Genomic DNA, 72,089 nt, shown 5'->3' on the forward strand with positions numbered 1-72,089 from the left:
TCAGGAATTAAAACAGAGTGAAATATCCACAAACTGCTAGTCATGCATTTCTTTTGGAACAGCAATTTGCTAATGCATAAATATCACATAAAAACAATCTCCAAGATTTGAATAAATCACAGACAACTAGAAGAAACAAAGCTCGAATTCTACTTTATGCCTTAAATAGATGACCTAAATATTTAAAATTTTACTTCACCATATATATATAATTTATATATATATTAAAAGAAAGTAAAGACCATTAGATAAGTGCAAGCAATTTTCCTCAAAAAGAAAATTGGAACCATGCCCAGGAAAGCTGCTTTTTTTTTTCCTTTTTATTTTTTTTAACTTTCTACTCCATTCAGTCCACATATTTTATTTTTTTTTTACATAATCATTTCTGAAGCAAAATAAATTATCTACCATCTGCTATGTTGGGTAAAAGTCCTACCTAACATCTTCTCAGGAACTACTGGAACATCACCTTTCTTATGGACTAAGTGAAGTGGTATCTCACCGGCGATTTGACCTCTTCTGTAGCTGCATGTAAACATACCTTTCAATTAACGTTTAAAATGTGTAGAGTGAATCGTAACATTACGGGGAAGCAGAACCGGAGCTGCCGAAGGAGAGCGGCACTGGTGTCACTGAGGGAAGCGCGGGCTGGTTCGCTCGGACACACGCACACACATGATCTGGCGATGGGATCTTATCCGCGAAGTGTGGAGGGATGGTTGAGAAGGCATCCATTTGCGAGCAAAGCTTGAAGGACACAAGCTGAGATTCTCTGTGCACACTGTCCGCTTTAATCAGAACTGGCTCGCGCTACTGGGGTCGCACTGTAACAACCGCACGATGGAGGGGTCGCTCTTGGCACCTTTGATGAACTCTTCCAGCGACAGTTTACCTGAAAGGGAGGATAAACAAAATGGAAATAATAAATAATAATAAAAAACAAAGGCAGTTGCTGCTGCCATCGCTGCTGTAGCTTAAAAACCCTCACCGAAACAACATACGTATACTTAATCTATCGCAAAGGCATCAAGGGGAATTTAGTGCAATGCACAGCAGCCAAATCCTACTCAAGCTCTTAAGCCCAGATGCATTTTTTCTTCTGCAAAACAATCTACCATAATAATTGCTATTTTTTATTTAAAAAGACAGTACCAAATATAAAAACTGTCCTAATATCATTTGGCCGCGTTTTGCCCAGAACCAGACTATACAAATTACATGAAACATAGGTTTGGGATACGGTACACAGGATACGGTACCTGAACAACTGTAAGGTTTGAAAACTACACCCATATTACTATGACATTTTTAACCTAAATATCCCAAATGTCTCCACTTTGTCCCCTCATGGTTTCTTGTGACGTGTAGGGCTGAGCAGTGACGGCTTCTCCTGTGCCTATGAGCCACTTTCAGTGCCCTGCGGTGTGTACAGGAACAGGACGCATCCCCTGGGGCAGCCAGAAAAGCCAGTCTCAGGTAGCCACTGATCTCCCTGAGCATTTCTGGGTTATACATCTTCAGTTTAGGCCAGAGGCGCTGACTTGGACAGACCCACGTAACAGTCTGTAGGTCGAAAAAGGTGATCTCTGGAGGAGCAACCACGAGGAGCAACCACCCCAGCATCCCCTGCTGGCAACAGTCCCGTGGCACGGCATGGCATGGCAAAGAGGAAAGGTCCCACCCAGTCTCCCAAACTCCATTCTGGGGCAACCTGGCCTCCTGGCAGGCTTTTCACAACCTCAGGAGCATTCCTCTGCACAAATGCCATTGGGAGCCTGTGAGCAGCCTCTGCCTTGCCTGCTATCAACAATACTCTCCTGCTCCAGCACTCTGAACCATGGAAGAAGGCAAAGCAGTATTAATGAGAAATGAAACAGTTTTCCCTAGGAACTGGAGGAGACAAGCATGTGTTGCATCCATGACACCGTGTCCGGTGATCTCCCACCTACTTTGTGTTCCCAGCACAACCCACTGCTGCCCTCACTCAACAGCCCATGGCCACCCTGTGGCATGCTTCTGTTCTTGTTTCTGGCTTTTAAGCTAAAGTTCCCAAACCAAGTGTTTTCTTAAGTTTTTTATCAGTCCGAAAAAGAGTATTCAACGATCAGGATGTCTATGGGTTTTCCTCTTTCCTTGCATTACTTAAAAACAAAGTACAAATCAAAATCTATTTGCAACATCCAACAGTCAGATGGAGAAGAAGAAACACCTCCATCCACCAAGAGCACATGCGCTTCCCCATGTGCAAACTTTATTGCTTGGCACTGCACAGCTTTCAGGGCTGATATTTTCCTGGGAAGAGGATGACTTTTTATTTCAGCAACAAAGTGCAACAGCTGGAGGATGAATATAGCAGATTTTGTGACTACTACACGGTCACACATCTGCATGTGCTGCTATTTTCCACAGAACATAAACTTTTGGTCATGTTATTTTAGGGCCCTCTACATGTGAAGTCAGGGGATGAAGTGCTGGTCTTGTTGAAGTCCAAGGCGAAATACTAGAGGACTTCACCAAACCCAGGAATTTGCCCCAGAGGCTGCAGAAGCAGATGCCAAAATGCAGCCATAAAATTCTCTTGAATAAAAAACTTTCTTTGCATAAGATAATATTTTTCCAGGTCTCCATACTTCAGCACTAGAACCAAATCTGTGCTCTGACTGAGCACATCAGTAGGACACAGCTCCTGATTTTGACATGGGCAGCTGCCACCTTGGCCGCTGCCAGGGTAATTCCCAGGGAAAGCTCCACCTCGACTGGGATGAGAAGAAACACGTCAGCAGGCTGATGGGCAGAGGAAACTGCTAAATTTTGCCTGTGTTTTTTGAGCCCAAGGAAATGAGCTACCTCAGGTGGAGGGGTTGTGATGGGTACACTGTCAGATAAGTCAGCCAGCGGCTCCATAACCGGCCCAGGAGCTGTTACATTCCCCAAATATGCACAGTGCAATGGAATAAACACTGCAGGTTTGCGTGTGACCACAAGTATACTTACACATGCCATAAAAATGCACAGAAAAGAAGTATTATGGACCTACGGAAATTTTTGCTTTCAGGCACCCAAACACATCCCTGACCCATGTTTACTGATAAGCCCAGGACTTTGTCAAGGGCAACGGGAGCAAAACCTCCTGCCTACTTTGTGCTACACCTAGAGAAAATAAGGCAAAGACAGGGGACTCAGGAGTTTCAGAGGATCCCTGGCAGAAGGATTTACCTGTGAAATGTTGGGGATGGACTGTTCCCCTGCAGGGAAAGATTCTCACCTGCTGCCCACTTATTCACCCTATTTGTTATGGACTGGAGACGCTCCCCAAGGCCAGGCAGAGCCCAAAGGTACCAGTGAGGACATCTGTGCCCTCGACTCCCTGACCCCAAACACCATAACTTGCTTCAATGAACACTGAGCTAGAAAATCTCTATTTCTAGAGGCTACAAAGGAGTGATGGTGGGGATCCTACCATCATTGTTTGTGTCCATCTGTCTGAAAATCTTATCTGTTCGCTTCTCGGGAGTGGATTCGTCTTCCGGCATTTTCATTACCGATGAAACCATTTTGTAGATTGCCTGGGTATTAAAAAAAAATATATATATAGGAAAAACACAACCCAAATGACAAAACATCAGCACTGAGAAAAAGAATTTAAGCCTGTAGCAATAAAAAAAGGCAGCTGACCCTGGCAAGCAGCTGCAGGACTTTATAAACCAAAACAAACAGGAATTTCTGACTGCAGCTTTCTTTATCTTTCCCGCTTGCATTCGCACTTCAAAAGAAGCTCCTGCACCGTTGGGTCAGTTTAACTGAAAGTCAGGGTCTAGATTAATGTACAAGCAGGACTAAGCTAAAATACAGGAGGCACTGGTGTGTAATTTTGCTTTCTGCAGCTGGGAAAGCCATTGTGTTTTCAGCTGGCTCTTCACGTACACTCAGTTACGCGTATGAATATGGGGTGTTGTACAGGTAAATATGAATATATAGGAATCAGGGTTGTTTTTCTTTGTGGAAGAGTAAGGAAACACATTTTCAGATCTACAAGAATATGAATAAAGATGAGATCTCTTTAGGACATCTGCAGTCCTAACCCTCTTCCTAAGTTTCCTGGCTGAGCCACGCAGACCCGCTGCCAGGGCACTGGCTGGATACATTACCTGCTTCCCCCTGCCCTCGCAGTGCCCTGCAGACACATCCCGGCTGCAGAGCCGATGGGAGCAGCTCACTGCCACGGCCCAGCCCCGGCGGCACGTGGGGCAGGGGCACAGAGGGCTCTGCCCCACACTCTGCCCCGGCTACACACCCCCAGACTTCAGGAGACAAAGACATGCTACAGCATTTCATTCAGAGCTCAAGTTTCAAAGTATTAATTCTGAGATGAATCAGGTCAGTGAAAATTTGCATTTATGGTTTTTCGATCCCATCGACACCCCCACTAAGAAATCCCCAGGGAGAGGTGCAAGCATTTGGCTGTGGGCCAGGTGCACAGAGCCTTGTTTGTCTTTTAGGCTTTTTGCATTTGCAACTCGTAGGTCCCACCAATGTCCCTTTGGTGAACAGAGGCTCATCACCCTCCCTGGGGAAGCCACTGCTTGGCACATCAGTCTCAAGGCAAAGAAGTTACAGCAACACGACTGAAACATAAAACAGAGACAACATCTTACCTGCACTATTTCTAGCATTTCCCCACGGCTGATGTACCCGTTACCATCCAGGTCGTACATACTAAACGCCCACTTCAGCTTCTGCTCCAGCTTGCCCCGAGAGGTGACGCTCAGGGCGATGATGAATTCCCTAAAGTCAATCGTCCCATCGCCATTGGTGTCGAAGGTGCGGAAGACGTGCTCCGCAAACTTTGACGCATCTCCGTAGGGGAAAAAATTTGCGTATATTTTTTTGAACTCTTCCACAGTCAAATGGCCGGTTGGGCAATCTTTTAGGAAGCCCTTGTACCACTCTTGCAGCTCATGGTCCGTGAATTCAGTGTTCTCGCGCAGGTCCTGCAGCACCTCGGGGCGCAGCTTGCTGTTCTGCTTCCCCATCCTCTTCTGGATCTGGGTTCAGCGGCTGCAAAGCAAGAGAGAGAGAGGGCATCCACCTGAGCTCTGGCCACACTCCGCAGAGAAGGTCTGGGGTGCAGGCAGAGCCCTCTGGGAAACACAGACCCTACACATGGCCAAGAGGAAAGAGAAGAAAAAGGATGTTATAAATCACTGGGAAAATATCTCATTTCATCTGGCCTCTTTTCCTCTCCTCTAGGCTCTCTCAGTTATTAGTATGCCGCTGAAGGACAAGGCAAGGCAGTTTGGGAAGGACTATTTGGGAAATATTAATTCTTATTATCAACCCTTATTATTTGGGAAATAATAATCCTCATTATTGTATTTCTGTGCTACAGTCCCACCCTCTTATCATAAGGCTTGCAATACCCAGGTCTGGATCCCAACTCCTGACCCACCCCAACAGGCTGATCTGCTGTGATGACCAAGCAGGATTGGGCAGGGACCACAGCTGTGATGAAAAGTGAAATCCACGTATTTACAAGTGAAAGTAAGTGGGGATGAAGTGAGGGGCAGGAAGGGCACGTAGCTCTGCGCCAGGCGCTCTTTGAAAGCCCTTGGTTTATGGAGCATCTCTCTCCTCCCTCCCCACCTCCCCAGCACGGGAGGTGGGTTTGTGCTGCCTGCGGCACCCCGGGGGCTGAGGCCTTGCTCCGGGAGGCTGAGCTCAGCACAGCTCACGCTCCACAGCATCCCCTGAAGGACATCTGCCTCTTTGCCTCCGCCACGGAGGCAGTATGAGCAGTGGGGTCGCTGCGGCAGCAGCACCTGCACAAGTGGCTTTATCCTTTTCGGCAGGTTGCAATCTGCTGCCTTCCTAGACAAGTGGAGAAAGGGGCTTTTTAAAACACAATGTTTGGTAAGACAACTTCTTCCAGGTTTATTTGGTTTAGACTTTTATATAAGATTATTCACTAAGTTCAATATTCCCCAATGCAAGCAAAAGGGCATTTTTAACCTCAGGATGTCAGGAGGGGGCTGGGTTTGTCCCCTCCCTTGACAGTGCCCATGACGTGCGGGTGACTCACAGGTGAGGCTGCCCAGCAACAGGAAAGCTCCTTCGACAAAATGAAAGATGGTCAATCTACACTTAAGAAACAACAGAAAAAAAATTTTTGGCTTTTATCCCTTTCAGCCTTTCATGGCTTCTCAGCAACGGCAAACTGAGCTGCCAAGAAGAGGTTGATCTGCATCTCCTTCCCTCAGACACGTGGTGTGAATTTTGGGGTTGTCATATGCAGGAACAGGAGTTGGACTCAATGATCCTTGTGTGGGTCCCTTCCAACTCACGACATTCTATGATTCCTTCCCCAGACTCACAGTATCACAGTATATTTGGGATTGGAAGGGACCTCAAAAGATCATCTAGTCCAATCCCCCTGCTGGAGCAGGAACGCCTAAGTGAGGTCGCACAGGAACATGTCCAGGCGGGTCTTGAATGTCTCCAGAGAAGGAGACTCCACAACCCCCCTGGGCAGCCTGTTCCAGTGTCTGGCACCCTCACTGTGAAGAAGTTTCTTCTCAAATTTAAGTGGAACCTCTTGTGTTCCAGTTTGATCCCATTACCCCTTGTCCTATCATTGTTTGCCACCGAGAAGAGCCTGGCTCCATCCTCATGGCACTCACCCTTTATATATTTATAAACATTAATAAGGTCACCCCTCAGTCTCCTCTTCTCCAAACTAAAGAGACCCAGCTCCCTCAGCCTTTCCTCATAAGGGAGGTGTTCCACTCACTTAATCATCTTCGTTGCCCTACGCTGGACCCTCTCCAGCAGTTCCCTGTCCTTCTGGAACTGAGGGGCCCAGAACTGACTCAGTAAGTTTATTCAAAAGCTTTACACAAGGTCACATCGAAACCCCTGAGACTGGCCCAGCATAAACGACATTTCTCTGCACAGCCTGTTATGCCCCTCTTAGACTGGCTCATAGCTGGCGCAGAAGGCAGGTTACTGACAGGCCAACACCGCACGGCTACTCGGAAACTGCAAGAGCTGAGCAGCAAAGCGTGCAGGGACCAGGAAAAACATAACAGGGGCTAAGCACTTCCCAGGGAGCAAAAATCCCAGGCATGCATAAGAACCCAAAAAAAAAAGGAAGTTAAAGGTCAGCAAAAAATAAGTTGCTCTACAGCAGAGAGATTTTCAACAGCTGAATTTAAGCTTGTTTTATTTGTATTCCACTTAGTCTCTGTGTCGCCTCAGCAATGTAAAAAATCCACATCCTGCTCTGTGGCTTAATGCTCGGAGACAAAAACCAACCAGCTGCTCATTAGTTCAATGCATCGGGCTTAACAGAAAACTGTGTTATCATTAGCACTTCTGTTTCCTAGAAAAGCTGCCAATATTTCAGCTCCAAAGCTTTATTTTTGTCCATTATATTGCAGAGTTTTCTCCAGGCCCCTGACATACCTCTGCTTGTTCCCAACATGCAGGGATGCTACAGCTCCTGGTCCCTGCCAGCATCATCCCTAGGAGAGCACTGGGCTGCCCTCCAGTTAAACCACTAACTCCCAGCTGCTCCTGCTGCCTTTGCATCTTCGAATCTCCTCTGCTCCAGATATCCATCCTTGCAGTGCCGAGGGCAGAAAACACAATATTCTACTCTGCTGCAGTCAATTTGCAGAAAACAGTGGCTTAGAGCAAATAACAGATCGACTGTGGTCCTTTTTTTAAGAGAAGAAATTGTAACACTATGTTTCTGTCCTTTGGCGAGGAGGTGCCTTTGATCCTCATCCTTCAGTGAACCCCTTCGCTTCATGATGCCCAGATGTTTTGCAAAAGCTACTGCTCCAGTATGAGATTAGTCCCTGCCTCAGACCTGCCTGAGCTTTGGGGCAGCAGCAGCAGAGCCCTCTCAAAGCAGGAGCTGGGCTTTAAGCAGAAATAAACTCAGCTTTAATCATGCACAGGGCTGGAAGACTGTAAAACTTCCAACTGGTAGTTAAAAAGAAGTTTGAAGAGGTTTAATACCATTTCTCCCTTTTCCCATAATACTTTTATTATTTCTGTTCCCCTAAAAAGAGGCCCCTAGACAACAAAGAGGCAAGATGTTAACTCTGTTTATTAGATTTCACTACTTCTACCAGCAGTAAGAGATATCCTGTTACTTGGACAGATGCTCATTTAATAACAGCTTCAAAAGCTTACATTCCAGTAGTCTTTGCATCCAACAAATTACAGGTCATTTCAACCCTTCCTCCTCTTTTACATCGTTTTAGATCAGAAAAGTAATGTGCAATGCTCTGAACACAACCCTTTTTTGCATATAAGTTTTCTGAAAGACTTCATAATTTGTTCAACCAAAACATAACCCTGCAGTTGTTGTAATCAATTTGTTATGAATAATTAAATAACCAACATTAACATTAATTTATTAAAGCCCATCTGAAAAAAAAAGCTTCTATGCGAATTGTGGTTTCAGGTAGCTCCTCCAAAATGAAATGCCTAAATATCTCATTAATCATGACAGCAACCCCTGCTGCTGGCATCCACCTGACATTTCATTCGATTGCTATAAAATGCTTTCATCAAACCACTTTCCAGAGGCTCAGCAGCTGATTTAGCCACCAGACCACTTGGAGGATGGCTGCTAATGGAAATCACAGGGAGCGGGTCTGGCGTGCTCAGGTCACTCCTGTGATTAGGGCTGTGGGGTGTTCTTTTTAATGAGCTTGTACCAGCCAAATGACTCACTGCAGTGGGTGTAGAAGGTAAGGGAGGAGAGACATCCTCGCACCCAACACTGTCCTGGGCAGTCAGTAGTGCCCTAGCACCAACACAGCCTCCCGTCCCGCACTTCCCACCACGACAGAGTGAAATCCAGGGAAGCAATGCCACAAGCAAGGTCCATTCCTGCTTAGCTTGATGAGCAAAGGCCCTCAGAGCATCCAGCACTGTCATGGAGTAATTTATTAAAATTATGCGGTGCTGCTGCCTGTTTGCACAACTTACATCCAGCCAGGCTAGAAACCAAGATGCCAGAGAACTCCTACCTAAACCTTTATATCCTCTCTCCTTTGAGGCTCACCAAAAACAAGCAATAATCTCATAGCAAAAGCCTAGCAATGAGAAAAAAAGTCTTTTACTGAGGCCAAGAGGGACACCAGTTATGCAGCACCCTGTGAGTAACCGCAGCAAACTCCGAAACAGCTAAAGTAGTAATCCTGTGTTTTTACCAAAAGATGGACTGGTTGTCAGCATCCACACACTGAAGTATTCCATATACTTGTAACAAAGCCCAGTGCATTCTATTTCTGCATCAACTCTCTGTCAACCACCGGGTACTGCAGGAAGCAGAACTTTCCTTGCATGTAACCCAGAAGGCCGGAGACCGACACGGCTTTTTTTACTGCAAACCTTCTGAGGCAAAACTCCCTTGAACTGAACTCCTGATGGAATCCTCTTAGCACATTAGTTACAGTCGCAAAAGCAGGCATGACTCCTTAGAGCAGCACTGCCTTGTGCAAACCCCCTTGGCTACTGATTTAGCATTAATAAAAGGAGGAAAATTGATGAAATGCCTGTCTGTAGTACAGAGGTGCTCTCCAGCAGAGAAGCACAGTACACAGAGAAATAGAATAAATACTTGTTATATTATCTGAGCTATCTGCTTTGCAGGGGGAAATCTAGCACCTTTTCTCTTACGGTGTTCACTTATAAAACAGTACAAGCGTGGCCAAGACCTGTTACGGTCTTGAAGCTGCAGCACGATGCCTCTGGGACTGTAGGAGCCCAAAGCAAATGAAGAGCATAATCCAGCCAGCAAATACTGCTCTAAGTTGGTCTGAAATGCAAGAACCATTCCCCTAGGGGTGGAAGATTTATTAAAACACCTAAATTGTCAGATCTGTTACTGATGCTTTCTGCCTTGGAGTGCAGAAGAAGAGGCAAAGGCATTTAGCCTACAAGGACCTTGTGAGCAAGATGGTAAGAAAGGTGTTGCTCTGAAAGACAAAGTGATGGTAGTCAAACGCTGGCACAGGTTTCCAAGAGAAACTGTGAAGTCTCCATCTTCGGAGATATTGAAAACCCAACTGGACATAGTTATGGGCAATCTGCTCTGGCTGACCCGGCTTTGAGCAGGAGGGTATGACTGGATGATTTCAAGAGGCCCCTGACAACCTGAACTATGCTGAGAAATAGCCTCAACATCCTTTTTCCTATGTTCAGGTGAAAACAAGAACCATGAGGTCCTGATCCCCTGGGGCAATTCAGTAAATGTGGTCCTTGAAAGATAAGCTAGTTCTGGGGTTGTATTTTTTGAAGTTTGATACTTGTATCAAAAAACAATCAAACAAATAAAGTCTCAAACCCCACAGGCAGCCCAAATAAAAGCCTCAGCCATTAAAGATGTGTGCTGCCTCACTTCAGCAATATGGCCTCAGGAAAAAATGTTTTGGGCTCTGGTAGCATCAACACTCAACAACTTTAGTCAATGCACAGATTTATTTCAGAAGAACCTGGCTCCTGCAGGTCAAGCTGCAAGAGAGAGATGGGATCTTGGGCATCCGAGCTAGCAACAAATGCGTAGCAGTAAGAAAAGATCACGTAGCAAATAGGCTGAAAAACAGGATTATAATGACATCCTGTAGACCATGCTTTGCCCAGGGCCGGTCAACAGGTCTGATCTGAACTGGGAGGGGAAATGTGCAATTACACGGCCCTGGGACAAATAATGAACTTCAGAGTAAAGAGCAGATTTTGTTACATGTTTTAATGCCAGTATCCTAAGCAACCAGCATTGCAATAGAGAAGGCACAGGATATACAAATACGTTGCTATAGATATATCTGGTCCTGCCTGGTAAACTCCTGTGAACTTCTTTCCTGCTCTGTGGCAAAAGCAGCACCGACACTCACGTGCCAGCTACTGCAGCTCCTGCTTTGCATTCCCAAGCTGTAGATTTGGGGCCAAAAGCAGCACCTTTTGATAAAACTTGAAGTGCAACAACAAATATCTCCATGTCTTGAAAAGTTAACAATAGAAGCATCGAGACAAAAGAGAAACCTCAATTGTTAACACCGTGAAAAACGGGGTTTGAGACACGAAAGGCTGCTGTCAAGAGGAGCTGAAGTTCCTTCCTCCATTGCCTCCAGGGAAACAGAAAGAGAAACAAAACCTCACAGAAAAGAACAAAGCACATTAAATAAATAAATGAACTTTTTTATATTTTTCACTTTCAATGACTCCTATTTAACTCAGTAACATTGCTTACTTGCAACTTATTTTCAAGTTAAATATTTTTCAGAAGCTTATTAAAAAAAAGTGGGCAAAGGGGAAGGACCATCACCTGTATCACCCACATTTTAAGTTCCAGAAAACCCAGTAACAGTTCAGGTATATGCACTGAATGTCCTTTTGAAAGGCACAGTGAATGGGTGATGTACTTAGAGCCACCTTCCTTTGAAAGCGTATCTATAAACACATCCTCGGGATCTGTGTGGTCTTGCAACCCAACCCCATGTCTGGGATGAAAACCCGTTACACAGGGTGTTTCAAAAAGAGGGACCCAATTTCAAATGGGGTCAAATTTCAAATTGGGTGCATCTTTTTGAAATGCTCTGGTGGTAGATAACCACTTACCCAAAGCTTGCCAAAGGAAGACATTACAAAACCTCAAAGCCTGCAAATAGCTGTGTGAGAGAAATACTTCCAGGCTGGCACATTCATTTCATGGAGTCAGCTGCAAGGCTAAAACCTCAGAAATTCACTTATAGGTCCCTGGATCACTCATGTCTGTTGAAGTCACATTACTAGGGATTATATTCCTGATTTACAGAGAAAAATCAATTAGTCTCTGTCATTGAGCATCAATGCATTAACCTGAGAACCGTTTTATGTTCACATCATCGGTATGCGGTGCAGAGGCACTTGCAGGTGATGGCTGCAGCATCTTCCCAACCGTTGCAGCCCCTGTAAGAACCAGGACACACCGGTACCCGCTGTGCCCGCTGACACTGACACCCATCACTGGGAGAGGGGAGTTTGTCACCAAGGCCACGGTTAGAAATTCACTGCAAAGAAACAAAACACACAAGACACCCCCAAATATTCACAAATGCTAATGAGGAAAAACTGAGAACTGCACTATGACCAGAGAAGCGACAATTCCTCATGGAGCTCTCCATAACATTCTCCAGCCCAGGGGAGAGAGCTTATTACTGTAAAGGGCAAATATTCCCAGTGCAATAAGAAAAGCATAGAAATATTTCATGTAAATTAGGAAATTGGGTTAATTTGGGTGGGAGTAGACTGGGCAGCAGTGCAGCTTGTGATTGCAGACAGGAAAGGAATATCGTGAGTGGATTTTCCTTGTCTCCTCCCTTTGCCCTTTCTTTTTTTTATTTGAAAAAAACAAAACAAAACAAACAAGGGAGAAGCAGCCAGCCCTATTTTGTCTTCAGGCACTGTGCAAAGTTGGCAAGGCTTAAGAAAAATAAATTATAGCTTGTTTACACAATATTACAGAGCAAGGAAAACATGTCAGCACAATGTCTTAGCGTACAAGGTCTTTTTCGGGGAAGGCTGTGTCGCATGTGGAGAAACTCACGTCATGTTCATTGAAGATACTACTGTGATACATAATTTTAAATAAAGCTCTGTGAGCGCAGGCCTGCAGGACACAGAAAAGTGCCTGATGTGAAGCAGGAATCTGGAGAGAACTTTGCAGCCTCACAGTTTACAAAGAGGGGGGGAAAAAGTAATAAGAATTAGAGCAGGGCATTATATTTCAATATAATTAAGACCGTGCAATTTGCACAGTTGGGCTGTCTTGTATTGGATTTTTTAAAGTTTCATATCATGCACTAATTTAATTGATGAAGGTAAATCACATCCAGCTTCCCATCCTTTCCCTCCCCAGAAAGCTGCCTCCGGACAGCATTTCTGTGCAGGGCAGTGATGCCCAACCACCTCAGATAACCTGTGCCACCTTCATAAAGACCTTAAATCATGACAGGATTTTCAGTGGTATGCTGACTTCTTAAAAGTCTTACTTGCTTGCATTAAGGGATGCGTATCTATTGATGTGAGGAACAAATACGGGTAGTCTTCCTGCTTTTTACATAGCTGTCATCTCTACAGAATAATCACAGCCCCAGGAGAAAGGAAGTTAGATTGAATTTCAGAAGAATCAGTCAAAATATGGCAGTATCAAGAGCCAGTCAACTGCGCCATAGCAAACCCCATTGTACCAGAGCCATTCATGTAGAGAAAAATAGAAAGTTTGGGGACAGTGACACTTGCTAAAGATGCCTAAATGAAAAACAGAAAAAAAAACCCCCAAAACTGGCATCCTTCCCTTCCCCAGCTACAGGTTCTGTGCTGAGATAGGGGGGCTGGAGTTGATTTCAGGTAGTTAATTTGACACAGGGAAAAAGAGCTGGCTTTGTTTGCAAAGACTGAAAATAAACTTTTATTTTTTTAAAGCATTATTTAGCAGAGGTGTACTTAGTAGAAAGATACTGAAATGTGGTTAAAATCAATCAACATTTATTTGGATGCTTAATTAAAAATACTGAAACACTGGCAGCAAAAAAACCCAACCAAACCAAAGCAACCCAACCCACACAAAAACAAAACCAAAAAGACCTCCCCACACAACCAAAAGAGAAAGACTGTTTGTCACTAACATTTTCATCCACCCAATACACAGCCACTGCTAACAATTTCTACTACTACCCAATTTTTGGTTCCGGAAGTCTCAAATCTAATACAAATGCATCCATTTATTTTATTAATCTAGCTTTCTAAATGAGGGGGTTTTAATTAATTTTATTTTTCCCCAACAGATTGTCACTTTAAAATAGCACAAAAGCCACCGTTTAACTTCCTTGTAGAAATACACACCACTAAATCAAAATTCTTCTCAAAACCCTGTTCTCTTTCCCCTTCAGTTGCAACCACTAATGAGAGTAATCTAATTGTTTCAAAACATTTATTTTCCTGTTTGTGGAATGAAAAAAAAAACACTGAAGTTAAAAATCTAAAAGCAAACCTAGAGTTTAACTTTTTTTTTCTTGCAGAGGTGTAAAAACCCTGCAAAGTGAACACTCTGCAAAATAACTACACACAAACAGTCTCACCCATAAGGAAGGAACCTGGTTCTGCTGGATGCAGCAATCCACACAGCGTTAGATCAACCCTTGTCCTGGTAGGAATCAGCCCCAGTTCTATGCTAGCTGAGGATATTACTCAAGTCTTGGTGCAGGTGACCGTACTAGACTCACAGGAATTTATTTTTTTTCTAATTTATTTTTAAAATCAAGGAGCCAAAAGTGCAGCAACCACCATCGTGTGCAGGAAAGTCAGCACACACCTTGTCTAAAGGCATCACATGAGGAACATGATGCGAAGTTTGTGCTCAGGTTAGTAGCAGGGCAACCACAAGCCTTCGTGCCTGGAGAACACGACGCCGAGCGCTTTGTATTGAATTACAGCAAAACGTACTCGACAATGTGGACACCCATCTGGGGCAATGTCCTGCTGTCCTCCTGGGATGGCAAGGGCTGTCCATGCCAAGGCATAGCTGGGCTGGTGGGTCCCTGTGGGCAATGTGTGAGGGCACACATGGGTGTTTGCCCAAGGCAGCACCTTGGTGGTGTGAAATCCAGAGCTGGTGGTTGCAGGGATGAGCGGGCTGCTGGCATTCATGTCAGGTGGCTCTTGAACACAAAGTGCCAGTTTCCATACCCACTGCAGAGACGAGAAGGACATGCTTGATAGAGGTGACGCAACAGACCTTCTCTCTGGGCATGTGGGGTGCTCAGTGATACATCTCATGCTCTTACTCAAGTTCTCATCATTAAAAATGTGAGAAGTACTCCAGAAAACAGGAGATATCGGATTATTTTGTGACTAGTTTCTGCAAAGGCAGAACACAAATGGACAACGCTCCTTCGCTGAGCTGTCATGGACTGCACTTGCTGGACTCTCCCAGGAGCTGAGTCCATGGCAAGCAGAGGCTGATGCAGCAGCAGGGCAGGACACCTGCAGTCCCAGCCCGTGCGCTAAGTAGTCACAATGTGCATTAATCCTGTGTGCTCAACAGTGGGATTTGCTTTTAAGTGCATTCACTATAAATTATGCAGAAAAACAATATGACTGTCTGGGAGAAAAGGAGTGTTTCATATCAGAGGAGACAGCTAGAGACCCCCTGACCCAGACATACAATGACATTTTTACAGCCACCAAAACCAGCCCTATGAAAATCCTTTCTCTCCTCTGGCATTTCTGTGCAGCGTTCAACACTTGAATACAAATCATCTTGGAAGCAAACCATGCAATCTGTGCTCAAGACAGCACTTTCTTCATTAACCTCCACCACAGGGCTCCATCCTCAGCAATATCCACACCAAATGTGCTTTCCTGAGCACTGTGGGTGGGGGCTGCCTGGAGCTGAGTCTCTGTCAGCAGGCTGGGCAAGACAGCAAAGGGAAAATCAAATCACACTGAATTTTATATTTATATCTAAGTAAGGCAAGTAGTGACCAAATGAGTGGGTATGGTAACAAGGAGGAGGTGAGATGGGTTTGAAGCAGGAAGCATCCCAACAGCTGACCTTCACCTGAGACCACACATGGGGCACATCCCATCCCACTGCCTCGCTGAAGGTCTCCAGTGGGAAAACAAGAAACTAGTGTCTCCTCTCAACAAGGTGGACATCCATGAGGGGAAGAAGAGGAGGAGGGAGAAAACCTACTCCTGATGCCACCTTCAGGTCTTTCTTTCAGATGGCCCTATCTTCATGAACTTTGCTTTAGTGAAGGAAGAAAAAAAAAAAAGGCACATAATCAGTAAAGTTTTAACATGTCAGGTCATGGTCAGATAAGCTCTTTTGGGTCTGGCCACACCAGGCCAGCTGCTTTTTGATCTTTTCATGTATTATTCTGGTCTCTGAAGAGACTCTAAGCTATACCTGATATCAAATATGTGTTCGCTCCACTTCTAACAGGGCTGCAGAAAATCCTACTAAACAGAACACTTCCACCAACTTCTTCATCTTTCACAAATCAAGATCCATGGTAGCCACCACGTTGTCATTTTTTTTAAATCTCTCTTCCCCAAGGATGACATATCTACTTTCCTGGAAATTTTCAGTGACTTTTTTGCATGAGGGAGAAGGTATCCTGCCTCAGAAACCATGTCAACAAGACCTTTCCGCAAGTGCAACATTTGCGTAGCATCAACACAATAATTTATCATTTATTTTTTTCCTCTTGAGAGAAACAGGAAAGAAGTGTTTAAAGTATATGGTGGTGGTTCAAAGGAGGGCTATGCTGGTGGAGGATGGTGCACTAACTGAAAGTTTCTGAAGTGATGCCTTCTCCTGGGGTGTGGAGACTTCATCTTTCAGTACACAATAGCATGGACACTTCCCTTCTCCTTGAAGCCTGCTAACAGTTTTTTGTTGGCAGTAAATATGTTGAACAAGGAAGGCCAGAATGTAACACCTTCAGGGTCAGGGGAGTCACTTCCAGAAGAGATGTAGATGTCTGGAGTCACACTGGCATCGGGGAAGAGGTTCCTGCCAGAGGAAGGTGAAGCTTTATCTGCTCAGCTGAAGGCAAACCAGCCCACGGAGGCACCAGGTAGATCCTCGAGCCAACGCTCTGCCCTGGCAAAGACTCTCATTCAGCCTCTTCTCTCTGCCCTCTGCAAACACGATCCTGCTGCTGCACTTTCTTGAGATGAACCAAATGCAACAGGAATAGTCCCCCCTTTCCCTCCCATGCTCTGAAAATGGCAGGCATTACCTTAAAAGCACTTGAGGTACTCATATCTTTGTGGTTAACAATTTTTATAGCTTCTTGACCCTCTGTCTCAGAGATGTCAGACTTATCTTGAGTCCTCCCTTAAGTTTCAGAACTAAAATGCAGCAGAAAGCATCAACTGGGCTCCCAAAGGAAGGTCCGACCCCTATATTTCCTCTCTGTAGCATCAGCGTTCCAGTTGCAGGAGGGGTGATGAGGTAGGGCAGACAGATGGATATTTGTATATCCAAGACACAGCTCTTTGGTATTCCGGTGCTGAAACCTTCTGTTCTGGAAAAGGAGAGGAACTGCAGCGGAGCATGACCCTGTTAAACGACAGCACGCCACCCCCGTGTGCTGCGTTTTGGAGTGACTCCAAGCAGGGTGGGACTGTAAGGAAGTGGACAAAAGCTTTGGACAGAGATCTACGGGGAGGAAGCGCTTCCTACTTCCTATATTCCACAGAAAAAAAGGAGGGCTTTAAATAACCCTTCTCCTGAGCCCTGCTGAAGACCAAAAAGGTTGCTGTTGGAGGGAAGTCCTATCTGGCTGGGACCTGGCTGAAGGCTGCTGAGGGTCTCCCATGGGATGTGGCCACCCCACAGCGATTCCCACCATGTTGGTGGGAATGGGAAGGCTGCCCGCAGTCCCAAGTATGACCAGCACTGTCCAGACAAAAAAGCCTGTGGAAAGTCCAGGACAGGGCTCCCATCTCCTCCACCAAAGGTCTGGAGGCAGACTTGTCCCCCAAGAACATCCTTTGTTGAAAAAGGAAAATCAAGAAGCGACATTTACACTCGGCAATGCTACCTTAACATCACACTATTTCTTGGCCCCATTTACCTTTTCGCCCTTTCTCATATGGCTCATAGGGCAGTAGCCCCTTTATTCTGACTGACGGAGACACTCAACCTGCTCCCTCTCTCCCTCCTCACCCCTGCAGCTGCACCAGACCTTCCCCCTCTTGTCTCCCTCCTGCCTCTCGTGTGGCCCCAGGCCATGAACATTGGAGCCAGGACAACCTGCAGGCTGGGCAACAGTACTGATAAGCAGATAACTGGTGTTGATCAAAAAAAACCCTACTGCTAATGAGTCCCAAAGCAATATTTACTTTTCTTGGAGGTAACAGAATCTGATCCTAAATATGGTAATACATATTTTCAGACCACCCAGATCTTTCCTCTGCATGGGACTACACCAGTTATCTGTCCATTTTAATGTACATACTCAGTTGTCACAGTTCTCGCATTGTCCTGTTCTCCACCCTGAGCGTCAGCCCATGGGAAGAAGCCCGTTTGTCATTTTTCAACCCATCCTTAGTATGCTGCTGCACCCATTGCCTGTTGATCCAATAGGAGACGACTTGTGCTGTGCCAAAGTTACTTAAATCTACATCTCAGATATTTCCAATGGGCTGGAAGATTTAATAATGGAAAATACGGGAGAGAAGGAAGGAAACCACAGGTTTGGCAGATTTCAGCTTAGACAGATTAAGAAGCAATGTGGAAAAAATGTACTCTAAATTATATTCTCAAAAGAAAAGCAAACATGCAAGCAGGTCAGAAAGAACAGAGTTGTACACCCATTTCTGCTAGAGTCTCTGGTAAGAAATGGCATTGCTTTGAAATGGAATTGAATAAACAAACTTCACCTTCCTGGCAGAAAAAAATAGATGAGTTCATAAATGGCTTTCCACAAAGCAATTACCCACCAGTTTGGAACAATGTCTGTGGTTTTGCCCTGCTGAGATAGCCATCAAAATTGCTCTTGGTCTAAAACTCAGAGAGATAAAGTGATCAGCTCCTCCACAGTTTTACAAGGGAGCAAAAGAGTCAGAACTATTTCTCACAGCAATTATCTGCCAGGTTCTGTGTTCACCGGACAACAAAATGTGCCCAGTAAATTTACTGTTGTTATACAACTGCCAGTTTATCTCTACTAATTCATATTATGGCAATATGGTGAGCACTCAGCTGAGAAGGCAGCTTTGTTGGGCTGAAATTAGACAAAGCACAATAAGAAACAGCCCATGGTGACACCAAATTTGCAGCCGAAGGAGCGAGAGGCAGCCCTGCCCCACTGCCAGCCCTGCACATCCAGCACAGGCAGGCACTGATATGAAGATGCTGAGTGCCAATGCTCCTGCAAATTCAGTTTAGCTACTTCAGGTTATTTCTCTTTTTCTTGTTGCTGTCAAACGATCTCGGTGTCCTACAGGCTTCCATTCCTCAGGTTTGTCCTAATGGCTTCCATACAGAGCCATGCCAGGGTGGATGAATATCAGTATCCTCACACTTTAATGCAGTCAATAGTCATTATTTTAAATATTCCTAAAGACGAGCTGCTCCTCTTGGACATATGGTCACACTGAGGACCTTCATGCATGGATGTGTGTTTGGAGGTTTAGGTAAGCCTTAGGGGAGCTCACATCAAACAAGAGCTTGTCTGTCACACTGAGGTATGAGTGGCACTGGAAAGCCCTGTCTGTCCCCCTGCACTGCAGGTTTTTCCTGCTTCTTGCTGACACACAACAGCTACTTGTGTGTAAACACCGGCAAGCTTTACCCTTCCTGGTATGACCAGTGGGATCAAACTAATGGTGCTGGCAATTCCCCCTCACTCGGCTGAGTTACAGTGGGGATTCAACAGGGGACTGGACCACCCAGCTCACCAGGTAGCCCCTGGTATGACAGACATAGCATCACTCACCGACTTTCTTCTTGAGCTTCATCCCAAGAGCCAGCCAGACCCTGCTCCCATCACTCCAGTCACAGGCTTGATTCACAGAATCACAGAACATTAGGGATTAGAAGGGACCTCAAAAGATCATCTAGTCTAATCCCCCTGTCAGAGCAGGAACACTTAGATGAGGTTACACAGGAACCCCTAGATGATGTTACACAGGAAGGCGTCCAGGCAGATTCTGAATGTCTCCAGAGAAGGAGACTCCACAACCCCCCAGGCAGCTTGTTCCAGTGCTCTGTCACCATCACTGTGAAGAAGTTTCTTCTCATATTTAAGCGGAACCTCCTGTGTTTCAGTTTGTACCCACTGCCCATTGTCTTATCACTGGTTGTCACCAAGAAGAGACTGGCTCCATCCTCATGACACTCATGCTTTACATATTATCTGCCATGTATCTGAAGAAGATCTTTCTGTTGTCCTTCACCCTCTTGCCAGGTTTAATTCTAAGGAGGCCTTAGCTTTCCTAGTTGCCTCCCTACATACTCTGACAACAGTCTTATATTCTTCCCAAGTGGCCAGATCCTTCCATGATCTATAAACTCTTCTCTTCCACTTGAGCTTACCCAGCAGTTCCTTGTTTAACCAAGCAGGTCTCCTGGCTTCCTTCCTTGACTTCTTCCAACAGCAAAAAATTGTCTTCTAATTTTCAGTTCAAATGTGTTCAGTGCTGGTTATAGCATTTGCTTTAGTCGCAACACAGTCTTCTCTAGAAATTGCTCTCTGCTACATACATGTATAGAGAGCCATGGCTCTCACATCAGCCTTGACTTTCCTGGCTTAACTAAACAGGCTCTTCTCATTCCCTCTGAGACATTCTCCTTTTCCCCTGTTGTAGAAATCCTCCTCTGCATTTCATGTAGTGAGAGCCTCCCAACTTCTGGCCATCAAGACCACACTGCACCATCTCGGACAAGTTCTTGCCTGCGCCTGCACTGCGACACCAAGTTTCCTTATCCGCACTGGGAACTCACCCAAGAAGGGGATTTGTCTTTTCACCTTAGTGTCTTGGGTCAATCTGAGTTCAGCTGTGCCAGGCTCTTCTTCGCATTTCCAGATGAGCAGCTTCTCCCCGCCTTCAGAGACAGACTCTCCCTGCATTTCATGCCTTTTCTGCAACTTCCATCCCCAGAGTTACTCACCTTTCTCAGAATCACGTTCTGACATTCTGTAACATTAATGACAAAAGCCAATGTCACAACACCAGATACCTGATCTATGTACCCTCAAACGTGGAACTTCAAAACCCATCTGCTGATAAGGTCTAAAGGAAGAGATGTGAAGCTCAGTGGAAAAACGGCATTAAAAAATAAGTGTTACAACACATTCCTGGAACATTTCCACATGTAAAACCTAGCAGTGCAAGTCACAGAAGGATTTTCCAATTTATTTTCCAGCTGTAAATGTCAGGAAACGGAGGACCACTTCTACCGCCCATCCAGCGGGAGAGCAAGGAATAACGGCCTATTTGTTTTATAAACAAAACAACAGGCTTGGACAAAACCAACCAATCAAGCAAATCTAACCACAGACTTAACCAGGGGAGACCACAATCACGCTCTATTTGCTGTTCAATAGGATCTCTGTACTAGAAAACACTTCCAGTAAGTGCAGCTTCTCACACACACGCATTTGTATTTTATCCATAATCCAGCTGTTGAGTTTTTTTCCTCCCAAATGGGGAGATTCAGATCTGACACGTCGGATGAACAGCTGTAACAAACAGAAAGGCCATTAGGCAGTTCACTCTGAAAATAAAAAGAAAAATCCTCCTTGACTAGAAAAGTGATGAAGGGCACTGAAAATACCCCTGAACGCTACGAGCAGGGTGCAGCCCCAGGTTGGAGCACAAGGGGCCACAGGATCTGCTGTAGGGGCAGGAGAATCAGTTCAGCAGACACATTCATCCATGCTTGCAGACACATGGTGCTTGCAGTAAATGAGAGACTTGGCACTTTGTTGTTGTTTTGTTTGTTTGTTTGTTTAAAGTCAAGATAAGTAGGCTCTTTGCTGCTTTAAGCCCTGGACAGGACCACACCAGTTTGTCCCAACTCCCTCTGCAAACTGGAAAGGCACCATGGATTGGGCTGCTATGCAAGGAAATGAATGGGAAAAAACCATGCAAAACCACCACAAGTTTGCCAGAACTCTGGGCTATGCCATAACAGCATTTAGCTGTGCACTGGGGTACGCTGCTGGCTTTGGCCAGGCACGAGCTTACTCAGCCAGGCGCTCGCTCTGATGGTCAATTGCTGCCGATACACGAGTCATGAAAAAGCTTCAAACCCCTACATGTTTCGGCACACCACTTAATGAAATCGGTGCGTACATAAATCCCCCCAATCTACTTTTCCAACAAAAAACGACTCTTATTTCTCAAACAAAACTGCTCTTTCCATCAGGGAAGGGAGCTGTGGCAGCAGGCTCCTCCAGGCCATGGGAGCCATCAGGAGCACCACAGGCAGAGCTCACAGAGCTCCTCAACAACAGAGCTTTACCCTCACCTGCCTTTACCTCTTTACTCACAAATAACTCCACTAAATGACATCCAATTTCTTGATGCTGCTGTTGCAGCCAGCGTGTCCACGCCTGCAGCTTTCCTGGAGAAAGCCACAGCACACAAATGTAGCATGGGTTGGAGCATTTAACACGAGCAGTCTGGTTTCACACATGCATACAAGCAGTGGCAGCTACTGTTCCTTGGCTAAGAGCACATCTTAGGCTAGTACATGTTTAAGTGAACCAGCAGTGAAGCCTGCAGCTAAAGGCCCTGCAAGGGGCATCGCATCTGCCAGTGGCTGCCCCAGCCCGAAAGTGGGATGCTGGAGGGCTCCCGCTGTGGTGCAGAGAAGTGGCAGCTGAGATCTGGCCTCTGCTGTGCCAGGCACCATGCACGGGGCTAAAAAGAGCCTGTCCGTCTGCCAAAAAGTGGATAATTTAAGTAGAGAGGCAGCTGACAGGACTTCCCTGCTTTGCCAAGCAGCCAGCTGGAGAAACACATCTTGCAGCAGCAAACATCACTCTGCATCGACAAGGTGGAGGGTTCTTCCAAATCAGTCCTGGGCAGGTCCAAGAGCAGGGGATAAAGAGAAGCTGCCTGATAAATGGCAACACTTGGCAAGCTTAAAAAAAAAAAAAATAAAAAAATAAAACCCACCAAAACTCTGCTTCCTTTCCTTCAGAAGGTTACAGACACCTTTCCTACTGTTGCCTCCCAGCTCATAAAATATCATTACATTTACCATGACTGAAAATATTAGATGCCTCGTGTCTTGAAGAACATTTTTTCTGCTCAGACACAAGAATTTTGCTTACTTTCATCAAGCAGCAGTTTCAACAGTTGTTCAACTGCCCCATGGGCAGGGACATCTTCCACTAAACCAGGTTGCTCAGAGACCCATCCAACCCAATCTCGAAAACTTTGAGGCATACAGCATCTACCACCTCTCTGGGCAGCCTGTTACAGTGTCTCACCACCCTCATAGTAAGGAATTTCTTTCTTATGTCCAATCTAAACCTACCCTTTTCAGTATAAAACCATTAGCCACTGTCCTATAACTACAGGTCCTGGTAAAAAGTCTCACTCCATCTTTTTTTTTATAAGGCCCTTTATACACTGAAAGGTGACAATAAGGTCTCCTCTGAGCCTTTTCTTCTCCAGGCTCAACAACTCCAATTCTCTCAGTCTGTTTTCACAGGAGAGGTGCTCCAGCCCTCTGATCATCTTTATCAACCTCCTCTGGACCTGTTCCAACAGGTCCATGTCCCTCTTATGCTGGGGACACCAGAGCTGGATGCAGTACTGCAGGTGGGGTCTCTGGGCTGCAAGCACACATTGCTGGCTCATGTCTAATATTTCATACACCAGTATCCTCAAGTCCTTCTCTATCTATTGACTATATTGATACTGACACTGAGGCATGCCTGAAACAGATGCAGGACCTTGCACTTGGCCCTGCTGAACTTCATAAGGTTGGCATGGGTCCACTTCTCAGGCCTGTCAAGGTGCCTCTGGATGCCCTCCCATCTCTCAAATGTATCAACTGTACCACTCTACTCAGTGTCATCATCTGCAAACTGGCTGAGGGAGCACTCAGTCCCACTGTCTATGGCATTAATAAGCTAAAATATATGACAACACCTCCCAAGGAAAAGCCCAGCTGGGGAATACCAGCACAGACCAACCAATCCCACATGTGGTATGGAATAATGTATGCACAGCTAAGCTGGACCACAATTTCTAGAAACTCCATTTCCATGCTTTATTTATTTGTATTTAACAAACTAAAATCCTGAGTGCCAAACTCAAGGCTCAGTTACAATTCATACTAAACAAATTAGCTACTCAGATCATTAAAACACTTGAGAGCTGCTTTACTTCCTCTTCTGTTTATGCTCTACTAATCTCTACACTTCTCCCAGTCTGATAAAGTAACTAAAAAAAATCCATTCCACTTTCAGTTTCTGCCCCGAGAAAGCATCATGAGTTCACAGGCTACCAGGATTTTTTAAAAATGAGAAATATTATTCTCCATATACTTTCAGTAAATAATCCTGGTGCATTTAGGTATGAACCAGACCTACAAAATTAAATAGGCATGAACGTAAACTTACTGTCTCTGCCTCAAAACACTCCCAGCCTCAGCTGAAGAGCGACTTGGCTGGCAAGTCATTTATCAAAACAAAGAGGCCAAGTGATATACGAGTGCCGAAGATATGGCAAGCAGAGCTGGGAGAGTAATGCCTAAGTCAGTTATGCAAGTGTGGAAGCACAGGGTGAAAGGACGGGAGAACTCCGCGGGACACACAGCAGCCAGCCTGGGAAAGCTCATAAAGAGCTTTGACAGGAACCAGCCGCCCTGCTGGTGACAGTGACACTGGCCTCTGGCACCACTGGCAGTGGGACCCCAAACCCTGCACCCCCAGCAGCAGGGCAAAGTTCCAGCAAGTTGCTGCCAGGCTCTGTGCCTACTGGGCACATGCGTGGAGCCTGTGGGATGCTGGAGAAAACAACGAAAGGGCTCTGATGCTTTCTCTGCCATCTATTCTGTTTTTTAGCGCCTTTTTTTTTTTTAAACCTTTTTTTTTCTAACTTTGCTGCTGAAGTGCCCATGGACAATGAGGCTATTGAGCATTTACTACAGCATGAGATTAGTTTGGGTTTCAGTTTCTGCTGAGCCAGCTCATTTCCTTCCACATTCTTACTGGAACAGATGCTAAAATATAAACAGGCAGTCATCATCATCAAAGCAGAAAAAGGAAGATTCTTCATATAGCAGCAGTTAAAATCATTCTTTTTCGTGGCTTTAGCCACAACCATTCAATGGCTTGCTCCTCCACATAATTACATTAAAGAGGCAAGGAGCTATTATTTTGTCTTTTTGTTAATAACAAAAAAACCCACATACACACCTCAGAGTATCAAAACCCCAATGAATCAACAAGAAAACTGGCCAAACTGGCCAGATTAAAAGAAGTCTGCAGAGGAGCTAAACAGCAAAATTACTTTTGTCCCCTCCCATCACGTGTGACTGCGGTGCTGCCTTCAGACACCAAATCTGATTGCTGCAGCAATTAGTCAAAAAATCCAAGGCAAACTGAAACCACTGGATACACCAAAGAGCATCCCTGCACTATAATCAGTTCTCCTCCACACACAGGGGAAAACCAAGCTGATGAATAACGCACAGTTAATGAGAAGCAACCAGCTGGGCATGGGCTGCAGCATCAGCAAGGACAAGGTGGTTGCAGCACTTGTGAAACGCGTCCCTCATGCCACCACTGGAGTCAATGCAGGAGCATCTCTTCCCCGGGGGTTTTGGTATCCAGCAGCCGCAGCCCAGAGCATCCCCACGGGGGCCACACAGCACAGACAGGGCTACCAGGCCTCAGACTTTTTTCAGGGGAAAAAAGGTGGAAAAAACCACAGATTGTGACTCTCATCAGAGCCCTGCTCTGCTACACCAGATACATTTCTCTTTCCACCCACGATTACTCGTGCAAAACTGCCTACAGCCTTCCAGAAATTAAATTGTGTCCATCAACTTAGAAAAGCCTCCAATACAGCAAGATGCTCCCCCATGCAACTCTGCTATTCAAATACTTTGCCAGGAAGATGGGCATATGCAATCCCTCCAGCCAATTTTTCAAGTACCTTTTTACATGCAGATACAACATTCATTGTCCAATAATGCTTTTAAAACGCCAACTGCTCCTCACTGGCTGCCCCAGATGAGCAACCCACCCCTTTGGCAAGCCTGTACCTCCCCTGTGGTGCTCAGCCAGCTCACTACTGAACCTGCAGGTGCCACCTGCTCTGGGCTGGGGGAAAAATGTGTTCATACAGGTCAGAAAACTGAGATCACAAAGGACTGAAGCCACAGCTTACCCCATTAGGTTGCTTCATTGCTTAGTGCAAATTTTTCCAGGAGGTTGCTAAACCTCCAAGAACTAACAAGCTGTGAAGTATAAATATGCAATGTAGATACAGATATATATGTCAGTAGGACTAATGACAGGAAATCACTAGTAAAACTTAGGAGGGCCTTCAGAAAAATCTTTCTGAATCATCAGCTTCTGCATTTGACACAAGCATGGTAGGTTCATGAAGGTAAAAACAAGGGATTTAGCTCACATGGGAAAGTAAAGGTCCCTGCTGGCAGCTCAATCCAGAACCAGGCTCTGCAAGATCTTACTGGCCACAAACTAGGGGAGTTTCAGTCCTACCTGTAAATAACAGAGAAAACAACACAACTTCTTATTGCCTTTATCAGTTTGTTCATACACACTTCAGTATTATGAACATTTTAATTGTCTATGCATCCCCTGCACAATATTATTCATTTTCCACTATATTACAGATTTTGGATGGCTTCACCATTGCCCTGCTTGCTCACCTGTTTCATCCAGAGCAGCAGTCAGACCTCCAAACCACTCTGGGACATAGGGTTTAAAGCCAATCACCTCTCTCAGCACCAAAATATGCTCATGACCGATGGAAGACCATCCACACCATGACATATATTTATGGTCGCAAAGGCACTTCACACAGCCATCCCCACAGGACTGACCCCACAGGGCGCCCACACACAGACTGACAACAGTGTGACCCCCTGTGCCCCACCAGCCCCACTCAGAGCCAGCTGTCCAAGGCGTTCCAGCCACCCCTGCTCACCCCCTCACCTCGCTCCTCTGGCCACCCCGGGCTCAGCAAGGGGTTCCCCGGGCCAAGCCGGTCGCCCCATCCCTCCAGCTGCTCCGCCACAGCCCTGGGTGAACCAGGAAGCAGAGGCGAGCGGGGAGTTTATTTTTAGATGAGATTTTTTTTTTTCTTAAACACAAAGCGACAACATACGCACAAACCACGCGTACACCCTCACCCCACCCAGCGATGTGTTTTATATTGTACATCCTCCCAACACTCAGAAATCCCTGGGCGACGGCAGAGAACAGACATCACCCTGTCACCCCACACATTTCCATTATCCCCCTCAGCATCCCCATTCCTACACAGGCAAAATAAGAGTTTCTCATGCACTAAACACTCCCTACAAAGCAGGCAAAGCCTGAAGAGGGAACTCAGAATGGGAACACACCCCTAGCACTGCTGCAGTGTAAAAGCAAGCAGGTCGCTCTGCTCTCAGCTTGTCTTCCCCTCTCCCCCCATCCCCAAAACCATCCAGGCTCAGGACATCCAGAAGCACTGGCAGAAGATGCAGCTCACACCTCCAAAGTTGCACTGCAGACATTTCAGAGAAAGAAGAGCTAGCATGGGATTATTTATTCCTTCCCATCAGTTTATTTCAAACCGAGTTTTTAATCCCTACTAGCCAGGAACTGGCTGTTGCTTCTCTTCTGTAGTTCCTCAGACATCATTTCTTACAGCATCTTTGAGTGTTTCAGTTAAACAAGATGTGGGATTCCAAGAGATGCCCCAAACTTCAGATTCAGAGGTGCAGGCAGGTAGAAAGGGTTGAAGGGTTTCCAATAGGCTGATGGTTTTACAGTCTATAACTCCCCAACTTGAATTTTTGTAGCTAGGATAAGACCACCTGCTTGGTCACCCACCCACCACAGGAATTACTGGTACAGCACTTAGTTTCCCTCAAAGGTAAAACAAAGAAAAAGTTGAAAGATGCCCTAATTTTCCAAACTGCATCTATTGGAAATTCACAGATCTTTCTTTAAAAAACTGGAGGGGCACTAGGTCAGCATACATATACTTACACTTACAGCAGCAAGACTTCTGCATCAAAGAGAATAAAACTTTCAAGGAGCAAACATGTTTACATAGACCCAATTTGTGCTCACAGGCTGAGGTGGCTACATATTCAGGCTCTAATGGCAAAACTACCTGTTTCTACCTCTGTTCAAAGAGAAACCCCATGCCAGCAGAGGACCACTTAGATGCAAACATTATTAATATAGAAGTGACTGTTTCAGAGCTCTGAAAACCCCAATTAATCACAGAACTGGTTTTATGATTGTTTGCAAATGCCACGCCAGCTCTGCACCACCCTGATGCCACCTGTAATGTCTCATCCCAGGCAGAAAAACACCTTCACTCTTTCCTGGATACCATACTGGTTAGGTAAGTGTAAGCCATCATTTTGATGAAAGCAAACTCAAAAGATAAAACAAAGCCACTTGAAATCATAAAAAGGCATCTGCCTCAGTTTTATTATCTCACTCCTGATTTTTTTACCCCCAAGACAAGAAAAATTTGGTGGGTATGCCATTGCACAGCAGCTCAGGGATGGACTGGACAGCTTCAAGCACTACAGGACTCGAAGACATAAGTTTGCTCCACAATCTCAACAATAATACTAATAATAATATGTTTGTGAATATGCAAAGGTGGAAGCTAAAATAGTTTGATCACTTCAACCACTCAGTGGTCTTCTATGCTAGCATAAAAAAGTAGATTCAGTGCAGCCTTGCAGATACCTCAATTAATTACAAAATCTTTTGGAAAGGCTGGCAAATATTTTTTTGTGTTTCAAAAAGCAGAGCTGACGTGGAACATCTTTTTCCAGTCCAACCCAAACAACACGTGGTAAGATATAGGGTGGCTTTAGGATAGCAGATTACATTAGCTAACAACCACCCCTTGCTTCGCTCTCACCCAGCCCTCTTGGCCACCCATCTCAGTCAGCTAGACTGGGTTTTCAAAACAGGTCAATGTGTTGGGGCGCGCAGAAGGGACTGGGGCAGGCTGCACGCTGACACGCTGTTCACACACGCTGCAGCCAGATCCACCTTGATCAAGCAGCTGAACTCATCTTGCCAAAAGAGTGCTAAAAATATACCTGTATCCTGTCCTGGATGGATCTTTTGGGGATGTGAGGATGGGGATGTGAGCAGCACCACTCTGCTACCTCAAACCACCTCACCCCATGTGATGTTGGTAGTGGCATCCTGAGTGCTTCACTACAGCGGGTAAAGCCTTCCACAGCCTCTGCTTGCCTTATTGCCTGAAGTTTTTCCTACACTGATAACAGAAACTTCAATCTCTTGTTGTAATTAAGAGAAAACAAGAGGATATTGGTGAGAAGAGTCCTGGGCTTTTGCTACACTGAAGACATTTCACAAAAATTGCTGCAAGGTTGCAGGTGTCGAGTTACCTCGTCCATGCTTTATCTGATTGTGCATAGTGCTGATTTAACACACTCCAGCAACACACTGAGGTGCCTGGTGCCGGGTGTAAGTGTTCTCCTGCTTAAAAACTCGAATTTATTTTGCGCAGAGGAGTGGGGAGTTGCATTTGGTGGGCAAAGGGAAAGCCTCGTGCTGTGTCCCTGTACCCTGAAAGAGTCTTGAATTTAAACCTACTTAACTAATGAATCGCACTCTGCAAGGAGCATCACACTCAATTCCAGGAAGCGCCACAGAATCACCACAGTCAGCAACAATTCCCTACTACCTTTGTCTACCGAAGTGGAATCTTTCCTGCTGCCCAAGGCTCTGCTGCACTGCTCCGCTGATGGGGCAGATTTGTGGCTGCAGTGACACCAGCGTCCTGCTCCCTTCCTGCACAAGACAACCTGTAGTAAGGCAGCTCCTTCTCAGCTCACCACTGGGGTGGGCACAGAGACCCCCTGACACCCAGACCCCAGATTTCCAGCAGTGGAAAGCAGCATCAGTGGGCTGAAATGGGTTGCCAGTCCCTGCAAGGGATGCTGACACAGACCACACCACCCCCCCGCCCCATGCCAAACATGGGCAACTTCCCAAAGGAAAGACACTTAAGGGTTGAGAATTCTCCTTTCCAACATTCAAAGAAACCTACAGACTTCCCCAGCAGCCTAACAGACTGTGTTTATTGCTGCATCCTTCACTTTACAGGTCAACATATACCAGAAAGATAGCAATTCTCAGCTAATCCGATTTCCATGCAGACGGACAAATAGCTCCCAATAAGAATATAAAAAAAACCATAAACAGTCCCTATAATCAACTCACTTGATGTAAGCATGCAGAAAGCTCATACGCTTTATTAACACGTCTGTTTATGTTCCGCAGCAACACTGGGGGGCTCATGGCAATGGGGGGACCCCAGCCTGGGCCAGCTGTGGGAAGGAACATCTTCTCACCAGTCCTTGCTGTTTGTGCTCCATTAATGCTATGTTATTTTAAAACTAGATTAGTGGCAATTCCTTAACATATCATTAGTGTGCTCACCAAATGCCAAAGCCTCAAACCAGACTGTGAATGTATGCTCACAAAGGGGTTCCTCGCTCCACCACTGGATTACCCCAGGCTGGAAACTTCTTAGAGGTAAGTCTTTCCTATCTCCTCAGCCAGACCCCAAACCCACAAACTGACATCGCCAATGAGGTGCAAAAATCATCCTTCCCACATAGACCAAGCACATCTTTGTCACCCTGCCCCTGCAGCTCTGCTACATTCAGTCCCCCTAAACTCCAAATCCTATTCATTTTACCCCAAAATATTTCAGAAAGCTCACTCATCACCAAGAAGAGCTTGAGAAGTTTAAAGACATTGCTGACATATATATGGCATCCCTCCTCCTTCCCATCACAGTGCTCATGGTGATGGTGGAGCACCGCATGCCCTGACAGCTGAACCACTGAACCCAGCGAGCCAGGAGAGGAGGAGATGCCGTACAGAGAGGCAGTCAGAAAAATCACAACCTCCTCCTCCAATGGCCCTCAGATAGCCTTAGAAGATGACCAGGATTTCCAGCTAGAACAATGGTCTTCTCATAGGTCAGGCACCCAAGCTGGTGAGCAGGCAAAGGGGACAGGCAAAGGGGACGGTGAACCTGCCAAGGTCCCTGGTAAGGTGTGAAAGAAAAGCCCTGTGCACACAAGACTCTTACCGCAGCTATAAATAGCCTCCTCTCAAGCAAAGTTGTACACACAGTATTGACACTCCTGACTTAATAGGATTTGCCAGGTAGCCCGGACCAGCTTGTGCAGTCTCGCCGAGCAATTTTCACACCACATGCACGTTGTACAGTGCTGCAAGGGGGGGAGCATGGGGATAACCCCATGTTTTCAGTGTCCTGGTCACACTAAGGCAGGAGGAGGCTGTGAGAAACGCATAGAAATCTGCATGTACAGCATGACAGGGAGAAAGCATCCAGGGATCATTTCTATGTAACAACCTTATCTCATGGTTACATTATAGAATCTTCTGTTTCTATCAATAATACCAGTGCTGCTGCTTTCTCCCCCCCAGGGAGAACTAATTGCAGACTTTCAGTACTTAAAAGAGGTCTATAGGAAAGATGGGGACAGACATTTTAGGAAGGCCTGCTGTGACAGGACAAGGGGTAACGGCTTTAAACTAAAGGAGGAAAGATTTAGGCTGCACATAATGAAGAATTTTTTTAGAATGAGGGTGGTGAAACACTGGCCCAGGTTGTCCAGAGAGGTGGTCGATGCCCCATCCCTGGAGATATTCAAGACCAGGCTGGATGGGGCTCTGAGCAACCTGATCTGGTTGAAGATGTCCCTGCTCATTGCAGGGGGTTGGACTAGATGAGCTTTGAAGGTCCCTTCCAACTCAAACTATTCTATGATTCTTACTCCTTATATTCACTCTTTTTTACAGTGGTAGAGTAAGACAGAAAACAATGGTCTAATAAAATACATATGATAGCTCCACTTATTTAATTTCAAATAACTTCCCAGTCTGTCTGGGTTACTGTCTGTTAACCTGAGATGCTGACCTGAGCACTGTTAGCCAAATAGTATTTTACTGTATGACTTCCACCACACCCTGTTTGTGGTGTTTCACAGCCTGCCAGCGGTGCTCAGAATCAGGTCCAGGTTGTGCTTTGGCCCTTCAATCACATACAAGATGTACCCCTGCCCTCTCCCAGGGCTGGGCTGCACTGCCGAGCTCCTGCCTGCCTTCCCAGGCACAACCGCAGCATCACTTAATCTCCACTATCCATCTTCCAGAACTGAGTCTCCATCACTTCCATCACCTGATAAAATACTTCAAAACCCATCTGCTCATTTGCTCTGGGGGCAAAAACCCGATATCTATGCTTTCATCCCCAAAATGAAAAAGTACCAAGGACTGTTTATACCAAAAGTGCACAGCCAGAGTCTCCCGACCACATAGACAAATACTCAACTCCGTCGTTGCAAAGGTTGAGCAACATGTGGCTGAAAACAACACCTTGAAACCCTGGGGGCTGAGCCACAGACCAGGAGGCAGCACAACTTTATGTTGTAGAGATGCAGAAAAAAAGATGACTTCTGGTACCTTACCACATCACTCCCAGCATCGCTGCCTCACAGGCAACAATCCTGGGCTAGGAAAGAAGTCAGACAGTTTCATATTGTGTATTTCCTACCAACCCGAGCTTCCTTCCACTGCTGCATGAGCACAAGCAACACAGGAACCAGGCAGGATAATTGTAAATGCTCATCCGTGTGCTAAGTATTGCAGGTCACTGACCTGGCTTGCTTAGGACAAGCTCTCAAGCACGCTTGTCGCTCTGGGCACTTTACGTCTCCGGGGCTTAGTGATGCAGTCCCTTCGTGCAGCACTTCTGTTTTCCTCTGGGATCGGGTTTGGATATTGGGAGCACTGGCAATTCGTAACACAAGAAGAAGAAATAATAAGGTTGACCTCAAGCTGGTTCAATACACTCATTCTGAAACTAAAGCAGCAAAACCATGATGCATCATTTTTTCCTACCATGGTCTTAACTGTTACGGAAAATGCAGTAATGAAGAAAGGGTCTGGCTTGTGAGCTAACCTTACCTGTGTGCACCGCATCTGCTTCTTCATCATGTACTGCACACCACAGCAATGACATACATAGTGTTTGCATGGCTAATTAAGAGCCCTAGGCAGAAGCGATTGTAAAGAGACATGTAGTTTAAACTTTTGTTAAAGGAATGCCTATAATACAGTCACAAATCACTCAACGCACTGGAGGCTGAATGTTGCTACAGAAAATTATGAGCCTCTCCTTACAAACATCCTTATCTACCCACAACAGGGAGTCAGTATTTTAATGTAATCTTTATTCAGCACATGTACTAGACCAGAATAAGGTGATCATTAAATAGTTTAAAATAAAGCAGCTAACAAAATTTAATAAGCCTCAAGAAAACATGTGAAACAGGGCTAAGAGGCTCCAGCAACTATGCCCTGCTCTTAAGTCCCCTCTTAGGAAACCTTCTATAGGAGATGGAAGGACAGCCTGCTTCCACACAGGATGGATGACAGACAGGTGGCTCCTTCTGCAAAATCCATTTTCTTTATCTTGCACAAGTGGATAATTCAGCTCAAGGGGAAGAAGAAAAAAAGAAAAAGGAGAAGGGGAGGTAAAAAATGCCTGAATGTCACAATACGCAAAGTACTGAGCTAGAAAATCTAGATTAAATTAAGCATTCCTGCAAATTTGTAATAGATAAACCAATGGCTCCCATCTGGAAGCTCAGCAAATTAACTTGAATCCTGGTTAAGACGACAGCACCAGAGCCTGCTTCCACAAATGTAAATATCCAGTGTGCATTTGCAATCCAATCACAGGCTAAAAATATAAGACAACTCAGAGTGGAAATCTGATTTTGTGTCTACCCTCTTAATGGGAAATAAAACAATCGCTCTCTGTAGACACAGCAATCTGGGCTCATTCTTCCCACTAGAGCGATGCTTCAAGATGTCTTCACACCATTAAAGTCTTCCAGCTGCTTCTGATTGCAAAGCCACAGCTCATGTGTTGGGGGCCTGACTTTTCCCCACCATATTCTGCTTCTCCACCTCCTTTTCCAGCAGCCCCTTGCTGTTCCACTGTGCTGTCCTCAGCTCTCTCTTTACTCACACTACTTTATGTGGTCCTTATTATTCAGAGTATTCTAGTTCCTCGTTCCCTGTGAGGTTTATCTTTGGCCTTCTAGTGAGAGACAAAGTGCCCTCAGAATGCACATGGAGAACTCAACCACAGGCATGGACAAAAGCTCAGGACTAAATTTAGCCCAGAAGAGGATGATCTCTCTGCCAGTGGGAGAAGTAGACTAGGAAAGCAATTTGGACCAGGAGCCTGTTTTAGATGCTCAATGGTGGTGCCTGCCTCCCTCTAGGCTATTGAGACAGCCTGGGGAGACCATGCGTGGTCTCCGCGCATTATCCCCAGGGACTTTCTTTCCATGCTACAGAAGGAAGGAAAAGCTATTACAAGTTAATGTCATGCATATGGTTCAAGAACTGACAGTGTAAGTGAGGTTTTAAGGGTGTTCCACCACCAGAGGCATTCATGGAAAAAGGACATTCCTCTGTTGATAATAGATGGCCTTCTGTGATCACAACAGGCACAGCTGAGCACTTTAAACTAAACACACACACAAAAAACTCTAGAGAGAGGATAATCAGGAAAATCAGTTAATTCCCACATCTGGTTTTAATAAACAGACAGGGGGATTGGTAAATGTGGACAAAAAAGCACATATCATCCAAACTTAGGAGAACAAAGAGCACATTACCATCAATAGCAGCAGTCAGATACGATGGTAGATAATTAGCCAGAAATTCACAGATGATGAGTAAGAAAACAAGATCAAAGATTAACACACTGATACTGGCAGCCAGGGCAATGCAATGGAAAAGTCAGGAAGCAGAAGGAGAAGGAACTCAGGAGGACGGCAGTCATGGCTGGCCTATGGTGCTGTGGGGTCCACACTGCTCGGGAGAAGGAGGGACAACAGCACGGGCTGTCCTACACCCTACTGAGTTTGTGTGGGAGTGCAGTATAGACTGTAAGGTCCACGGCTACATAATAGTGCTAACAGGGCTTATCTTATTGTGGGGCTGTAACTTCCCAAAATATTCAACTGAAGAACCTACTATTAACATTAAGAGCTGACCACAGACATTCCTGGAAGCAGCAGACAGCAGGTGTAATCCCCCAGCTGCTGAACTAGGAAAGGGCGATACTAATCTAGACACTGTAAGTAGCTGTAAGTGCTCACAGAAATTAACTCTGAAAGCAATCGTAATCATGCAGAGGTGGTTTAGGTAAAATACTCTGAAGTGAAACACATAAATTAATGTTTTCAATTTCCCATAAGCTTTAAGGAATCAAACGAACTTGGCATGGAAGGCAACCAGACTAAAGTGCTCAAGGACACACTTGCAAGAAACTTGTAGTATCTTTATGGTAAAGAAAAAAAAAAAAAAAAAAAAGAAAAGAGTTGGTACTTATAACCCCAAGCAAAGTGGTGGAAACATCTAGGGAATGATTACCAATCTAACTAGAGAAACAATCACCAAAAAAGGGATTTTAGGACTAAGCAGAGTGCCTGTGAGGAATAGAAAGGAAGGGCTGCTCAGCAAAGGCAGCTGTGTCAGGGGGTAAGGAAGCAAAAGAGTAAAGAGAAATTGCCAAAGTCAAGTTGAATTAGATCATGCAAATGAAAATAAAGAGCACAGATCAAACTGTTCTTCAGCAATACAAATTAAAAAAAAAGAAGACTGGCAGATTAGTAGCACTTGGCTGATGCATCTTAAAATGAAAAGCATGAGAAGGGAGAGGAGCTTTTGCTGTTACTGAAAAAAAAAGCCATAGCACTGACAAAAAAAAAACCAAAACAACAAACTATTAAACAGCCTCTAAGTTAAAACTGAAAGTAGGGCAATGGAGGGAGGTGAACAGCCTGTCAGCAGGGCAAGCACCCAAGAGGGGACCTGTTTGTTTGCTTGTTGAGGCTGGAAGTCTACTCGTTGCTCAATGTAACAGCATAAAATTGGGCTTTGCAATCAACAAGCTTCATGAAATCTGCTATTTTGAAAAATGCTGACCATCACCTACTCACGGAGAAACCTAAATAACAGGATGATGAGAGAGTCTCACGTTCCATGGAGAAACTATCTTAAAACATAAGGTTAAATGAGATTAATCGCCACCTGTAGCTCCACCCCTCAGCAGCCACACACAAGACCACCCTTGGTGCCTTCCTTCAGCATCTTCACACCCATACCATGGGTGTGATCCGATCTGTAGTTCCATCAAGCCAGTACTAACTGTACATGCAGCCATTGGCTTTGTGTCTGCACTTCTTTGAGAGTTAAACTGAAAACCTGTGCGACAACAGAATTGCCATCACAACCTTATTGTCCAGAATTATTATTATATTTTATTATAATATCATTAACCAGAACAACTTACAGAAAGAGTAAGAAGCTATTTGAGTAACTCCATGACTTATGCCCAGCTCCACTGCTGCTCACCACCTCCAAGCTGGCTCAGGGGGCATACAACCAAACATACCATTGCTACTCAAAGTAATGAGAAACAGCTTAACCTCTAACCTGAGGAGATACTCTGAGGACATCTCCTCAAACAGAAAGACAATTAGAACCAGCATTAGCACATACACAAGTCCACAGCATCAACAGACAGAGGATTTTTCTGAGTCAGCTGTTATGATGCAACGTGGTATGTAGCGTTATGACTTCTTGCTGTAAAAAGGTCCAGAATGTACAAGTTTCTAGAATGTATGACAAACCAAACTGGAGTATTTTCTAAAGTCTTGCCTTTTCCTCTCACAAATCATTGCATTTTAAAGTGTTTAGTCATCTCCCTAAACTCAGCTGCCGATTCAGCTCCTTAACTAAGAGCTGAGAAGTTCTCCCTCTGCACCCCATAACCAAAAGGAAGATCTTCCGAGAAGAAAACCAGGACGTAAGCAGGTATTCCCAATACAAGGACTACTACAGATAGTCAAATGATGGATGAATATTTTCACATGGTCTGCATGTGATGCCACCAACTTACAAAGAAGAGCACAGGTGACCTCCCATCAACAAAAGCTCTCAAGCATTGTTATTCATCCTGATTAAGCATACATCTAAGTGCATGAATAAATCCAGACAACCCCATGATAATTCAAGCATATGCCTCAAATGAAATACAAGTTTGAATGTTGTTCAGGCTCAGGGCAGACTTTAAACACCTTTCATAACACACTTTTCAGTGCAAGACACAAGTGCAACACTGAAGCAAAGGTGTAGACTGAAAAAGAACCAGGCTACAAATCACAATTTATTTTATTGTCAGTGTCTTATCTTTAAACTAACCTTGCAGAGAAAGAACAGCAGGGAAGAGGCTCAAAAATTGTTTCAAAGACAACTGCACTCGCTGTCTGCTAGTAAATTAATCATTTATCATCCACTTAGCAATAACCGTAATTATTTTGGAAGACATTCATATTCAAAACTGTAAAAGCACATAGTAAGAGTAAGCCAAGTCAAATCTAACCCTTCTTCATTTTACATTTGCCTTAGACATGTTATCTCCAGTACAAAAAGAACCAACTTCAAGGAAAAAAACCTGTCATGTAGATTAAAATTTATTGATTACCCAGACAACAATTCCAGCCCAGCAATTTGAGATCTCTCCAAGGGAAAAGAAAGAGAGAGTATTTACAGAAACTGCTTCTAATGAGAAAACCATAAGGCAAGGGAGGCAAACCCAATAGTAATGAGTTTTAATTTTTATAGATGATAAACAACTGTTTGCTCTCCTGCTTTTATAATTGCAGTTCCCTTTATAACTACAGTCCTTATGCCTTTCTCCAGAAACACTATTGCTAGGCTAGGATGGCCAAAGCTGAGTTATGTCACAGTAAGTACGGGCAAAGCATTTCAAGACTTGCTTAAACTTGCTTTTGCCAGGGACAGCATTAAATTTCTCAGTTTAAGAAAAACCCTGCAACAACCGGTGACACTGAGGGACTCTCGCTTTTGCCCCAGTGATTTGAACAGCACAGTTTTGCACTGAGCTCTATGATGGAATACTTCATTTCTAAAACAAATCCCAGTGTCTCAAGAAGGTAAGTACATTTCAGAAAGGGCACCAAACCCAAAGAAATCACTTTTCTGAAAACAAACCAAACCAAACAAAACCCCACAACATAGAATCACAGAATGTCAGGGACTGGAAGGGACCTCGAAAGCTCATTGAGTCCAATCCCCCTGCTGGAGCAGGAACACCCAGATGAGGTCACACAGGAAGGTGTCCAGGTGGATTTTGAATGTCTCCAGAGTAGGAGACTCCACAACCCCCCTGGGCACATTCTACTTTTCCCAAGTCTCCTCCTGACAAGCCAATTTTGCTGAAGATAATAATGAAGAAATCTCCCCTGTTGGCCAAAGACCTGAGTCAGGAGGACTTGGGGAACCAACATGGGCCACTGCTCCTTTGTGGAGCTTCATATGGTTTTCTGCAGACAGAACAAACTCACTTCTGCAAAGCTAATCCTCACTGTGCTCTGTGTTAAAGTTGCATGATGACAAGAACGTTGAAGCTCCAACACTTGGGGTAAGCAAGGAAACCCAACCACAAGGCTGTTGCAGCTTCTATCAGCTCTCAGCTCTGCAGGTACTGGATTTGCCTTTGTCAGATATGAAGTAACCTGTTGTTTCTCCACCGTGAGAGAAAACGAGCTAAAAAAAGAAAGAAAAGGCAAACAGAGGAGAAGACAACTGTGGTATAAAGACTCCTCTGAACTGAGCTACAGCTGAGCTTGCACACAAACTGATTTGGGTTTCATGGACAAACTGCAGCGATAGGAGAAGAATAAAGTAAACAGCCATTTGCCAAATATAACTTTCTAAAATAGTTTGTCAGAAAAGAGCAACTTTTGTAGAGTGAAGCAACAGGGATGGAACAGACATTCTCACAGCATCATGTTTTTATTTAGAGAAGACAAAAAAGTAAAAAAATAAATACATCTTGCAGATGGCCTGTCTCTGAGTGGCCCCAATAAAAGCCTCTGTGTCCTGACTTAGGGCCAGCCACATTCCATCTCCAAACACACAGCCTGCAGAAGCATTAGCAGTAATTAAGAAAAGCCAACTGTAGTGATAAACCAGACCTCTGTAAAAGAAATACGCACTGCACTGATACAGATTTTTTTTTTCTTTGACTTTTTTGGTGGACTAATGTAGTACACTCCTTATAAAGACAATTTCCAAGCACATCACAGTTGTCCCACCACCCTTGCCTCACTGAATCCCAGATGAGACCCTCAGCATGACTTATCCAGAAGCTCTTCAGAACAACACCAAGGACTTTGTGTATGGCCACCATGCAGATCCTGCTCTTCCAAATTGCCACACAAGTGTCCACAGTGCAGCCCCTAAAATTTTGCTATGATCTCACAAAAAGTTTTGAGAACCACTGATCTAGTCTTTTCTGCATCCAGCCACCACCTGCTTGGCCTACACCTCATGTTTTCAGAAGATACGCAACCATGACCTAAAAGCCTCCAGAGGATGAAGAACCCATCATAGCCTGAAACAATTTGCTCCCAACAGTGATGTTCTTCCACTATTAAGCAAGCAGACAGTGCACAGTTTTTTGGGGAGAGGTGGGATAAGCAAATTTGATTGTTTCATGTCATCTCTCTCTTCGTACCATATATAGCTCAGCACTCACTTGTGCAGCTCACTAAAGATTAGTTGGCTCATTCAGGCAGGCAAGGGTAGACCCTTAAGACGTTTAAGTGATTTGGGGCAGGATGATCATTTGTCTCCGCCCTGTCCACAATTAACTGTTCCAGGGCCCTCATCCGTGCTAGGCCTGAGCTCTGCTGGGGCAGCAGGCAAAGCGGAGGAGCTGAGCTCCTTCCAGCACCACCAGGAGCATCTCCCTGCCCTCAGCTTCCAGGGGTTTAAAGAACATTCGCACAAAGGGATCCAATCCCATCAACACTCCCAGATCCTGCTCATTTCACCTTAAGTTCAGTGTTGCAAATAGCAGCAAAATTAAGCAAAAAGCCTTGCAGTAAGCTAATAAATCGTGTCATGTATCTATGCTCAGATGGTTGTAAAGAGCATGACAAACTTAAAATAGCCTGCAAATTTCTAAAATTAAATGGTTCCTGGTGTTACAAAGGTCAGCCATCTGTTCAAATGTTCATGTTACAGTTAATTTAACTTTTATTCTTCCACTCTCCTCTCCCGGCTCAAGTATACTCCCCAGGAAGAAGTAAACCTGGCTGCAGTCACTGCAGTTAGACAGACAGCTCTCCTCATCCACAGCACTGCCCACAGAAAACACATCTACGGTTAAGACAGACTACAGAAGCGAAAAAGAAGGAAAATTAGTAGAAAGGAGCAGTGTTTTATCCAGGTCTCACAGGACAGCCAAGTGCTGCAGAGAACCAGGACGTTCAGAAGAGAACTCATCAGGTTCTGAAAGCTGCACCCAATGGCCCCAACACAGGAGGAGACCTCCAGCCCATGCTTCCCAACCTCTGCTCGGCCTTGCAGGGCTCCAAGAAAAACTAGAAATATGACTGTTTGCAATGGATTTCACATATATTTCTAAAGGAACTGTTTGCTTTAAAAAAATAATTACAAAAAAAACCCAAAACAAACAAAAAACCCCAGCAGTCTGGAGTTACTCGGCAATCAAGGCCAGCTCCAGCCTGAAACTGAGCTTATAGGGAGAGAAGTTGGCTCTGAGTTGTGCATGGTATGAAGAGAGACGACACAAAACAACCAAGTTGCGCTGTTAAGCATCCTTTCACAGTCTGGGTTATTCTGCTTTCTCCCCTACTCCTCATAATAAAAGCGGTGGGGAAATGGAAAGAAAAAAGATGGCGGGTTCCGATCAAACTGAAGGAGGAGGGAGACAGAGCCATAACATGCTGATTTAAGGAAGAAACCAAACCTGGACAGGGAAAAGTAAAAGCTGTGCAAGATGTGAAAGTGGACAGCTGAGAATGCGCTGGCCTTCTGCAACCTCCAAACACTCTTGAAATGCCTCTTCAGGGAAGTAACGAACACACTTTGGATGACAGGGAACCCTTGTCTATCAGGATCTCTCTGGCACAAAGGAAAAGACAATACATGCATCTTCACGCCTCCAGCTTTTGTCTGGGAATGATGCCTTCAAAGGAGACAAGGCAACACGCTGCTTTATTGTGTATCGTTTTAAACCAGCAGGACTTGGAACAAGTTTTGATGGAGATATTTGGATAACATTCTGTATAATAAAGACATGGTGCAGAACTACCTACTGGGTTGAATACAGCCAAGTCTGGATGGAAAAAAGTGTCCCCATACTTGCTTGGAAACCCATCTAGGAACAGATGTGAATCCTTGGTATTGCAGGTGGCTTAATTCAAGGGAATAACAGTAAATGAGCTATTTGGAAATGTTGCCATTCATTATTTTCTAACACCTCCAGCTTAAAACCTAGAAAACACTTAGCAGCCTGACCTTTAGGATGAATGTAAAAGCAGTGCTACTGCACCAAAACAAAATATTTTCCTGCTTGTTTTCTAAAGTCAATAAGACCCATATTATTTGAAGAATGGTAGCCTAAGGGAATCTGCTTCACTGCAAAACTGTTTAGGCAGCTGCCATTAGTTTGAAAGCCCATTTTTGTTTAATGACTGCAGTTTCACGTTCTCCCAACGCCATGCATCATAACTGTCATCCCTAAACCTGAGATTTATGAAAGCATCCAGCAGCATCATTGTACCCAGGGGTCTGCTGACATTCCCTTTATTAAAGCACTTCTTGCACGTTTTGACCTGCATTTAGGCATAACAAACCCTGGGTTCTGCGTGGGTGCTGCTCCACTGCCCTGGGTGCCTGTGGCTCCAGGCAGAGCCATCGTCACCACCAACCAGGGCATCTCAGAGAGCACAGAAGGCTGAAAGGAGAAGGATGCTCAAGATGCGATGAGAAATAAAATCAAACTTTTGTATTTGTTTAGCTAGAAGTAGACAGAACAATGCCCTTGCCATCACAGGAAGGGATGGAAAGCACGGTAAAGGCACACCATGCTACCAGGTCACACTTTACCCAGGGTGCAGAAAAAGCATGTGGCTGGAGGGGAATGCAACCACAGAGCTCGTACATGCCTAGAAACAACCAAAGAACCACATAACCTGGAAAACTAAACCCCTTTCCCCAGAGACCCTGCTTACAATCTTTAAAAGCACACTGATTCAATAGGACAATTAGAAGTCATTTCACAGGTAGCCCACAAAATTCAACATTTAGTACCTTCCTGCTTTTAAATGTTTGTACCTGCTGTCACCTCTCAATCCTCCATTCAGTTGCTGTTTTTCAGGTAAATTCATCTCCCACTGTCTTCATAGTGGTGAATGGGGACCATTCATTCCTCTTACCTGACCCTTTAAGTGAAGAGCAGTTTGTCAGATAGATTGCGTCAAACTTAAGACAGAAAGACCAGTGAAAACCAAAGCCCAAACAAAAGGAAAAAGCTCTTTTCCTCAGATCCAAAATACGTAAAAAGCCTATGCAAACTCAAGGAAGGTACTCCTAGTATATTCTGAAAACAACCTGCTCAAGGTTTTGAATTCTGAAGTTTCTATTTTCATACTCTTACATTAACATATCTATTGTGCTCCTTGTTACAGTGTTAAAATACCTTCTATATGAATTATGCTGAAATATTTTAATCTAGAAAAAGTCTTAGAAACAAACTGCTTCAGAGATTCCAAGGTAAATTATCAGAACTAGATAATGAACCATTCTGACATATAGGTAATAATGGTACCTAACAAACAACAAAACACAATACACACTCTTAATGATACATGCCATAATAATGACACGCCACGAAATAATCTGTTGATGGTAAAGCCCTAAAATGAAATTTCTCCCACAAATTACAAGAAGTATTTTTCCTAAATTATCTTTTTCCTGGCATTTCATTGAAGAAAGTGTCAAATTATATTCCCCTTGAAATTACATGATGACCAAATACTATTTTTTCTGTGAAATGAAAATTCTATAGCTGAATCCACTTCATTTTTACCGCAGCAGATTCACTGCATTTTGTGACCATGCTCCGTTTGCTGATGAAATCAGAGTCAAGACAATTAATTCTCAGGCTTGAGAGTGTAAGACAGACAGACAGGGAGCACTGAGCAAAGAAAACCCTTCCCAGCCCTCCTGTACCAAAGTAATGGAGATACCGCCTGAAATCTACATCCCCATTCTCTTCCAGGTCCCCAGTCCTGTCTGGAGGAGAAGGGAGGAGGAGAAAGGAGAGTTCAGCTGGAATGGACCTGCAACAAACATCTAGTCCAACTGCAGATCCTGATGCTTCATCCCAGAAAACAGCAACAAGGGGCTGATGGTCACATCTGCTTCCCCTGGCAACGGAAGCTTCTTTCTGGAAGGGACCAATCGAGATTTTGATTGCTAAGAGACAAGGTTTTTTGGTAACCCAAGGGCAGTATTTATATATGTTGAATGCTTAGGGAGAAGAAAACAAAACTGAGTGGCTTAGCTCAGACCTCTTCGCTCACACAAAAAAAAAGCTTGCAATCCACCAGCCCCACTGATGCTCCACTGGAACTTCACCAGAACATCATGCTGGAGGAGGGATGTGCCTGGATGCAACAGCAGGTTTAGAGCCAACACTTGGTGGTGTCGGGGTAAACAACAACAAAAAACCCAAACCAACAACAACAAAACAAAACCCCAGCAACCAAATGAAAAAAGCCCCAAAACAAGCCCCCAAACTGAACAGTTAATAAAGCAAAGGAGCCCAAGCCCCTGGCCACAGCAAGAATACGGCAATGAAGCTACAGCAAAATGCACAGACCTGTAAGCCTATAAGTGGTTAGCTAGTTAAATGGTTATGTTTGCCACTGAAACACTTAAATTAAAATACACGCTAAGCATAAAAAGGGGTACAATGAATGGAGGGCATTTTTCTTTTTAAAGACAAATTTATTAGACAGGTCAAAACCCTCAAAATAGGATGGAGTTTTGAGCCTTCACTTCAAAAAACCTTTTAATTAACATTCAGAAATTTTCCCTGCCTTCCAGCCTGGCTATTCTGAAACCCAGCATGCAACTCACATCAAAATTATTCACATATTTTATTATGGCAAAACTGACAATTTACATTCATCTGCCCTAAATGGTGTAACGGAGATCAGACTTCGCCAGCAGATTTCCACACCTAACGCAACAGCCCGCGGTCAGCAGGGAGCGGGACTGAAAGCCTTTGCAAGCAGCTGGCTGCTGTGCTGCACCGCCAAACCTACGGCACCTTCTCACCCCTTCCAATGGACGTGTTGTGCCTCCCACACGGAACTGTGAAGCATCCAGCCACCACCACTGGGTTTTTTCTGTGCAAGGTAGAAATCAATCAGTTATCAGAACTTATTCTGCATTCTTGATAATTAAAGAGAATGTTGTAAAAAATTCACATCAATAAACGACTGTTTCATTCCAAATGTATGTCTGAGGGAGATGGAAACACTCACTGCATTTTTAGCAGGCTGAAGCCCCGTATGTCTCCATGTATGTTCACAAACAACTGGGGATCATGTTTGAGACAGCCATGGCTGTTCCTGGTAGCATTTCCCAGGGCTTGTCTGCTACATTCCCACAAGGATCCTGATGCCTTTGGGTGCCATAGCCAATTAGAGCAATAAAGCTGCTTGCCAGCTGGGCTGCCAGGGGATGCCAAGCCCAGGAGGATGCCTGCAGCCATGTGCACATCAGCACTGAGCTGCTCCACCACTGTCAACCATCACATCTCCTCCCAAATGTCAACGAAGGCCAGAAAGATGCCAGGAAACCCCCCAAGTGCTGTATTCGCCCGCCCCAGAGCAGCCCCACATCCCAGCACATCCTGGAGGTGGGATGTTGGGGGTGAGTGATGTCTTTCCCACTACGCTCCCCAGAAAGGGGCTGCATCCAAACCACCTGTGGGAAATGATCCCTGAGTCAGTGACACTCTTCTAGGCCATCCCTAAAGCACCAAAGCAGCACCATGAAGCCATTTTTGCACCCACAGCCAGAAACAAACCAGTGTGACTTTCAGCAGTCACTCCTCGCCACTCTGCAAACCCCAAGACCTGTCACAAAGGAAATTAACTTTGAACAACTTCAGAACATGAATATTTGTCCCAGCTGAGAGGAAAAAACAAAAAATCATCAATCACACCTCACTTCTCATTGCATTCCTTTTCCAAGAAAGGCCATGCTTTTCTTCCCTTACCCTCTAGAAATGCAATGGCTGGCAGTCTGTCCAACGCGCAGCGATGCAGCTGGACAGACATGCTGTACATAGATAGCTGACTGCACCCCTCAGCCAACCTCAACCCCAGGGCATACATTTATTTTTGCTTTATCAGGGCAGCAAGCTGCTGCAGGGTGATAAGGAGGAGAGGAGGAAAGGATCCACACCAAATTACCACAATTTTTTAAATTAATAGGGGCAGGGCCTGAGAGAAAAGCCAGCAAGGTGGAGGGACACAAGTGCTGGTACGATGTCCATGGGAGGGCTCATTTGCTTGAATTAGACAACCCTGTGAGAGCTCAGATAGATGAAACCGAGGTACCCCAAGGTAACTCCACTGAGCATCCCCAAACACACTCACCCTCTTACACCAAAGCTTGTCCTAGCAAGTACCAAGTCCCTGACCATAAGCCAAGGCACTCTCTTATTTTATTCTAGGCCTGGCCAACATGATGGACATCACATGATAATTAAAAATTTAATGACTCACTGCAGAGGAAAGAGAAAAAAATTGTCAAGTTCATGCATAATCTTTGCAGCTCTTGCTATGGACAGGATTTGTACAGCCATGTTGAATTTTTATAAAAATAGTAAATCGTATTGCCCCGACGCTGCAAGACCAAAGATTCACAGTGATACCTTAATGCAGCTTAAATAAAAATAGCACTACCTGAGTCAATCTGAGCATGATAATGCTTTGTAATCCCACACCATTAGAGGATGAACGGTTGTATTGCAGTGAATCAACATGAGATACTTGCATTAGGAGACACTCCTCCTTCATGCTATATAGCAAGATCTACACAAAACGCAGAAGACAGGTGGTGTTTGTAGGAGGCACAGTACACAACGGGGAAAAAACAGCACTATTATAGAATAATCCAAACCTGGTACCCCACTATCTTCCAGATTGGAAATCTTAGCTAAAAACTTACATTTTCAAAAGCAAAGCCTGCTTTTAATTTTTCCCCATCACAGTAAAGAATTAATAAAATGTTTGAATTGTGGAAGTTTTTGAAAAGTGGGCAATCCTGAAGCCTGTGTGCACCCAGGCAGAAGATTAATTCATAAAAAAAATATGGATGCAGAGCAGTGTTGCACATTCATTCTGTTTTTTTTTCTTAATATCTTTGAATGAGCAAACAGCATATATGGAAAGCAAACACGTAATGCAATACAGAAAAGCTTCAACAGTGAAAATACTAATAAGACCTATTTATAGTAAAAACATAGAAAACAAAGACTCAAATAGCAATTTTTGAAGGTGGTAAGGAGGAAAAATGGAAGCTTTGATTAGTGACACATTAAACCATTATAAATTCTTAATTACTTTGTTACATAAGCCACTCACACAAGGTACCTTATTTGCTCTTGTGCTCCCCAGCTGTTCTTTTTTATGACACATTTTCCAATTAATTGCACTTTTTTCTTCCCCCCACTGCGGTATAGTCATATGTATAGCAGACATCTGGCCCTTGCAGCTTCCTCCAGAGGGTTTTATCCGACTGTGGGGAAAGGTAGAAACACTGAAAAGTCTCCCTTTCCCCAACAGGATTTGAATCCTCAAACCAGGGAGTTTTCCAAGGCTGCAGTGCAGAGGATGCTCAAGGACAGGGGAAAACGGCCTCAAATTCCCCCTTGTCTTGCCTGTTCCCTCTTCCTCCTCCTCCCTGGTGCTCAGCTCAACTCTGCTACTGGTTTTTGCTCTCCGCAGAGCCCAGATGCTCACAGGGACGGTGACCCCACGGGGCGCTGGATGTGGGGACAGAGGTGGGCTGTGGGGACAGAGGTGGGCTGTGGGGAGGGCAGGGAGATGCTGGCAGGGACAGCAGAGGGGAAGCCGTGCCAGGAGGCATTCAGACTCAGGGATAAGGATATCCCAGTGATGGAGGATGTCCTAACAATGGAGAAGGTCCCAGAGTCAGGCCATGGAGAGGTGCCCACGGTACATTTCCAAAAACACCCCAGCAGCAACAGCAAGAGCATCCACTGATTTTGATGCTGAGCCACAGGTGGTCCTGAGGCACCTCCAGGGGCCCAACCCTCCCATACTCCATGAGACCACCCATTCCTTGCAAACACAGGTTATACAGGTTTCAGTTCAGCTTGCAGTTTAAAAATTAAATGTTTTTCAAAGCCAGTTTGGTAGGACCGATCTGACAGCCTTTGGCTGCAAAAAGTTTCACTTCAAAACTCAAATTCTGCAGCGATGCACACCAGTGCTGGACTGGAGGAGCCCCATTTCAGCTGCAGAGCCCCACATCCACACAAGCAATAGGCAGTCTCTGCTGTCGTTCACACCATTTAATGACCTGTCCTCTGCCATGGAGCACAGCTGCTCATTCAGTCTTTCACACCAGCACAGAGGCCACAGTGATGCCACTGCTATGGCCCCATCATATCATTCCTGGGTCACAGATAGTCCTCACGCCCACATGGCATCTCCAGCCTCCAGGCACAAGGTCCCAGCAGCACCACAAAACACGCCGAGGCACGACAGGCCCCAGCACAGGCGCAATTTGGCCGTCCTGCCCCAGGCAGCCCTGACGCGGGTGCATATCCCATTGTGTGTCTGGCTTCCTGGGCCCCACTGCTCAGAGCTGCTTATGTGCTTACAGGCAGAACCGCGGGTAAGCAGCTTGCTCCGGCAGAGCCTGCAGTACCCCGTCAGGAGAGCACCCGGGTGCCTGGTCCCCCTTTCCCCAGCCAGCACCGTCACCTCCAGGTGTGCTCAGTTGGGGTAAAATTCAAGCTACATTCAGGCACTTGCATGCTTATTTTGTTTTCATGATGCTATACTTTGCTTTGAAGCCACCCATGTGCCACTGGCCACACACACATTTTGGAAAATGCCTAGCTGGCTCAGCACTGGTCTAGTGTCAAATCTGTCTCTTAATATATGTTAAACATGAATTACCAGACCACTGTAAGGCTCCACACAGACTGTTACACTCTGGGGATGTACCTTCATACTGGTACAGGTCACCTAAATTCACAAACTGGAACAGAGGACATGCCTGAATTCACAAAGGTGAGGAGGAATATGACCACTAAAGCAGCCAAAATGTGATTTATAAACACTCAACACCCATAAACTCTGGTTGCAAAAGTACATCAGGAGCCCACGTTTCCCCAAAAGACCACAGGACCTTCATGCTTTTGAAAGCACTACCCAAAGGGACTAACCAGGAAAAAGAAACATTAACTATAGCAAGCACAGTCTGCAGTATCAACAGGTGGTTTTTTACTTATAATCTATTCAGGTGCCACCTGACACAACAAAAGAAGAAAATTCAATTGTAAGTACAACTTAAACTAACAGTTTCAAATTGCCTGGCCTTTACACACATGGTATTACAGTCACCAACCTCATACTCCCCTCTGCCCTCAGGAAAAGAGAGCTTGATTCATCTTTCAACATCTCAAAAAGATCAACCGATGATTCAGGTCCCCATATAGCAATTATCAGTACCAACAGCGGGCAGGTTTATAATACAGATCCGATCGTAGCTGCGGCGCTGGGGGAGAGGAGGAGTTCATAAGCTGTTACTCACAAGAGCGTTTTGGCAAAAGGCACATGGGGTTCATGATTTAGCCTTGTAAGGCTCATGTTTTAGGGACATAAGTCTTAGTCAGAAGAACCATCTGGGGTTAAATTAGCTCCCCTTATACAGAAAACACGGATAACGCAGATTATTAAGCAGGGGGCATCTTCTTTGATAAAAGACATTTGATAACAAATACATATAAGGGGCATTAAATAAGCCCCCTATAAATGCTAAATACGCATTTTACGGCCAAAATGAACACGTATTTAAGGTGAACACATGCACAGTACTACACACCAAACCTCAGTATGCTCCCTTGGCCTGACAAGAAACAAGCACAGATGGCTACATTTCAGCTGTATGGACACTTCAAATCAACCTGGGACTATCTGTATCAAAAGGCACCTTATCTATAGAAAATATTGTTTTGGAAGAAGGGGAAGTCCATTAGAGATTTGGGGAACACTGACCTGTAGTTCGTTAGTCAGTCTGGACACAGAAGAGCTCTAATAACTTTCATCCTGTGCACTGGGTAAATGCAACTGAAGAATAAACTTCCTGAGCAACTAATGGGTAATGATATACTTTGGTTAATTTCACTGGAAAGAAATCTAGAACTGAAAGAGGAAACAGTATGTCTTTCTCTAGAAACAACAAAAACAAACAGCAAAGAGTGCTACAGAGCAGTGTCCTGGCTGGCACTCGCCAGAAGAGATCAGCTCCACCAGAGGAACATAAATTGCGCTGACTTACATCAGCGTAAGAGGTGACTCTCTCAGTGCCACATCATCAGCATTTCTTAGCAATCTCATTCTCCCACAGTTCTTTACCAATTTAATGTTTCACTTAGTTACAAATAAGGACCTAATGAGGTGCATACAAACAAAATACATCAAAGTCTTGGGTACGGGCAGGACAAAATCAGTCACATGCAGCAGAGATTAGCGCGAGTTATGCAGCTCATTTAACCCTCTAAAAGTTGCATTCCTTTAGATTAACAAACTTGGACAAAACAGAAGGAATAAACAAAACTAAGGTTGCTCTCTGACACAGAGAAACTTTGCTCCGCTGGATAGTGTAGACTTTTATTAAAACATAGAGCATAATTTGCACAGATTTTCCCCAAAGTCAAATATTTAAAATATAAAATTTCTTTCACTAATCAAGTCTCAGGAAATTCATTTTGGTGCAAATGTAAAGTTTAACACTTTGGTGCCAAACCCCTACCCAAAAATTAGCCCTGTCAGCTTTAAAATAAAAGGATGCCACAAGCTCAGCAAACACAAACTTCTGCACACAATGCAGAACAAAAACCAATACTTGTCTTTTCTATTACTAATTTAAAGAGTGCCTTGAAAAGAGCAGGCTCTAGAAAGTACTCACCACCTATCTTGGAACCTCTTCAGAGAAAGTCCACAGGGCTTGATTGCCTGGAGGAGAAGACACAAACCAAACATGCTTTACATTACAGCTTTTTTCTGAGTGACAACCTTCCCACCTTTTTGGCCTTACCTGTGAAACTAATTTTCCCAGCTGAAAAATAAACCAGAATTAGTCTAAACATGTAAAAACCCTGCTCCAGTTCTTACTCTACACTGAGAAACCACTTTGTTGCCTGCATTTGCATTTTATTCTTTGTCCTGAAACAGAAAAGATCTCCCATGTTGAAAAATGCACAGATTTATCTCAAATTCAGACAGCAAATAATTCTAGCATTGAAAAAATTGCTTGAAACCACCATCCCTATTTTAAATCTATTTTGTAAAACTCATCTTACAAAATAAGTACCAAGTTCAGGTTCAGAAAGTTTGCTAGGTTTATATGTCAAAATATCACTATGCCTAGACCTAAAAATAGAAGAAAAAGAAATAAAACATGAGAGAGACAGCTTCAAGTCCTCCAGAGCCATTAAGCATTGCTCTCAAAGGTTAGAAATCACTTCTCTTTCCGTTGAGCATGCTTCTCCCAAAAGCAGAGAACAATTTGCATCCCTTCAGCATCTGCCAGCTGTGAATCCTGAGGGTTCATTAGTGCTTAAGGAGTGACATATGAGAGCACCAGGGGCTCACCTGCTCCTGCAATTCCTCATCTCTCAAAGTCTGCCGTTTAGAAAATCGAAAACAAGTGATTTTCTCCCTTCCCACCCTCCCACAGAGTTGACCTTAATCTCCCCTACCACCAAGCATCCACCTCCTCCAGCCCCACCATACCAGCTTCTTTCCTGTCAGACGCTTGTCTGACCCAGTAATCTCAAAACATCTGCAAACAAAATCCCAGTGGGTTTGGGACCCTATTACAGGTGCCTCCAGCCCACCCGTAACACACATGTTTGGTCTCCCCGATGCAAAACTCCAGCCGCAGAGACCCCAGACGTTACCAAAGCCTCCCAACCATCTCCTTCAGCACTTTACCAGCCCTACAATAGGAGTTTCATCCTTTCATGATACTATTCAAACTCATTACCACTTGCCCTAACCCCCACAGATGTGATGCAGAGGTTTCACATTTGTCTCCTGGCAGCATTCCAGACACCGCAAACCTGTTGTGCCAATCCTTCACCTTCTCTCCAGACCACACACCCAGCCAGTTTTTTCCCCATCTTTCCTCTTGGGTCCTGTTCTTCAGACCCCTGCCGGCCTCTTGGTTTCTCTGCATCTTACTGCAGATGCAGGTGCCCACACTGGCTCCAGCACTCTGGTAATGCCAAAGCACCAGGAGACAACACAGGACACAGCAAGCCCATCCTCCTGTTTATGGAAGGCTCTGTCCGCTGCTGTTGGAGGAGGATGATACTGGCAAAGCGGTGCGTGACCCACCATGATCACAAGAGGCTTTTCAGTGGAGCCCCTCCAGCACCCCCGATTAGTCTGTGCAGCCAACTCATTCACCAGCAATAACTGCAGGTTCACGTTAATGCCTTCAGGTGTGAACGATGTACCTTCCAAGCTAATTTCCTGGTTTCGTCCAAAGTTATTTGAAAATCTAATCCCTCCTCCCAAGTGCTTGTAACTTCCCCTACTTTGGTGCTACTTGTTGAGTCTGAACCAGTGTTTTATCAAATGCATCAGTTACAATGACCCAAGCCACAGGGTACACCTCTGCAAACCCCACCCAAAAATTCTGAGCTTGATGACATACTGGAGGTAAGCTGGAGCACAGTTAGCACACCTGCATTGCACCATCCATAAGGTGAAAGTTTCACCAAAATTTCTTTTCCCTAGATTCCCTCTGAGAATCAAAACAGTGCCAAAAATTTAACTAGGACTGAAGTACATCATCGCATCATCTGCTCTCCTTCTATCCATAAGACCTGTTACCCTGCTGTAAAAGGAAATTAGGATGTCTGACATTATTTGTTCAGAATAAGCCATGCTGACTGTTATTCATAAGCACCCAGAAAAAGATGCCTAGGTAGGAAATAATTTATTGACTTCCAGGAAAATACTGTAATAAAAGTCAGGCTGACTCTACTACAATTCCATCTCCTCCTTTTTAAAAAATTTAGTACTATTTTTTTTTTCCTTTTCATTGTTATGGAAACCTCACAAATTCTCCACACGTTTTCAGAAATTATCACCCAGAAGAAACTGAAAAGAACCAAAGCCAAGCAACCAGCTGAAATCCAGCTCCTTCTGCAAATCATGAGAGTGAGACAAGTGTCATAGAGGTGGGTTTGGGGCCCACAAAACAAACCCTTCCCCTAAGGTCCAGAGACAATGGAATAAAAAATGAAGATAAAGAGAAAAACCCTTAACTGAGTGCTCCCTAAATGTTTCTTTTCCTGTTTTATCCTGGTATCTTCCCTCGGCAGTGCAGATGTGAACTACATCAGTTTTCTGCTCACAGGAAGAAAGATCCAAGACTCTATGCAATTTTCTATTACTCTTTAGATCTCCAGGCAGGCAAATGTTGCAACCTGGCAGCAATACAAGCATTTAAACAAGATATTTTAGCTTCAACATCTTTTTAGGAAGAAAACCTAGTATCGTCATTTTATACAGGGATGGATGTTATCTCTCTAAACTGCCAATCCAATAAAACACAATGGAAAGGCAAAGTAAGGACTGAACCCAATCAATGGCAAATAGGAAACCAAAAGCTCTTATGATTTCTCTTATTTTTGACTGGTACAGCATCATTGTGTCTTCCCCATTCAACAAACCTTACAGAATAGCACAAGATTATTTGGCCATATTTCTATGTCAAAATAAATGGCATTTCCCAGTCCTTGGCTAGACTCTGGCATTGCAAAAGACTTTTGGAAAAAAAATGACTACTTAAATTCTTATAACCATACAAAACCTTTGCTCCACTCTGAGGAAGTAGCGGGTCACCGGTCAGCACACGTTAATCTCTATGCTAACAGCACATGAATTATTTAAATCCACTGCCAATTAAAAGTAAGGTATAATTGAATTAGCAGAAGCAACTTATGGCAGAAATTCAATTACAAAGCAGAATTAAAGGAAGAGATGTCAGTAACTTTTGGAGGCTGGGCAGGAAGAGGTGAGTGCATCGGAGCTGCTAGCAAAAACCTTAAGGAGGAGACTCATTTGTAAAGATCCTCCTTATAAAAAGAGCTTCATTGACAGACTGGGGAAACTAACATGACAAACGCTTTATTTTAGACCAAGCTTTGACCTACGTGGCAGGGGTAAAACCTCCGACAGTCACACATCACCCACCCCGCCGCTCCCATGGGCACTGCAGCTCTACCATGTCCTGCAGCGTCCTCAGACCTGTCTTAGCTTGCACCAAAAACAGGGCAGACACCTTTATTTTTCTCGTCTCATTTTCCAAAGTGATTTTAACCTCATTCTTTTGCTTCGAGTCACAGACATTATAGATAAAGTAGATTTCCTTCTATGTGACGGAGAAGCCTCAAGTGTTGCAGGCACTTTTCTTCCTTTAATGGCCACTATTTTAGCCTGCCCTGTTCTAGCCTCCATTTGTTCCCCTTTGGCTGATACTGTCCTTGATCAGTCTCGATGCTCATTACTGATTAAGGCCCTCCCACACCTCCAAGGTTCAGCTTTCATAACTGCATTAAGACAAATCAATACCGTCATTAACGTTGCTACGTTTGTGGATGGTGTGATCTGCCTGCAAACACCGCATGCAGCAGTGGAGATAACCCCCAGCACTACACGAAGTCTCTGCTATCCCTTATTTGCAATTTAGTTTTCAAATAGACCCTGCTATTTTATAAAAATGTGTTGTTGTTTATTTTCTCTTTTGCTTTTCTTGCAAATAAGAACTGGTGAGGGCTTGTAGGACACAAAATTTTGCAGACCCCTTAAACGTGGGTAGTAATAGTGCATGGACAGCAAAGAAATTAATTGTCCTGTAATTTGCTCTGCTGTTGGGCTCGATGATCATTGTAGGTCCCTTTCAACTGAACTATTCTAATTTTCCTCCAGTCCCTGCCAGCCAGCCAGCTTATCAGCCACAACTGCACTTCACCTTTGGGTGTTGCACTTCTGCACACACTTGTGGATGCATCCGGAGTGCATGTGTAGCCATGCCAGCTTGAGAAACTGCTCTGACCCATTCCCCCACAGCAAAGGCTCTTCCCACTGACCTCTTGCTCCCTTTCTCCTCCTCACCTTTCACACCAGGCCCAGAAGCCACCACATCAGAGCTCACTCAGGAGCTCTCAGAGATCGTACCTCGACACATTTCTCAACCCACAGTGCAAGGAAACTCCCAGAGGACTCTGTCATCCAGGTTTGTTTTCTTTAAGGCTGCTACATCCCAGAAAAGGCATCGGCCAGTTCACCCTGTCCATCAAAGCGCTGTCACTACTCAAGGTCATGGCCAACCTAAGTCCCAGGGACAACTGACACCACTCAGCACAGCTTAGAGCCCAGATGTCAGCACAGCCCAGCACAGGCTCATTTCCCTTGGCTCCTGGGCAGGTTTTCCAGCCCATACAGGGTGCTAAACTAGAGATTTTGACACTGGCTAATTTTCTCCTCAATACCCTGCTACAGCTTTGGTGTAGATACACCTCAGGCTGTGCGTGCTCTGAGGGGATGGTGCTGCTGAGGGAGATTTCTGTTGTGTCAAAAGAATAAACTGCTGTCCCTCCTTCTCTCTGCCTCAGATACAGGTACTGGCACCTCTCCCGTTACCATTTCACCTAAGCAAGGTGCTTGCAAAACTCCCAGAAATGTATTATAATCCATTCACTCCAATAGGAAACTGACATACGGAGACCCTACAGCCTCCCCAGGAACACCTCAGGAGGTGCACGGTTAAGTCAGAGACTGAATGTTAAGTCAGAGATTGAATGTCACTCCCTCAGCCCATGGACACCAGCCAAGGCACAAGTGCATCAGCTCTGGTAGCAGACAGAAGATACCCCCCATACCTGCTTCCAGCTGTCACCACAACCATAACAACAGTGAATCTCAACTTGAATGCATCAAGCTGGGCATACGCACTACAACGGTTCCAGAGCCCAAAACTCTCAGTTAAAGTTTGCAGTAGTCACTGTAGCAAAGCGCCACTTCTCATAGGCAAGACTATAGCCACACGGGTGCCAGAGCACAAAAGAAACACCAAGCAGGTACAGCATCAGGAAACAGCAAAAGGGAGGAGTTCAAGACATTCCTCAGAGGCTATCTTTGCTTATTTGGAGCACCTCCTGCACCTGAACAGACTTGGGCTCCCAGGACACTTTGATTTCTCATGCTGTAAAGCAGTCTGCATTTTCAGAAGATGTGCAACTCCTGCCAGCTCTCTGCCTTCAGGCTCTCTCCCTCTGCAGTTTTTTTGGATAACGTCCCAACACAAGTTTTTACAACGTGAAGCCTGTTGCAGCATCACCAGTACCTACATTTGCTCACGAAGCCACCCTGACCCTACTTGGTGAATTTAACCTGTAACAGTGAGGTGAAATGCAAAACCAGGTCCACCTCTCAGCAGAGAAGACAGACCAATGAATGGTAGATATTGTACCATCAAAAACAAACAAACAAAACCAACAACAAACCAAACCAAAACAAAAAACACAGCAGGGAGAGTGAGGCTGCTGGGTGTTGCGGGATGCTCCTGTAATCTCTGCCCTAGCAAAAGACTCTTTTCCGTCAGTCTCCCTTGGCACTCAGGTCAACCAAGTAAGTCAACAAGTTCTGAGAGCATCACAAGATGTTTACCTGAGTGCTTAAATGTGAAGTGTGCAGGACAGTAAGAGACCTAAGTCTCTGTCTGGAAGGCTGTTTGTGACTTATGCTCCTACCCAAGCAGGAATATCACGCCTTAGCTGTGAGACATCAGAGTTGGGCTCACAGGAGTCACAGAAGTCCTATCAAAGTAATGGATCTATTCCCTCAGTTTTTACTGGGGGATTTCAGGAAACACTCCATGCTGCCCCACACATCTCCACTGCATGCCTGCCATGCTGGAGCTCTCTTTACAGCATAGAAACACTTGGAGTACAACCTCAAAAGCTTGGATCTAAATTAGTAGATTAGGTCTAAGTGAGTAACTTATTCCACATCTCTAAAAACCCCACTCTGAGCATTTCCAAAAGTTTATTTATTGAACACAGCTGCAATGTAGTGGTTATGCCATTGACAGAAGAACAGCCTGAAGTGTGCACTACAAGAACCTTATCTCTGGCTGATGCTATCATCACACAAACAGTCACCCCTGCCAGATTCTGGGGAACAACAGGGAAAGCAACAGAAACTGAAAGAAGCCCATGCAAAGAAGAAACCTCCACACCAACAAGGCCCATCATGAAAAACATCCTGGCCTACATCACCACAGATTCATCTCATGGGAGGCAGATGCTATTCCTCTGGCTTTTGAGGAGTTTTAATCACTTCAGCTCAAAGCTGCAGAATGTACTTCTGCATTGCATATCGGTTTTGGCTCCAGTCCCTCCTGCTAACAGACCCTCTCACAAGTTGGCCGACAGCCTTTGGCTACTGTGGATGACCATGCCATGATGCCCCGCTTCCGAGGAGGGAGGAAGCTGTACAAACACCTCCTCTGCCCACTTCAATGAGTAATTAACATCTGCAGTCCTTAGTACAGTTTTACATAAGCAAAGCTATTTGGCTTATTAAACACAGCCCACACTTGGGTTCCAGAAAACCAACTGAAAGGAAACCACAACAGGGTAAGGAAGCTTTACAAATTCAAGGGTAAGCAAAGGCTTTTTCAGGACAGCACTCGGGCTACAACTAGAAGCTAAACTGGGTAAGTTGATGTTATCACAAAACTGATTGCCAAATGAAGCTGTATAAGCTCATGGACTGCACTAAATTCCCCTAGAAGTTGCATTTGCATGAAAGAAGGAAAGGCAAGTATGAAAATTCAAAGACTCCGCCAACTAAATGCATTACATTTTATTTAACCTTATTTAAATTGTCAAAGCAAGATGAATTATTTTCACTTAAATATTTTCTCTTACTAAATTACAGGGTGGTTTTGGTTGATTTTTTTTTTCCCAAAAAGGCTATTGATAACAACAACATACTGTCTGGTCTGACTTGCGCATAAGCCATCAGCACATAGTTAAAAAGGATACAGGCAACTGGGGACAGAACAGTGCCAGTTATTCACTCTATTTCCTCTTTTAAACTTTTTTCCAAAACAATTAACTAAATTATGTCATTATACATTCATTGTCCGGGAAGTTTCTCTCTTCCCCTTTTTAGCCTCCTTTTCAGTTGCATTTCCCTGCTCCACAGGATGCTGTAAACTAAACATCACATTCAACTTGCACAATAAAGATTTGGGAGGAATGGAGTGAATAAGGAAGGTCATGGGAAGGGAGGTATCTGCTAAAATAAGATTTCCTAAGCAGCTACACAAGACATAGTTTCAACTCCCTTTTATTAAAGGAGATAGCAATTTTTTATCATTCAATATATGAGGTGAAGGGACATAACAGACCAGTAGTTGAAATAGTACAAAAATTTTCCAGGGACTGAATGAAGCCAGAATTTATTCAAAAAACAAATTACAGTGATAAATGCTGTTATGGCACAGCCAAGATGCCTCATATAACCTTAACACTCTCTGCATATTAGAGCTCCTTTTACACTACATAAAACCACACTCCAGCTACAGAACATGCAGCTGCGTTTAAATTATCACAAACTAGTGCTCCTGGGCAGATCGTTTATTCATTTAAAAAATGTACACATTCTCATATGCATAATCACAAGGGGAAAACCACCTTGAAAGCAAAGCAAAAACCAGATGCACCGGTGTCTTAACCTCTAGAAAGCTGGAAAAGCAACATTAAGAGCAAAACTTCCTGTACATGCCAACCACAGCTTTAGAGGCTGTAAAATATGAACCTCAGGTAACAAAAGTTTTTTCCAGGAGGCTGATGGTCTCCCCTGCTGCGCCAGTTCAGGCTGCCGCTTGCCCTCTTGCATCCCACAGCTCACCCTGGCATAGGCTGTCCCAGCACCACTAAGGGACATGGAGATGGGCTTCAACCAGCAGCAGGGGTCCCTGAAACACAGACTGGAGAAGTCCTCGTCAGGAGCTGCAGGGACACCTGGATGACAGCACTGGAAGTCCTTTCCTCTTTATATCAGGTGGAAACCATGACCTGCATGAAATCAGGCACCTGGAGAAAGACTGACAAGTGATCAACCTGAAGTCTACACTTTGGGATCTGTCATCATTGCTATACTGGTTAGGGATTTTTTCCCTCTCCTTCCACTGCTGACTAAGAAACACATTTAAATGGAAGCTTGGTGTGGATAGCAGGGTAGAGCTGGGGGAGGAGAAGAGGCAAGTGGTGGCAAACGAGCACCCTGCAGACCCCATGTTACACCAGCCACAGGCTCTGGCCAGAGCCACAGAACCTGGCACAGGGATGTGACAAATGCTGTCAGAGAAAGAAGTGGCATCAGTGGCCAGCCCTGAGGAGCTCAGCCTGCAGCACCACCTGCACATCTTCCTTAGGTCAGAGTCTGCCCAAACACTGGGTATGAGGCAGCAAGTGGGCTCTCGTGGAAAGCAGAAGGCACAAGATTATATCCCTCATGACATTTAAAAGCCATTGATGGTTTGTCTTTCCATCTAATGACTGTTACACCAGGAGGCAGCTCATTACAAACCCTGAGCATGCATTAATATTCATTAGTCAGCCCTGCCTTTTAAATGCATACAGCTCAAGAATATTAAAACTTCCCCCGAAATGTTTTTGCAACCCTTTAATGAAACTGAGTAAGCAATGCAGAGCATTTTTGTTAGAAATATGCCTCCTCACCAAGTGTAAAAGACCATCAAGCCCATTAATGAGGCATACAAGACCCCAGCACCACCCATGGGCACCAAACATCTGAAAACAAAGCTCAGCACCAAGATGCAGTTAACTCCGAATGTCCCAACATGAATGGGACTAGCAAACACCCGTCTGTGAAGCTCCTGGCCCCCAGAAGACAGTGGTTAAGCCAAATGCCAAGGAAGAAGATCCCTGAACATGTCCTGCAACAAGACAGGGCCCTGGAAATAGCCAGCAAGGGCACCTTCACTTCCAAACCATGCCTTCTGAATTACGCCCATAGAAACGAGCACTCAGTGAACTCACTTGTTTCTGGTGCTATCAGTTTGTAACAGCTTGCCTCACTTACAGGACAGGACTTCTGGAAGGCTGCGGCACACACTTTGCCAAAAGCCTGCAGACAGCCCCTGTTGGGGGTGATGAAAGACACGGGCAGATACTAGGAGATCTGAGAGAGAAAAAAAATCACAGTCAGTGCGGCTGAGAAGCTCAGATCTGCCAAAACCTGCATGGAGCAACACATTTTGTCAGAAGAGAGATCCCCTCTGGTGACAAGCACAGTGATTGCTTTGGTTGTCCACTTTGGAGGATCCGGCGGTACCTCAGCAGGCATTGGCGATGGGATTTTCTTCTGCAAAGACTCCTCTTCTCCTCCCAGCTGGGTAGAGAGATGTTACCAGAGTCACAGATTCCTCCTCCTGCAGCTGCAGGCTGCTCTGAAGGGATGTTCACCACCTGAACAGGATGAGACCTTTGCTCCTTCACAAACTGCCACCAGGGTCAGGAGGTTTCCCACTGGGACATGCCCGGACAGACCAGTCAGCCTGCAGGTTCAGGGCATCCTTAAGGAGATGGGAGAGGAGGACTAGAGGATGCATTAAAAAATAAAGGCTAGTCTCCCCTCACTTTGCAGATCTCCTGAGGAAAGCACAGCTCTTAGCAAAAGAGCTTTAGGGCCAGTTTTAGGAATGAATGCCATTTTAAGAAGCACGACATGAGCAGGACAGAAAATTGTAGCTGGAGTCTACAGTCTCATTTGTTTTCAGATTATTACTGCAGCACCAATTACCCTCAGCTGGAATGAAATCCAATTTCCATTAAAAAAAAAATATAAGAAGAAAAAATCTCCTGTCCTGACAACCTGAGAAAGGGTCTCAGTCATCCCTGAGAGTGCAACACCCAGCAAACCCTCTCAGTCGGTGAGTTACCAACAGCAAGGGAGCCAACTGAAAGGAAAAGGTCTCCCACAACTTATTTCAGTGGGTTTCTCCTTGTCAAACCTAAGCCAAGGAGAATAACTTGCTATGGGATTTGGGGGAATCAGGTTCCTTATACCAGGGACACGCTTGGCCTGACATCTGCCACACACCACTGGATGTAGCCATCCAGGCTTCACTGCAGAAAGCCAGGAGAGAAGTAGGACACTGGTACATGCTCATTCCGCTCATTCCCAATTTAAATGGTTCTGGATTTCAGAAATTTGTCACCAAAAAATGATAGTCAAGTATAGGCATTTCCAAGCCCCACTAGATTTTACTTAAGTGCCTCCTTCAACAAACTCTTACACACAGAAGCACCCATTTTCTGGAAAGCCCCCCAGAATCCCTCTGAATCAAAGCTGACTTACATGAGCACAAGAGCAATAAAACTCAGCTCATCAAAAGTCAAAGTAGTGTCTAATCACAGAGGACCTTTTATGCTGAGTACACTTTCTTATCCCCACTCCTCCATACAGTGACTCCGGCTCTCTTGGCACGAGAGGAGCTTCAGGAGGACAGACACCCGGGAGAGAAGACAGAGAGGTGACACGAGACAGAAGGGTATCGACCATTGAAGAAGAAACTCAAATGAACAGTAGAAGCTCTGGCTTGCTCCTGGACGATGTTTTGACCACTCTGTGGAGAGGCCTGTGATACCCACTGGCCAGGAAGCCCCTGCCAGGTCTGCAATCCCAAGACCAAGTTCTAAGCCTTCCCTTCAGCTCTGGCGAAGGGGATATAGCGTTTTCAAGAGTATTCTAACATATTTAACAGATGTTGCTTCTAGGCCCTTTCCCAAGCACCACAAAGTATGCTTGCTTTCTTTCAAGCACACATTTCATAATTCAAGTCAGTGCTAATGGTTATGCATCCACAGCATCCTCCCTTGTAACTCCCACTCCCCTCTCACGTGCAAGCAGCTCCCATCAACCAGCCCCAAACCATCCTCCAAAGGAAAGTCTGCTTCTCCCTAGATAAATTTCAAGAAACACAAAGTGGTGTCTTTGGAAAAACAGCATTTACCTGATAACAAAAAGGAAAAAAAAAAAAAAAAGCTTCACTAAAGAGAAAATGGAAAGGATGCCCTGCAAACGCTAACTGGCTTTGACGGCGGCTATCTGCAGCACGACCAAAAGCAGCGAGCTTTCCCTCCTCACACCACGGGCGAGCTGCCAAGAACAGAGCATCCTGCGCACAATGCCCTTTAGAAATAAAAAAAGAAATGTGAAAAAAGAAATCCTGCTACCTCCAAGCTAGCCTGTGCGAAGCAGAGGTGAAGACGAGCAGCATAGGAGGAAGGCTCACAGCTCGCCCACACCCCAACTCCCAGCCCCCTCAAGGCATTTCTTTTCCTCCCTCCTCCCACCGCTGCCACCCCCGCCTATTCTAAAATGACTTTGCATGAGCCACATGCCAACATTCAAGCATCAGCGAGATATATTTCCTTATCCCATGCCCAAGCTATACCATCCATCATATGCTTGCATTTTCAAGAAATTACAAGAATTTGAGGTTTGCACACCAGAAGATACACATGTGTGCTCCTTCTCCCCAGGGCACTCACTATGAAATGCTTCTTGCGCTTCCACTGGTGGGAAGTGCACTCCCGATGCTGGCACGCTGCATCATGGTTGGGGAATCAAAAACAAACCCCTTTGCCACTCTGACTAGTCCACCGGTTAATTCATTATGATAAACCCATTGTCCAAAACAAAAACACATTTTAATTGCTAAACCAGCTGCCCAAGTTCAGCTGTTGCTCTTGGCAGGCAGGTCAGGATCTCAGTACGTCTCATGTTCAGCAAGCATCTCTGTAGGTACAAGCCATGCCCTCCACCCTTGAAGTCTCCAGGTGTCCCTGTCACCCCTATCCAGTGTTTTCCAACCCAAGTAGATATTCAAAGGGATTACCATGAGCTCAGAACACCTCTCTGAATACACTAAGCTTATAGCAACTGAAAGAATAGCAAACATCCCCTTTTTTTTTCCCCAGTTGTTAAAGATGCATCTAACCAGCTGTACTCTTTCCCATTTAGGCAGCCTGATCTCCCTTGAATAGAAAGGGCAGAAAAATAAAATAAAGCTAAAATATATGTGAAGTCATCAAAAAAAACTGGCAGAAGGTCTCAAACACTGGTGCATGAACTGTGTGTAACTATAGCTACATATAAGTTTTGTTGCTGTTTTTTTTTACCGAGACAGATTTCAAGTAGATTGTGTCGCATGCCACAGGCGGTTCAATCACCGGGAAACATGCAGCGTGCAAGAGAAAAGCTGTCCAGGTTGTAGCTGGCGTATTTTGCGCAGAACGCTGCTGGCGTGGGTTTCCACAGTATCTCAACTAGCACAGATCACCAGAGAGATTTCCTTAAACCACTTGCTGCTTTCTTTGACTTTAATAAGATACACACCTACAGGACAAGAAACACTGAAACAGACAAAGTACAATTGCCATCTTTTCCACCCTAGTTATTCAGAGGTATCTACAAACCTACTGTGTGAATTATAAGCAGCATTTCTTAATAATAATAGAGGCATATTTCATGTAGTGCAATCCAGAAGAAGGGCAATATTTCTTAGATTATGAGATGAATCCCTCCCCCCCAGCTCCTGCCTACTAATTCCAGTGCAATCAGTGCAGGAAAATGCATAATTCATCCCGCAGTCAATCCTGTGGGTCTCCCAGTCATTAAGCAAAATAACACTGAACTTCCAGAAAGGTCACATTTCCAGGAGCTTCAGCTGAAGAATATTCTCTCATCCACTGAAAGACTCAGGGAGGTAGGGTAAGGGAGCACCGTCATGCAGTATATGCCACCATTGTTTAAGGTTTCACAACTGCTTTTCTATTGGAGTGTGACAACAGGCAAAAGATATTTATCCAGGGAAGTCAAGAAATGCAGAAATCAATTAGCAGGTTAGCAAAACACAGCTGACCCATGAAAGCTTTTATACAGCAAAAGGTTGACAAGTGAAGACAATTGTTTGCATTTGTTATATTCTCAGGATGGTAGAGAATTATTGGAACAACAGAAATTTCAGGCATTGATTTAAAACACTTTCTGATCATAAAAGCTAAAACCCAATAATTTTTCTAGAGCAAATCCTTCCACCATTCATGGGTAAGATCCCACACAATACAGTAATACAGTCAACATGAGCTAAGATAAATCACCTCTTACTAAAATAAATTTAACTTCAGTTTGAGCTAAGTTCTGTGAAGATGCTGAAGTTGGACACGAACTATCTTCTAATACCAAAAACCAAAGAAACTGATCCCTCACACAGACATTATGGGAAGCATTCTAGGAACATGAGGAAAAGCACATTTGAAAAAAAGAAAAAACAAAGTCTGTTTTTCTTCCATTCACTAGAAAACATATTGCATTTGTTACTGAATCTGACCTAAAAGTCATGCTTGTTGGAAGGACCAGCAGTTCTTTGGAAAAGCGTGAGAGCCTCCTCCCATGAGTATCAGTGCATCTTGCATACGCAGACAGCACAACCTCATTCCTAACAGTCTTGTGTCACTAAAAGCAAGGAAAAAAAAACATATAGAATTTTATTTCAGACTGCCCCCTTGGTCTACCAGCATTCTTCTCTCACATCAAAGTAACTGACACTCAAAAGAACACTGTCTTGCTCGAAAGAAAAATAAAATTATGTTGCATGAGTATTTTTAACTGCAACCATTTCTAATCACAGATCACATGCTTTCTTTTTTTTCTTTTTTTTTTTTTCCCCCCAGAGTCATAATCCAAATTTAATGTTGCTTGGTCTACAAAGTAATCTCTATCATCAGCTCTCAGCAACTGGCCCATGCTGTTGTCATGCCCATGAACTGGGGCAGCAGAACCATGGTGCCAGCTGCGACACACAGCGAGCAAAGCATCGCCTGCACCGACACAGCGACAGCCTCATCTGAGAACTCAAAAGGTTTGTCTACACTTGCACAAGTTCCTGCTGGTGCAAGCACCCAGCCGCAAGAGCAAACCCCGCTCCTGCAGCTGGCAGAACTCTTCTCACCGTTGCAGTTCCCTGAATGGGCTAAACTATGCCAACAAAAAGCACTTTCTTTGCCAGCGGAGCTGACTCCTCAGCAGAGCTGCTGCCAGCGTTGCGACAGCCACTCTACAGCGGCACGTGTTTTTTTCTCCTCCTAGTTTTCTACGCTTCCATCTCTACACAGAGAAACCCTACATTCAAAGCAAGATACAAAGAAAAAACAGAAGACAGATGTCAGGAAGAAGCAATCCATGCCCTGATGGCTGGCCGGTATCTCCCTAGCTGACCTAAGGGAAGATGTGTGGAGATTATCTGCCTTTTTCCCAGAGCCTCACCACACTAGATGAAATCAAATACATGCAGTTGTAAGATCCTTTCACCTGAATCAAAAGGCTCCCAATCCAAGCACCTGAGAAGAGCCGAGACACCAGAAGCGAGGCAGATACTTGTCCCCAGAGCAGTCAGGGCCTCACACGGGCTCCTCTCTGGCTCTGCTCCCCGGCTGCTGTGGGAAGCACCACTGATGCTGGTGGGACCACACGCAGGACATTATGACACCAGTGGGCTGCTGAAATAGTCTCCTGGTCTTTGCTCGAGTTCCACAGACAGGAAGACCTTTTAAACGTGAACCCATACAAACGGTTCCTATCGGAAAAACTGCAAAATATTTTGGGGAGGGAGTAATTAATTCCTCCTTTCTTTCCTCCAAAGAAAATTCAACCTCCCTACCAGATTTTTCACTTGTGAGTGGGATTACAGAATAACACAAAGTTCCAGTGCTTGCCTATATCTGTGAAAAAACTCACAATTTTGTCATAAAGTCATAAAATACCCAGCTGCGAGCAGCAGACACAGACCTACTGAACACCCAGCTGTTTTTCTCAGCAAACCTTTTCATTCCAGATGATGCATTACACGACCTTTTCCCAACCAAGCAGAAACTTATTTGCATGGAAACTCATTTATAAACACACTTGCCTTGTTTTATCCCCTATTTCTTGCGATTCTCGGTACTCCAACAGCTATTGCGCAGCGGAGCCCCGCGCTCTGGCGGGTCCTCAGGCAGTTGGATGCAAACCATAGCTGGCAGACGCCTTTGCTGCCACGACCTCGCAGGAGCTGGGTGTCCACTCCTTACCTCGGGTTTAGGGGACTGGGGTGACCTCGGCTACAACCATCTGGCCTCCAGCACGGCCCCAGACACCTCCCAAGGGAGGAGACAGCCAAAAAAGCCTATTTGCCAGAGGCAAATGCCAGCATCTTTCAGAGGCCGTTTGGGAAGGTGGCAAATAGGAAGTCCGGATCTGAAGGAGTTGACTCAAAGCGCCCTGCAACATTCATGCGGCGGGAACTTCGCCGAGTAAACCATTAACCACCATGAAACAGAGCTGCGTAACTCCCTTCAGCATCAGGCGAGACTCACACACATCCCCGATACACACGCGGGCTGCATGTGTATAGGTACACGCACATGTATACGTACAGATATACACATACAGGGAAAAAAGACATACAAATACACACATACATATTTTTTTTTCCGAGGGCAGGGGAAAGCGCAGGCACTCCCCACTGCTCGGGGCGAGGCGGGCGCTGCCACCGCAGCCCCGCAGCGACGGGGCTGGAGGGATCCGCTCCGCATCCCCCGACGGCGAAGGGGGCGCCCACTCCGCTCCGCACACCGCGGAGCTGTAAGAGATGCGAGGAGCGCACCGCGCCCGCAACCCAGCCAGGGTCTTTCCAACCCTCGCTCCGCAAAAATATACCCCAAAAAATCCTGAAAGCAGTGTCCCCCCCCCCGCCCCAGCGCCTCTCCTCTCCAGTCCCCGCGGCAGGAGAGCGCAGCGCGGCTCTTCCGCAGCCCCACCGAAGTTTCCGCGGGTGGCAGCGGGGCAGCCCCAGCCCCTTACCCGGCTGGCGGAGCGCGGTCCCCCGGCGGTGTGGGAGCGGCGGCGGCGCTGGGCGGGGGCGCGGCGGCTTCCTGGGAGCTACAACTCCGCGGCGGCGCCCGGGCGAGCCGCGCGCCTGCGGAGCGGCGGCGAGCGGGGAGGAAAAGAGGAAATGAGCGGGAGGCGCATTGGAGGGAGGGGGAGGAAGGAGCCGTCGCCGAGGGACTGGGGAGAGCGAGGGACGGGGCTCAACTTCCCCGGTGGGGCAGCGGGCGCGCCGGGGGGCGGAGCGCACCGCGCCGCTGCTCCGCGGCCGCCCCGCGGCGTGCGCAGCGCCGAGCCCCGCGTAGGGGCGGCCCGTCCGCCGCCGCCGCCGGCGCTCCCGCCGAGCCGGGCCACTTGGTATCGCCCTGCCCGCCTCCCCGGGCCGCCGCCGGGCAGGAAGTGCGGGGCAGCGCGGAGAGGCGGCTCCACGGGGCTGCGCGCCCGCGGGTGGGGTGCGTCCGCCCCGCCGGCACCGCCGCCGGCCTCGTCCGCAACGTGGGCATGGGGAGGGAGTGGAAGAAAGTTTGGATTTTTCGTGTTTGCTTTTGTTTTCCCTTTTTTTCTCCTCCCTTTTTTTTTTTTTAATCCCAAAGGAAATAAACGATGGAGCAGGACTCCCGTGGCACCAGCTCACACCAGCGCGGCTGGAGATGGCAAGTTCTCGGTTCGCGGAGCGGCCGCTGGAAGCGAGCACAGCAGCCTCACAACACACCCCACGCCGCCCTACTGAGCAGGAGAATGCGGACAAGTCCCCCCGCCACCCAAAGTGTTCCCTAGCAAGGCAGACAGCGGTACAGGTGCATGTGGTGCAGGCAGTCTGTGGCTGGGTGTAGCCCCACCCGGCTAGAGACAGGCACTGCCGGTTCTGTGTGAGACGTGAACTTAGACTGTTTACCCGTGTACCCCATCACAAAATGGAGGGCATTTAGGGATTGCTGCTAATCTGCTTCCCGAGGGAGGTAATAGGAAGCGTTGCTCAGAAATACGGCCTACAGCACAGACAAAGAAGTGAATCTTCCCATTAGGATATTTCCTGCCCACTCCCCACCCCAGCTCGTGCCTAGCACATTTTAAAGTCAAAAATATAGGGAGAATTTAATATAGTTGCCACTGTGCCTTATCGGTAGCTTTCAGTCTGCCTCCCCTTACAGGAGACTAAGTGAGCACATTCAGTGCAGTTGCAAGATAAGAACTGAATAAAGCTGAAATCAAGGCCACACTAGGAAAAAGATACTTAAAAGATTTCAGCGACAAACCTTGGGAGGCAAGCGGGGGTGGGAACAAACAGAAAAATCCCACCAAAGCAGCAGTTTTTCAAAGCTTATCTCTGTACCAAGTCCAGCAGATTTTTATAAGGACAGAAAAAAAAAAAAAGGCACCAACTTTTTACATATAGTCCAAAGCTTGAATACATTGAAACTGAATACATAGATGCAAAGAGATGAAACTGTTATCAACAATAACCATTTTCTCCAAGGCCTTTCAGAAATAGTTCAGCCATTCTGCAAGCTTAAAAAAAAAAAAAAGAGAGAGTAAAAATGTCAGCCCAAGGCAAAGAACAAGCTTAGAAAATAAAGAACCTGAACAGTTAAAACTAGAAGCAACTTGACCAGGAACATATAATGGAAAACTGTATGCAACCACCAGCACTGCCAACTTCACATACTTGGAGCTGGGTTCTCCTTGCAGGAGATGATTACACGTGAGTAATCCCCTCGATTCTCGATTTCCCCACAAACCCTCCCCTGCCTGAGCTTTGCCCATGTAAGCGCAGTGGCCGTGGGGATGGGGCTGTGACTCCTGCCATACCTCTCCAGCTCCTCTGCCAGGGAGGGCGGTGGCACGGGTGACAACTCTACCCACCCAGGAATAGGTGACAACTGAGCACATACCTGCTTGAGGCCTGTGCCAAGACTTATAGTCCTCTGGTGAGATGAGGCAGTCTATGGCACTCAATCCCGCTTTCATTTTTAACATGGGTTCACCCAGCAGCCTCAGCAGCAGCGGGTTTTCCTCCGCACAGTGCTGCCCCACGTCCTGCAACATGCAGGTGGAGAGATGGGACCTGCAGCCGTGGCTGGAGGCTGCAGCGGTTCCTTGCAGGGTTGCCCTGGTTCCATGGAGCTTGGCGGCTGCGAGCGCCCTGCCCTCGGTTTGGGGTGATACTCAGGTCAGTGTCCCTGTCCTGCACTGTCCCCATTCAGCACCATGCTCAAATGTTTCCAGAGCTGCCTATGCTGGGAGACTCACAGATGTTTTATGACTGATGGGTACTTACTTGAGAAGTCCCTGTGGCTGCTCCTCTCTTCAAGCTGTCCAATGTTCTGTATATCATCCCACGATCGATCACATAAATACTGGAAATAATTCTACATTCAGCAGTTACTGGGAACACACAAGAACCAAATGAGGCATTACTATCATTTATACCCAACTTATTTCTTTAAGAACTGCAACTTTCCAGCTGTGACTAGTAGGTACAAGGTGGTGCAGTTCAGATAGTTAACCAACCAAAAAACCACTGTGAACATTTCAGATTATTTTGAGTATTAATGCTATATAATGAGCAATTCCTGAGTTACAGAAACTCATTGGGAGACAAGGAAGGCTGACCTTAGAAAGTCATTGGCTGCTCACAAACAATCTGAGATAAAAAGAAGCTGCAGATACATTCCTGCAATGAGTTTGCGAGGGCTGCTGCTCCCACTCTGCAGCTTCCCAGCTCTGTTCTCCTCTTCAGAGAATGTTGCCATGTGAAAACAGTCAAGCCCTGCACTTGCAAGTTAAGATCCGTATGTAGGCAGTTGCTTTCTCATATTATGCACTTGTGTGTACTTGAGCATACTACTGCAGGAACGTCATGTCCTGTGAAAGCAGGCATATTTGCAAGATTGGGCCCTCTGGGTGTATGTGGCTTGTCTGAAGTTCATATTTTGATAGCCGTGTGTTCATTAAGCCTATCTGTAATACTCCTGTGATGACCTAGTGTGGGCCTTCCAAAACTTAAACCCATGGCTGCTCTAGGATCTCACCTTTTGTTTGATTTTCTTTCTGCTTTTAATTCTGTTTCCACTGTCAGGAGGGAGAAACAAAGAGGGATTAAATTGGATTCATCTGGATCATTCAGACTATGCTGAATTTGAAAATACTGTGTAAAATTCCTTCTGCTCTCTGGGGCTTAATCACCAAAGGATTAGACGGAAACTAAAGTATTTGAAGTGTGTGGCATACTGCTATTCTTTAAATATCTGCCATAATAATGTGAGCTTCATACGGCTATTGCTAATCTAGAATTATTACCTGCCTTCCTGTGGTTTGGCATGATTAACTCAAGGAAGAGATTAAAGTGATATTTACCCTTCTTGAGCAGTTCATCAGCTTGACCTAGGCAGCCCAGCACCACAAAAACAGAGGAAGAAACTGTTGGCAAGGATTAAGGCTTCTGTTCACTCTTTCCCTGTTGGTCTCCTGATACCTGTCATGGTTGTTGGGATGGAAAGCGCTGGCAGTGTCCTTAAAGGCAGCTGGTTGCTCCAGCTGCTTTCAGGCCAGATGTCTGGTAGAAAGCTTGTGTGGGTCAGGCAGGCTTTGATCTGCCTCTCCCAGACAAGCCAGGACTTGACCCTACTGCAGACAGTGACAGCGAAAGTATGTCTCTTGAGCTGGGGACACGGTCATCCTGGTCATCCCCAAATTGTTTATCAGAACTATTTTCTTTGGTAAGTTTTGTCTTCCAGTAATCAAAACTTGGATTCTCATCTATTAAGCCTCCTATTTTTTGCTACAAGATGCTGGGGCTTGAAACTTTGCCTGCATCAGTTTAACCCCTCTTTGTGCTCCTTCGCATTTCCAAGTTGGATTTAACAAGCAAACAAAACAAACATAACTTGGGAAATGCCAGCTGCATGCATTGCTCTCACCAGCGGTATGGGCAAGCAGCATCACCCGAACAAGCAGACACAGTATTTAAAATGTACGACCAAAACAAATATGCTGAGAGGTTTTGCGAGTCATAAGGATCACAGAAACTGGAGGTAGAAAAGAGCAGGTAGGGTTTTACAGTGCATTTTCCTGCCAAAGCAGGATTGTTCCCTACAGGATCTTCTAGTGTACTTTCCTGGCCTGTTGTAAATGGCCTTGGAGGATGGGGAGAGGCAGGAGGGGGGAATCTGCTAGTACCCTCCGGAGTCCCTTTGTTAGTTCGAATAATACAATGTGAAGCAAATGCAAATCGGTGTTCAGAGAATTTAGTTACCACACAATATTTTATGTAATTTTTGCATGCTTTTTTAATCTCCAACCTACTTGCTATGCCTACCGCTCTGCCAGTAATATCAGATAGATGTGAAAAAAAAGGTAAGAAAAATAGTGGCAGTACTCCCTCATGGCGTGATTACTGTCCTTTCTCTTAGTAGGGGATTGCATTGGGTGCTTTCTTCCCCTGCGAGGAAAAATGAATAGTAGGAGCTGTGATGATTGACACTAAGCCTGAGAACAGCAGATGTGAGCCTGCACAGCTGGACAAAGAAAAAAATGCACTTTGTTACCTACATTTGTATTAAGGCTGCCCCAGGGATACCCCAGTGCCTACGGGGGACTTAGCATGTGAACAGCAAAAGCCATCAGGCACATTTACATATATAAGAACACTTGGTGTCCTTTTCAAAGTCAAAGAGAGCAACGATTAAAGTAATATAAAGGAAATTTGGCTGCGTGGTTTTTCTCTCTGATAATAGGATGACTGAGGGAGGAAATATTAAAAAAAAATCAGGACTGACAGAGGTGACGAATTTATGAATTAAACCAGCGCTTTTTCATTTATTTTTGTCTACCAGTTTATTACAAGGGAATCTAAAAGGGGCTTGATTTTGCCTCCCAGGCTGCAGTTGCTATGTCAGACACTAAAGTCAGATGTTTTAAATAAGATTTGAATATTAAAGATTCTTATACAAAAAGGGAAAAACCTTGCTGAATAGGGAAAATTAAAAAGCTTCTATTCTCTCCGTGGTGCTTTACTGTAGTTTTGCACTCCAGGGTTTGCCACAAAGTTTGCCGGGATTTATCATCAAAAAAAGTGTGGGTGGGCAGTGTTTTAACTAAAATTATTTCTTAAAGTTGAATTTCCTCTGCTCCGTAGCCTGCATGTGCTAATTTCGAGTTGCATCTATCAAGAATCCAGTTCTCTGTGCACAGGGCAGAGCAGCAGGGTCTTGGGTGTCTGCCTGTGATCCCGTGGCATTCCCACCTGGACTTGGCATTCCCACCTGGGCTATTCTGTCACACCGGCAGCAGCAGCAATTTTGAAACACAAAACCATGTATCTGATTTGCCCAAGCAGAAAATAAGAGGGAGCCTTTGAAATGGAAGAGGTCCCATTGAAAGACTATCATGTCTATGGGATGCAATGGAGCAAACTCTGGGTCTGTGGTCCAAAATGACAGATTTTTGCTGAGAGTGATGGGATAGAGTAAGAAACCTCACTTGCTTCTATGCAGCAGAAAATATCAACGCTGTTACTTGTTTCCATTCTGAACCACAACAGGAAAATGCAGAAGCCAGAAATGAAGTGTGAAAAATACCAGTGTGTCTAAATGAAATGAATGTTTTGGCCTGATATTACAAAGACTTTAAAAAGCAAAACAAAACAAAGTATTTTTGTTCAATCAGGGCAATAAAAAATAATATAGTAAAACCCGGTATTTCCCCACAGTGACTTTGAGTTTTGCTAAGGCCGCTGGTTTTCATATGGCTGAACAAAAGAAGAAAAGAAAGAAACCCGACAGTGCTTTCGGGGATGCTGGAGCCAACAAGATGCTAATTTAGTGATCTGCCAGCCTGCGTGCTCTGGGATGCCTTCCAGAGCCCTGTGAGAGCCGGGGGACCCCGCACACTGGCATCAGGATGCTGCTGCCCCAGCGCTCTGGGGCTCAAGGGCTTTGCATTGTGCTGCACCCCCCGTTCGGGGCTCAGACCCTCCTGCCAGGGTACCCAAGTCCTCACACTGCTCCCATTTGCACAAGCC

The 72,089-nt window shown here is 45.3% G+C and overlaps 1 protein-coding gene across 1 annotated transcript; it reads right to left on the reverse strand.

Annotated features, from left to right (window-relative positions):
• Positions 1-591: 591 nt before the first annotated feature.
• HPCAL1 (hippocalcin like 1) lies at positions 592-26,264 on the reverse strand. The gene is made up of 4 exons (XM_080341913.1): positions 26,179-26,264; positions 4,656-5,058; positions 3,461-3,566; positions 592-892 (listed from the first exon to the last, which is right to left on the reverse strand). The coding sequence occupies exons 2-4, from the start codon at positions 5,031-5,033 to the stop codon at positions 795-797; spliced, it is 582 nt and encodes a 193-aa protein (XP_080198039.1). The 5' UTR covers positions 5,034-5,058; positions 26,179-26,264; the 3' UTR covers positions 592-794.
• Between the last annotated feature and the right edge of the window lie 45,825 nt (positions 26,265-72,089).

Source organism: Nesoenas mayeri (assembly GCF_963082525.1).
Source record: "Nesoenas mayeri genome assembly, chromosome: 3".
Lineage (NCBI taxonomy): Eukaryota > Metazoa > Chordata > Aves > Columbiformes > Columbidae > Nesoenas > Nesoenas mayeri.

Coding starts and splice junctions, on each gene's coding strand:
- HPCAL1 (XM_080341913.1), bottom strand. CDS start 5,033: ATGGGGAAGCAGAACAGCAAGCTGCGCCCCGAGGTGCTGCAGGACCTG. Junction 3,567..4,655: donor AAATGCTAGAAATAGTGCAG/GTAAGATGTTGT, acceptor TTTAATACCCAG/GCAATCTACAAAATGGTTTC. Junction 893..3,460: donor GATGGACACAAACAATGATG/GTAGGATCCCCA, acceptor CCTCCCTTTCAG/GTAAACTGTCGCTGGAAGAG.